Source organism: Pezoporus wallicus, unplaced genomic scaffold, assembly GCF_028554395.1.
Source record: "Pezoporus wallicus isolate ANWC-B61680 ecotype Strahan unplaced genomic scaffold, APGP_CSIRO_Pwel_v1 scaffold_13239, whole genome shotgun sequence".
NCBI classification, from domain to species: domain Eukaryota; kingdom Metazoa; phylum Chordata; class Aves; order Psittaciformes; family Psittacidae; genus Pezoporus; species Pezoporus wallicus.
In genome coordinates this window covers 779145-840092 of record NW_026642052.1, presented here as the reverse complement: position 1 = coordinate 840092, position 60948 = coordinate 779145, and the positions used below count along the sequence as shown (strand labels likewise).

Here is a 60948-nt window from a genome sequence, read left to right as displayed (position 1 = left end):
TGTGTGTGTTTATGTAATACAGGAGCTCCATTTAGTGAAAGTGATATCGTGCTGTGCTGACCCCGTTACTACCCTGAAAATAAAGAATTTATTTTCCTATGCAACAGTTTATTTGTTGATCACACTTTGAGAAGGCACGAGGGAGTTCCTTTAATGTCATAGTTACAGTGATAAACTTCAGTAACCCCTGATGTGCTCTGCTTGAATACTTATTATACTCTAAACTCCCTACACATATAAACACAGCAGCAGTGTCTCAGTTTTGCCAAACTAGGAACTGTACCAAGTGTTTTAATTCTAGGCAGGTCTTTCAAGTTATAATTAGTCATAATATTTCAGACATTTAAGTTATCTTTACCTGCAGCTAACAGTCCCAGATAGATGAGAAATCTCTGCCTAACTTATAAAACAATATAACAAAAAATACCCAAAACCTCCAAACACACAGGAAAATCATTCAAATTATTTGTTCAATTAAATGCTTAGTCTTTACTAAAACTAACAAAACAGCAGCAAAAAAAAAGAAACTATGGGTAGGGAGGGAATTTTCAAACTGTTGCCAGAAGGAGTCTTAGAAAAATCCTGTCATATATGAAACTAGTTCCATTTGCCTAAAGCAGTGCTGTGCTCACTCTCTGGATAAAAACAGGGCTAGAAAACAGATAACCCAGAAGGATGGAAATAAAGCCTTTTGTTAAAGAGATGAGGTTTTAAACTCCTAAATTTAACTACTACAAAATTGATGTTTTATAGAGAAACATAATCTCACAACCTCCAGAAAACACTACTTCCTTTAATGCAGTTATGTAAGACAATGTTCAAAGTCTCATCTAGAATGCTATATATCATCTCAGTCATTCACCTTTAGAAAGGATGAACTCAAAGAGTAAAATCAGCAAAACAGTCATCAGAATAATCCCTACCTTACAAAAGAGTGTTATTCTTCTGAGGAAGGGCTGCATGGGACTCGACCTGTGGTTCTCAAGAGTAAACACTACAGAAAGCAGCAAAATCACAGTGTTCATACAAGAATAAATTAGTATACATTGACCAGAATAATCCTAGAAGCAATCTGCTAAATTGCAGCTCACCCAGCTGTAATGCAGCTCTTCATATAATTCTTGGAACAAAACATGTAATTCATTTTAAGGTACAGGTCCACAGATTTACAAAAGGATTATATGATATCGTTGCTTGTGCTAGCAGGGAAGGAATCAGTGGATTTCCTTCATTCCTGTATTTCTACAGCACCAGAATTATAATTCTCATAGCATGCAAGGAGAGAGGCTATCTACTCTAAGGTGCAAGGTTCAAATCTGCTGCCATTGTTATTGCTTATTAATCGGATTTAATTGCTATAAGATTCAAGTAGATAATATCAGTAAATATTTTTAATTCCCACGGAGTTAGGGAAGAGTTTCTTTATATCTTACTGTAGACAAATTGAAGTGTCAGGAACACTGTGACATGGATATATCAGCCTACCCAATAGATCGACATCTGGAATGTATCAAACTATGACAAAGCACACAACATATATGCCCTCTTTCTTATATGCCTACATGACAGTGCTCTGGCAAGTGTTCTAGTCACCCATATGACATTAGGAATAGTCCTGCTTTTAAGAGTAGTTCTGCAGAGAGAGATATAATTTCATGATTCTCTTTCAGATATGACATTCAGTTTCCATACAAAAAAAGTATTTGGAACTTCACTTTTGCTAAGTGTCAGCTATGACCCTACCTTTGCAGAATCACACCAGACAATTGCCCTTTTCCCAGTCACCCAATCACCAGAGTAAAGATGGAGTGAAGGAAAGTTACTTAAAAGCTTTTCCTTCAGCAGCCACCATTTTTCTGCAGGTTCAGTCTTCTACATTTGCATTATCCTGTTATCATGAATTAAACTGTAGGAACTGGACCACATTTACATCCTTAATCATTCTTAATCTTCATACCTGCAGGATCTTCTAAGAAATATTTCCACATATTATTAATTTGCTTGGTGAGTATAACCGTTATCCTGTTCACCAACCATAATTACAAATTGGTTGGATCTGGGGTTTAAACTAGTTTAGCTAACATTCGCTTAGGCACCAGTGCATTAAATTATATAGCAAAATGCAAACACCTTCAAAAACAAGTTTCAAGAGTGGTTATTATTTAAAAGTGAGAATGCAAAATGGCCTGAGTTCCTAGTACTAACATTAATTGTACACTTTCTAGACCTGGATCTGAACTTCAGTCTTGAAATACAGTGAAAGCAGCAGAAATACGATTTTCAAGAAGGACGCAAAAATAAATGGTATACAGAAAATTCAGCCAACGAATTTCTGAATGTATATTAAAGGTTATTTCAATGTCATATTTCATTAAAGAGCTGAACACTTGCTGGGACTTCAACAATTTAAATACAATCCTTTATGCCTCCGGCTCCCTCTTGTGGTGTATCAATGTTGATCTGCCTTGCAGACCACACCTTAGAACATCTAATTGCACACCAAAGCTGTGCCACAGCAAATACCACTGCAGGGGTGTTGAATGTTCTTCTTTACTTCCGTCTCTACATTTTGGGCATCAGTATAGGAGATATTTACACTGCAAATAAGAATTAAAAGCCTTTGACTATGGTTACCTCTCCCAGTATTTTTCACTGTCCCAAAGCATATCTGCCCAGCAATAATAAATAAGTTTCTTCTTTTTCTTTATTTCATTTGATAGATTATATATATATATGTATATACACACAGTACAATAGTTTTCTTTTGTGATAGAGAATAAATGAGAATTTTCATTGCTGGTTGTTCTTTAAGTCAACAGATTCCAGTTAATAATGAAAAAAAAATTAAACATTTAATATCAAAAGCAATTTCAAGTATCTTCTATACATTTTAGTATTCAGTATATAGTTAGGTGGTTTGAGGGGTTTCTTTTTATATCAAAAGTGTATTTGAATAGACTATTTTTAACCTAATACTTTACTATTAATATCAGGCAGGGAGTTTAAAATTATGTATCTCATGGTCCCAACTAGCTCTTCACAAGAGCCATAGGTCACTTGTACAATGTATGTTTCAAAATAGGGTTTAATCATCAGCAAAGTCAAGATGCAGTCACCATGTTTAGAAATGCACTATTTTGTTCTACAACAGGTCAAACTATAGTCCTTGATGTGAAGCAATGTACAGCACCACTGTCTGTATAACTGTACCTGACCTAGGCATAAATAGTACTGAAGTTCCCAGAGCTATTCATCCCTTAACCTTTCTGTATAAAAATAATTCAACTTATGCATATATTGCACTAATTTTATCGTACTGGATAGCTCTCATTCTGCATTATCTGTTCTCTCTGCTTAACTAAGATTACACTAGGGTTTTAATTTCCATGGAAAAATCTGGGAATAGGGCAACAGACACACATACGGTGTGCAGTAAGGGGATATCTATTATATCAATAGTAATCTCAGAGGCATTCACAAAGCAAACTACACATTGGATTTGGAGATCATTTTTTCCAGTAGATTCATCATTCTCTCCTGTAACTGTAAGCTTTGAACTTGAATGATGTTTTGCTGATCCAGAATCCTGCGCACTTCTCTACAGGTTTCTTCCATAGCTCTACTCAACTTCTTCTGTTCTTCCAACATGGCCTCCATTAATTTTAGCTTCTTCTTTTGGAAACTGCAGCTTTGCATTTTTCTTTTCTTAACTGGTCTTTCTTCAGCTCTGAAATGTGAATATTTGTTAATTAAACTCATTTATATAAAAAGAAACCTATGTTAGAACCTAGAATTCTATACTACATTCTTGGCCTAGCTACAGCCTAGTCCTATTTTTAAACCTCTCTGTGCTCTCCAATAAATCCCCTCTCAAGTTTGTGCCAAAACATAAGTATTTAATGTGACTGGCTTAGTTACTTGCATAGTCTTACAGGCTGAAAAAACAAAAGAAAATAATAATAATTAAAAAAAAAAAAAAACCACACAATTTGTAAATGTCATTGGTTTTAATAAGAATTTTCCATGGAGAAAACAAGGCATCATTTCAGGGGGACGTGGCTTTTTTCAATCTTGATTTCCCTTACACATTGAATTTATAAACTGTATTTGGAGAGGCCAAATTTTGCTTATTTGGCCATTAAAACTCTAATTTTAAAGCTGCAACAACCATCCCACACAGAGAAAGTGCTGCGCTCTTACGTGTGGTGTAAGTTAAAGTTTGTTTTTTAAAGCATCACATAAGTAAGGCTGGTCCCACTACAGAATACTATTCTCAGAACTAGCCCTTGCACTGAACACTTATTTCTATATTTCATCACAAACCATTATAAAGAACATAAAAATTTAGGAAGATAAGGCTTACAAGATTCCTTCTTTTCTTAGTGGATGAGAGAAAGTCTGTGGATGTTGTCTACCTGGACTCCAACTAAGCCTTTGACACCATTTCCCACAGCATTCTCCTGGAGAAACTGGCTGCTCATGGCTTGGAGAGGTGTACTGTTTGCTGGGTAAAAACCTGCCTAGACAGCTGGCCCCAAAAAGTGGTGTTGGATGGAGTTAGATCCAGTTGGTGGCCAGTCACAAGTGGTGTTCCCCAGGGGTCAGTACTGCTCAGTTCTGTTTGATGTATCTACCAGTGATCTAGATGAGGGGATTGAGTGTGCCTTCAATAAGTCTGTAGATGACACAAAGTTAGGCAGGAGTGTTGATCTGCTGGAGGGTAGGAAGGCTCTGCAGAGGGATCTGGACAGGCTGGGTTGATGGACTGGGGCCATTTTTGTGTGAGGTTCAACGAGGTTCAGGCCCAGGTCCTACATTTGGGCCACAACCCCATGCAATGCTACAGGCTTGGGGAAGAGCAGCTGGAAAAGGACCTGCAGGTGCTGATTAATGGAGCTGAACATGAGCCAGGCAGCCAAGAAGTGCAACAGCATCCTGGCCTATATCACCAATAGTGTGGCCAGCAGGGCCAGGGCAGTGATCATCCCTCTGTACTGGGCACCTTGAACACTGTGTTCAGTTCTGGGCCCCTCACTACAAGAAAGACATTGAGGTGCTGAAGCAGGTCCAGAGAAGAACAACGAAGCTCATGAAGGGTCTGGAGCACAAGTCTCATGAGGAGTGGCTGAGGGAACAGGGGTTATTTAGCCTCGAGAAAAGGAGGTTCAGGGGGAACCTTACAGATATCTAAAAATACCTGAAAGGAGGTGGTAGTGAGGTGGAGGTCAGTTTCTTTGCCCTATAACAAGTGAAAGTGGAAGTGTACTGCACATTTTCAAATCCTTAGTTACAGCCGGGTAACTTCTTTCCTAACTTAAATAATAGTCCACATGTTCATTCACACCTTTTCTAACTCCAGACTGGATTCCCCAGCATCATAGTTATCTGATGATAGGCCTTTTATGTCCCTTCATACAAAAAGCAATCTCGGCCATGTTCTGCCAAATGCAGTATCCTTTCTAAGTAGGATGCAGTAATGAGATGGCACAGTTGTGAGTCGTATGCCAAGTCAACACCTTGCAGATTTCAAGACATCCTTGAACAAGGATAACTTGAACTCTTGAGGAATGTGTTTTATTAATGTGAAGAAAGGAAGGGAGGTCATTGAGCTGTGGCAGATTTGTATCATGGTTTCATTCACATTTTTATCCTACTTGACAGGCTTTGTACAACGACTGTGACATTCAGATCTCTCAGGAAGAGAAATAAACAATCCTAAGCACCTGAAAGACTTAATGCAAATATAACAAAAAGACACAAGCCCCTTGACATTCAAGAGTGCAATTACCCCAAAAGGGTGAGGTCTATGAAAAGAAACAAGTGGATTAAATTAAATGGTATTAAAATCTTAGAGGGAAAAAAATAGAATTGCTCGTGAGGGAAACTGTGAGTACTCTTTAGACATTCAAATATGCTGTCTCCTTATGCACAGGTAAGAAAAAACATCAATCTTGTTTAAATGTATTTTAAATGTACACTAACATAGTGAACAAAGACCACTGGCTTTCGGATTATCCAAGACTTTAAATTTACTTGTACAATTCAAAGAGTTTTATCACCATTTATACCACTGCTATAATAATACTAAGGGAAAGGAGAAGTCATCATCTTTATGCTAAACAAAACTTTGGAAGTTATACAATATAAACTCACATTTGTAGATTCTATATATCATATTTGATTCTGAGCATCAAATAAATGTGCATAAAATAAATACATGCTGCTCTGCTCAAACTGTGAGTCAAACTTGCAGCTGATCACTGAGATTATCACAGCCAGACAATCCTGAAAGAGTGAGTCTTGGCTGACTGCAAATTCTGTTTGCCCCCGTTACCTCTAAGGGCTGGAATGATTTGAAATGTGATTCTCAGAGAGGTCAGGCAAGTGGAAAAGGTCTACAGTAGCCTAAGGACAACACTGAATCTGTTATTCCAAGGCTCCCATCACTGCACTCCCATTCACAAAGAACGCATGCTTTCTGATAGGCTGAGCAAGAAACATTTTGAAATGATGGTATTAGTTTAGCAAAAGTCACCTTTTGAATTTAAACCTGTCTTCCCAGAGGATTTAAATGTTGAAAACACAGTCGATCTCTATCCTCTTCCCTATACAGTACTAGAAAGCAGCTATGGTAAGACATCCTGCCTGAAACATGTAAGAACTGGCTCCTAGAGCCACAAGAGGGCTTGTGTCTTGTCAAAGTAAGCCCCGGTGAGAACGGTCCTTAATAAAGAATGAGAGAGAAAATCTGGGGCATGTCAGTGGTACTGAGCTGCACTGAGCATTGCGGGACTTTCTTGGCAATTGTGGCTGCCATGTGGGTTTTAATTTCAATGGAGACCAAAAACTAAAAGAAAATAAAAAAGGAAATGTAGTGATTTGAATGGAAAGATCTAAAATGAGCCTTATTTTTAAGGGAAGGTAAAATAAAATCTTTGAAATGTTTTCCTAGGGTCTGTGCAGGATTTTATCTGTTTTTCAGTTAAATTTGGTTCATAAAAAGCCTATAAGATGTATAACTATACATCCAATGCAATAACTGCCTTGGGCAGCTACAGAGAGAAGAGAGAGGCAAAATGTCTGGTGGTGATGGCAGCTACCTGGGGAATTGTGTCAGCAATATATGTATTCTGCCAGTAGCTGAGAAAGCACTCACTGACAAGTGCTTGCTCACATCAGGTTTCAGCACAGAAAAGTCCCCCCAAAAGCCAGGGCACAAGATTCTTCAAGGTCTGCTAAGTACTCTTTCTGTTTCTTTACAATTAACAAACACAACTCAGTAATTAGTCTTCATTGAAAAGAAATTTCAGATATCCCTGGCTTTGGTGGTGTTCCAAATCTCCTTTTCTCCCCAGCCATAGTGACTAGTAATGAGAGTTTTATGATCACTCACAAGTACATAGACTTGGAATTTACAATACTCTCTTTGCAGAATAGCTCTTGAAGGAGAGCCCTTGAGAAGAGGTCTACAAAAGAAGGATCTAAGGAATCTAATTTAGAAATAAAGAACCCTCAGCACTAGGGAACAATGTAAAATGTCCAGTGATGCCTGAAGGAGTTACTTGAATACTGAAGTGTTTCCTCAGACACTGAGCCATCTTTCTTGAGAAGTTCTAGGTCTCCTGAGCAGCACGCCAGAGACAACACTCCAGTGTCAATAAATTTGTACAACAGAAAGTCAAGAGGAAAACAGAAATAGGAACACAGGTTCAGCACTGAGTAACCCACCAGCATCAGTATCCTCGAATGGTTTCAGCTACGAGTATGTCTAGTTTGCTAATCTACAGGCATGAGCATAAGAAATGATCAGTATTTGCTGCAGCAAACACCCATCATTTCCTGTTGCTGATTCTCCATGTTGCATTCCATGATTCTATGATTCCTTTGCAGCTAACGCCTCTGCGACAATAGGGGTGCAACAGATCCTGACAGCATCCACAGCCTCTGTCAAGCCTGGTCTCTGAAGGCGGATTTTCAGATCTGGAGGAAAGAGGGGTCTAGGAAATCCGGGACCTCAGATACAATCCTCTGATACTCTTGGGCCTCTAGTGTCTATGGCAAAGGGCCTTCAAGAGAACTGGCACGGGCATTCCCCTGACTGGAAGAGCTTTGTCATTGGGACCATGTTCCAAGCAGAACCTTGCTGAGTTATTTACACATTATGCTCCAAAACAGGCAATGCAGGGTTCAAAAGAAGGAAATGAACCAAGGGAATTCCATCTCATCTAGGATCCTGAACAGAAATGAATGTGTACTGGAGACCAGGGGGAACAAAGCAAAACCTCCAGATGTAACTAGGCAAGGTATTAGGCAAGTCTCAAGTGAATTTATTGTCTACCTATCTAAGATCAATTTAATTCACTGTTCAATTAGAAGTTCCTTGCTAGATTGCTTACACTCACATAAGGCTCATTTCAGGAGTGTGTGTGAATAACTAATGAAGCAAGAGTTGAATACAGAAAGTAATCTCTCTACCAAAATGTATCACCTCCACAAAACCATAAAACCAGTTCTTCCTTTCTGGCTACTTCATGGCAAATGGGTCTCCAGTTCCATCAGTTTCTGGAATCTATGGCTTTCAACAGCTAACAGCTGTTTCTGGCTCGTTTGTGCTTTTCTAGCTATGTACAAATCTGACTAGCCCTCCATAATCCATATCTTCATGGAAAACAATTAACAGTTATTTGGAAATAAGCAATTATTAATGTTAGAGATGGCACAACAATCCTCAGAGTTTGAGGACTGAAGATCAGGTAACCTGGATCTTCTGGTACACTAGGCTCATTCAAATACAGCCAAATGCATTTAGGAATTAACGAGGCTCATCCTTGAAGTCAGGTTTAGAAAAAAACCACAGAAATGGCTTAGAGCCTGGGCAAAGCATCTTGCTATCATAACTCTGCATAATGAGTTAAGATGCATGACATAATAATGCGCATAGCCTAAAGCTCAAACTTCTTTGTAGATGCTGCCCATTCAGATTTTAAACAGCTATGGCATAATTTTAGAAAGATTAAAGGCTTTGCCAAAACTGTTATTTCCTGAATTAGAATCCTCACCAAGTTTTAATGCGCTTCTTTTAAACAATTCATGTCTTGGTTAATTTATGTTACCGATTCTTACTGTTTCTCTGTGGGTAAACCTTCTGTACTAAATTATTCAACCTACATTTAAAAATTAAAGAATATCAAAATGGTATGATCATGGCACACAACTAGCTTGGGGCAAAAAGTGAAAAATACTGAAAGGGTCTCAAGTATAGTGAAAAGAAAGATAAAGAAAAGTAACATCTGAAAGTTTAATTCACTATATTCACATTAGAAACAAGACACCGGTTCAAGCAAGGGTTTAATCACTGGAACAGATCCCTATAAGGAAAAGTGAATTCTCCATCTTCTGAATATATCAGTTCTAAGCTGGATATCTAATAAAAAATTTCCAAGAGTCAAATGAATCACAGAAACAAAGAAGTAGAGGACAACAGAGACATGCTGCTGTCCTCTGCTAAGGGAAGTGTGCCACAGAACTCCCTCCATAATTTTTCTGGGCTCCAGAACAGAATAACTGAATTTAAATACATGGATGGTATTTAACAAGGAGCCAGACTAGGTGACACGGGGGTTTTCTTATGGTCTATCATTCTACAAAAGTAACTCTTTCACCCCCATCTTCAGTACAATAGACATGGCAGAAGAGATGAAGTCTGAGCCACGCTCTCAGTCTGTGTAATTACATTCTGTCATTACTTTAACAATGAAAACAGAGACTATAAATTAGCCCACAGGGTGAAAAAAACAGTTTTCAATTAGGTAAAAAGTCATTTACAGTGGTGTCAGGAATTTTGATTTTAAAAATGTAAGCTGCAGTACAAGACTCCAACACGTTGCATTCTATTATCTGACAATAACAGAATGATTCTATTATTGTCAGCTGCTGTATGGACACTGCAGTACAATACTAGCTTTGTTGAAGCCCAAGAGCTGTGGTAGAACAATACTAAACAAATTCCCATTAAAGGAAAACGGGGATTCCAAATGTTTTTTTCATCTGAAAATTGCAACAAAAATAAAAATTAATTTTATTCCACAATGGTTGTATTGCCACTAACTAGCAAAATTCTATCCCAAAGTCAAAGAATTTAAAATAAAACACAAAGAAACACAGTTTCAATTTTTTTAGCTTGACAGTGTGTATGTATTCATTGAAGTCTAAATCTTGACATATTTCTCTATCATAAATTAAATTCAGTAATTTTTTTAAGTCATAATTTCTGTAGCCAAGTAGCATCCTTCTATGGTCGAGGGTACTGTGGCAAACAGGAAGCTCAGACTCAAATGCCGTATTTGAGATTTTAAAGGAATAGTACCAAAATTTTCAGAAGTTTAAAAGTTGGCTTAAAAAAGAGTATTGATTGAGGTTTTCTTGACTATCCACTGTTGTCATAACATTATGATTTTTATTACTGAAGAAAAAATCCCGTAGCATAAGCTTACTTTGCACAGTTGACTGAACTGCACAGAAAAATAAGGCATATACAGTTTTAAAATATACAGCTGTAAAATGCCTCTATATTTCACATACATATATGTGTGTGTTTTTCAAAATACGTTTCAAAATAATTGGCTTGCATAGCTGTAAAGTACAAAAATTGAGAGAGAAATTAAGGACCTGAAATGTTCTTTCAATTTCAAATCCCAATATTATCTTTAGTTCCTCTTTTGAATCTGTCAGATCATCTGTGTACCATTTAGGGCCAAGAGCATTTACAAAAATTCCAAGATGGACCCAGGTTTTGTATGGGAGTTCTTTTCTCTCTTGTTCACTATTTCAAAGTGTTTTTCAACTACGGGATGACACACTAATTGCAGAAGCTGAAAATTGCCTCTCAGTTCATGATTTACCATTAGTAACCCTAAAAGAACTATCTGCCTTTCCCTTAGTACCTCTAAGTGATTTTAACCCAGCTGATACCATTAGCAAGCACTGTATTTCCTTCTGGTCAAGAAAGAGTTCTCTACTCTTCTCTCATTCACCAGGGTAAATTAAATAGGTCAAAGCTGTACAAGCTTTTCAAACCCCCCCCCCACAGGAATACCACTTCTCTTCCCACATACTCACCCCCTTAATATCACAAGTGCCTTCTAATTTTTAATCTGATCACAATGCTCACCTGAAATGTTATATTAATCTCTGAAGTGGTATCTACTGCTCAACTTTGAACTAGGATGAAAAACAATTGCTGACTGTGAACAAAAAGGTTGCTACAGTTCAAGAATTATAAACCCTAATATATATTCAGTCGCCAAAAAATAAGTTTTAAATAATAATCAGCTATTCGAGGGCTATTTGGTTGAGTGATTGAATGAATTTACCCTAGTTTCATTCATCCAAGAGTAGGCCTGGAATCAATAATCCATTCTTGTTAGGTTGGCTCTTCTTCCAGCTCAACACCTTCTCAGTTGCATGACTGACAGATAGTTTCACTGTTTTAGTAAAAGCCTCACAGGCTCACGATAAGGATCTCTAGGACCAACTGTTTTTCCTGCCAGAAAACAGTAATGAGCTCTTATTTCACACCACTCTGGGTGAAAAATGACACCAGTAAAGTCTAAAAAATTGTATCAAGTGTACAACCCTGCCTTTTGTTAAAATGCTGCCTTCCAGAGAACTCCAATCTTATCAAGAAAAGGGAACACATGTTTGCATTCTCTAACTAGCATTTACTTTGAAAAAGTGACATTCTCAATTGTATTTAAAATGTTGCAATGCACTTTCTAACGGCGCGAGTAGCACTTTGGTGTCCACAGAAATATTTACTTGGCATCTTTTCACTGTTTTAATAATAGGTGAAGCCAAAGACATTTCATACTCATACCAAAAGCAAAAGTAGAGCATGCCAAAAATCATCTAAACTGTATGTTATATCTCAGCTCACACTGCAGGGCTCTCTTGAACATGCCTATACCCCTATAATAAACACTCCACCTCATGTGAGCCATGACATGCATGCTGAGTTTTGGCTATATTATACAACTTTTTCCCCAGTCCTCCTACTCCCTTCCAGTCTCTCGTAAAGGAATAAAGAAAATGCCCTAATTCAATGAAGTGGCTGAGACTGGGGAACAGATCTCATTTGTGATTTACAGAAAAGATACAGAAGCCGTTAGAGAAAAAGATGCTAGGGTGTCCCCTTTACATAGCAGACTCAGTTCATTCTGTGGAACACAAGAAAGGGGGGAAAATAGATACTACCTCAGCTTGTAAGAAAGTAAGCTTGACGAACTCTCTGAGTGTTCATCTTCAAAGCACTCTTCCCTTCCTTCATATGTAAACTGGTTATATGGCAAATACAGAGGTGTAGACTTGGCTGATGGAGACTGTGAGGCCTCCGTCTGTGATGTGGAAGGACCTGGTTGCTGGTTTTCATGCATTTTCACATCGCTGTGGTCTGTCACTTTGGATAAGATCCTATCGATGGTTTTGTAGTAAGGCCAGTCAGGTGCAACAGTTTCACTGTCAGTCATGCATTTTAATTTCCTGTAAGAAAAGGCGTACAACATTAAAGCTTGTTTTCTTATGAAGGTACTTTTCTTACAGATCTTCTGTCTCAAAACATTTGTTCTGGTCACATTTAGGAGTTAAACTGTATACTTTCCATGAGAACAAAATCAGACACTTTTTTCTTTTAATCTCCAATGACGCCTTTCAGTTTCTCTTCCTAGTTTTGCCCTGTGACTAAAAGTTGCATGTAAACCCCAAATGAAATTCAATACAAATAAAGATCATTACAGCTTATAATGGAAAGTGTACTTTTGGTTGTAGAATATTTTTTCTTCCCCTTACAGAGTGCCAGACTAATCAATCTGACAGCAGTCCCTGACAACTAGAGTAGGCAACACATCACAGCCTTATCCAAACTCTGGGCAACCCTGTCCTTCCATGCTTTCAAGAATAAATATTACTTTTCCATGATGAATACGAGTGACTATAAGTATAATCCATATCCTTTTCCTAATACTGCCTAAAAGCTCTGGATTGCCTAGGTAAACATCCCAATAACAACCATGAGATGGTGGATGTCTGTTCATCTGTTACAGAATAATGATCAGCGTAGGAAGAAGTATAGAATTTAATTAATTTACAGAAATAACCCTAACAAAACCAGTTAATATTGCATTATAAACAGCATGCACAAAACAATTACAATGACAGCGAAAGGAGTATCGACCATGAACTTGTCTTTCACATGCATCTTAGTATGAGATCTATTAATCACTCCTAACCCAATGTTCACTTCTATACCACTCAGTGCCCACTCTTCTTTTATTTATTTTTACTGAGTAATATAAAACTGAGGTATACAAATGAATTGTACATCTCAAGTAAACTCCAGTGCCCAGCTAAAGTCCCAAACTTTCTTTCTATTTCCCTTTCCCAGCTTGAATCTTGCTACTCTAAATCAAGATGCAGCAAGGTTACACGACAGGAAAGGCAAGACCAGTGACAAATGCTCCATTTTCATAAACCAGATTTCATTTAAATTAACAAAAAGCTGAACCAAATCTAATTGTCGCAACTTTCCACATGCAGAAAAAAGGATAAAAACTATTCCTGGACACCTGGCCCACCCCCTTTTCTTGAAGCCTTTCAGGTTTTTCATCCTCAGAATCCATCCTGCCCACACCGGTCCTGCAAAGGATAGAATTAAATAACATGTAAACACGATAAAAATGGTGCCAAACTTAAAAGTGAGAACTTCAAGTTCTTCCTTTTAGACAGCGTTTAGCCTAGGGTAAGGGGAAATCCACCAGTGAGTGAAAAAAGCAGTAAGATTTGCTTAGATTTTAAAGCCATTTAAGGATTCTTTTCTCCTTGTTCTTGCAAGGTCTGGTGAGCTTTTCCAGCTACTTAGAAATGCACATCACAGACCTGCACAGCAAAGCCTCCTCAGCCATCCAGATTTTTATGCCCTCTATGCATTCAAAATTTTAATTTCATACATGTTTGCAACCTACTGCTGCGACTTCATAGTCAGAGAATATTTAGCACAACCTACAAATACCCGTGTATCCATCCAGCACAGAAACAAAACAGCTAAATACAAGGCTGACAGCAACCATCATTTGATATTGATTATTTTTAGTTCAATTATTTAGGCTATTTGCATGAAAAGCGTATCAATTAAACCATTATAAGCTACTAGCCAAGTCCATGTTCCACATTTGTTTGCCCATCTTGAAACAAATGCATTCAAGCAATGGGGGTTTAAAACATTACTACCCTCAACTGCTAGTTTCAACACATTCACCATGGTTGGTCATCTCCATGGGCCAGACAGCGAAAAGCCATGCGTGCGCACATCTCAGCCATGCCATGATTTGGTGGTAGATGCCCCAATCTCGAAACATTCGAAGTCAAGTTGGATGGGGCTCTTAGCAGCCTGACCTAGTAGACGATGTCCCTGCCCATGGCATGAGGGTTGGACTATGTGACCTTTTTTAAAGGTTCCTGCCAGCCCAAACCATTCTATGTTTCCATGAAGTTTTCAGGAGCAGGTATTTTGCCTGAGCAAGTCAGTACTGTGGTTTCTGTGTTTGAACTCAGCTGTGTACCCCAGATCCCATTTCTTTACAAAACTATCCTGATTTTGAAGGAATAGTTGTTATTTATCATCAGCCCACACAGCTGTAGAATTGCAGCTATATAAAACCAGGTATTTCTCTGCCTCTGAATACATTGAATGAATACTAATTCTTCCACTTCTGACTGTTTACCATAGCTCTGGGCTAAAAAAGGGGATCACTACCAGGAGGTAGGCAAGACGGTTTTGTTAGCTTAAAAGCAGCACCAGAAGCAACAATCTACCTGTATAGTGTCTGGCTCATACATAAAGAAAAAAGGATGAAATAGATGGAGAGATGTGAAGATAAGGGGGGAGGGAGTGCCAGTCCTTTGGAAAAGAATTAGGAACACTGCAGGTGGAGGAAAAGAGGAAGAACATTCACCGCAATAGTGGTGACGGTTTAGCCTTCTGGTAAAAAGAAGCCTGGAGAAGAGAAGGCTGCATGGAGATCTCATAGCAGACTTCCAGTACCTGAAGGGGGCCTATAGGGATGCTGGGGAGGGACTCTTCATTAGAGACTGTAGTGATAGGACAAGGGGTAATGGGTTCAAACTTTAACAGGGGAAGTTTAGATTGGATATAAGGAGGAAGTTCTTTACTGTAAGAGTGGTGAGGCACTGGAATGGGTTGCCCAGGGACGCTGTGAATGCTCCATCCCTAGCGGTGTTCAAGGCCAGGTTGGACGAAGCCTTGGGTGGCATGGTTTAGTGTGAGGTGTCCCTGCCCATGGTAGGGGTGTGGAACTAGACGATCTTAAGGTCCTCTCCAACCCTAATTATTCTATGATTCAGAAAACAAAGCAAATGGCTAACTTTGTAATATTAATATCAATGTCATAACTGATCATAGCAGGTCTTAGTTGCATTCACAGTGTAAAGTTGGGGGTTTTGTTTGTTTTGATTGTCTGTGTTTTGGTCTGTTTTAATGAAAAATAAAGACCTTAAAAAGAAACAGGACAATGGGATGCAACAGTCCGGAAACAAGAAAGGAAGACGAGCCGAACATTCAACACTTTGAAATTGGGCAAATTGCTGCCTGTGTGAGCAAGCCAGGCAGAAAGATTAGGTAGGAGACAGCAGCAACTGAGAAAGTCAGCAGAGCTCACAAACCAAACCCACACTGAGTTTATCTAGACCTGTTGCTGTTTCATGAGGCTCTATAAAAAACCAGCTGAGAGCAGAGGCAACTGAGAACTCCCTCCCAAAACTCAAGGATCAAAGTCAAATTGCCAGTGGACAAATATCTGAAGCATGAAAAACAGTCAACCCAGGTAATCTGAAAGGTGGATACTTTTCTTATTGCAGGGAAGTGAATGAATTTATGGGCTTTGAGATCCTGCTGCCAAAACGCACCACTGAATGGACTGAGACAACAGTTGAGTAATTCCTGCTGCCACTGACCTTTCTTCAGACTTTGTTCTATGTCTATTAATCCACCATCTAAAATAAGTTTATGACGATATTATGTTCTAAAGTATTTTTTAAATCACCACTATTTAGTCAGTAAAAACACACAATCTCTAACATGCCACCTTTTTTTAGGCTTTGCTCAAACCAGTATTGCTTTTTTATTACTATTACGGTGTTTGATATTACTACTTGCCTTAAGGAATGGATACAAGATCCATCTCCTGGGGTTTCTGAAAAAAGCTTTCAAAATAAATAATAAATAGCGACTGTTTGTGAACCAATCAATGGTGAGGAAAAGAAAGATGTATTAAAGTACAGTCCTAAATTGTGCATCTGCTAGAAATTATTGAAATTAAAGAGGAAGATAGTAGAATATTCAAATTCAACTTTCTGCAGTAACTTGGCTGTGCTTATATTTTATCACTTGCTGTAACAGAGGTCAAATATTCCACTTGTTTAATGTCACAGTAGAGCAACCGATTACACAAGCAGCAACATTTAATTGCTATCATGTACACATGAAAATAAAAAATTAGACTAATCTTTTATTCAAATCATGAGACTGATTCAAATTTACCAATCATTAACATTAATTGACTGTGATTCAAATCAAAAAGCAACAGCTGCATCCTGATTTCGAGGCTTTGGGGAGGGTGATGGTTTTGAAAGTAATAAATTCACGTTCACACAGTTCTTATTTTTAAACATCAGAAGGAGTCAGTCAAAACTGTGGCCCCCTGTGCAGGCTTTACAAACCCTTCTCCTTTCTATAAACCAGTGTGCATTATGTCAGTGGAAAAACAACAGATACAGTGCACTGTTACACACTGAGATCAGCATATTAGCTGTGACAGGACAGCTTCCTTCAGAAGGACTAATTACAGGTCCATATGTGCTGAATGCCCCAAGTAGCCTACATAATAGCAAGAATTCAGCACATACTCTTAAGTAATGCTAAACTGCAAGAGCTGGCTTGCTAATCTCAGCAAAACTTTTGATGACCAGCACATCAGAAAGCTTAACTTTGAATTCCAGCAGGAATTGACTCAGCCCTTCCTCCTTCCAAGGTGGATAAATAGGGAGGTTCACACAGCTCGCTACACAGATGTCTATAAAACCGAACGTTAAAATCCTGGTGGCTGACCTTTCCACAGCAGATATTTTGGATATCACAGCAATTCTTAAAAGCAGAATTTTCTTCAAATGCACCTGCAAAAAAGTTTTCCTTCCACCTATGGTGCTGTGCAGAATTTTCCACCCAGGCACACTTCCATGGTGGATGAAATGGTTCTTTAATACACTGAGACTCCAGTAAAAATTATTTCAGGTTGTGGTATATTTTTCCCTGAGTAGTTTCCTCCAAGTGCACCTGGACTACAGTAATGCAGAGGAATAAAGGAATTGCTCCCAGGTCAGCCCATTGTCCTGCTGCCTCACCTCTGACAAGGGTCAGTGCTAAATACTTCAATCATTTTGATGGACAGGTTTTGGGGGCACATTTGCCTGTAAAGACACTTGAATACTTTTCCATCGACAGCCAATAATATCCTGAAACTCGTTGTCTTTTATAACTCTCTCTAATCTGAAGACAAACAGCATCTGTATTTTAGTTTAATAAACCTGATCTTTAGTAAAAATAATAATAAAACAACCTACCACTCTCTTGGTGTCAATGATTTTCAGTGGTAATGAGTTCCATGTGCTTATTATGTGGTGTTATACACATTTATATGATTAACTATTTTATATGACTAACTTCTTGCCTTGCAATTCAAATAAATAACTTCTTGTATTACAGTAGAAGAAATACCTGCTCTATACTCTGAAAACAGTACTGTATATTTTTTACGCACCTCCAGAACTCCTTTATATTTCTTTACCTTCTTTCCAAGTGAGTCACAAACTTTTCCATTTCTCTTAATAAAGAAAGCTTTCCACATCTCAGCCTAATTGTGTTTTCTAAACATCTTCTCATTCTCCTGTCACCTTGTTGAAATATAGGGCAGTCAGAAATAAACACAAGAATTCAAGACAGAAATAATGCCATAGAATAGATTTCTACAATGGCATTTTAACATCCAAGTAATGTTTTTACCTCTGATGTAGAGGAATGGGATGTGATCACCCTAGAATTGCTTTGTGACAGATGCTCACACACACCAAACTACACCTGAACTAACTTTATCTGGCAGCACAACATTACACATAGGATCCAAACACACCCAGACACAGTGTGAATACTTGGGCTGTGAGCCCATACTGAGCTCTGAGCCACCATAAGCATGCCCGTAGTTGCATTAGCTCCAGCAACTGCACTGATTAATTACTGGCTAAGATACACTCCTCCTTACACCTATGAATGTTTGTCTGACTTTTCTGGACAATGAGTAATGGCTTTTCCTGAGCAACATAAGCAAAACAGTAACTTATAGAGCTTTATCTTAAAATGCTCTGGGATCCTCAAACTGGAAAACACCATTATAAATGTGTTCACTGCTTTCTACTTTAGATCCTTTAATGTTTCAGATCATTAGCATCTGTTTCAAGAGATGTCCCAAGATAAGACATGCCAGTGATAACACTTTTAACACTGAATGGGCTAGTAGAAATATTCAATTACTGCTTTTCCTTGTATAAAAAGAAATATAAATGTATGTACATATGCTTATACATATATATAGCAATTTCTGGGCCAGCAATTTCATTTTTCTTTATAAAATTGTGGCACATAGCTAAATAATAATAGGATCTTATTAAATATTCTAATTCATTTCATTTAGGGTTATTAAAGTAAGATTAGACATCATAGCAGCTTTGCAACGCTGTGAAGAGTTGCCTAAGAAAGTAAAGGACCCTGAAGTGGTGGGAAGAAATAACCCCTCGGTGCAGAACAACCTCCTCATTCCTGCTACTGGCACTAACATTCTCCCAGGTCATGCTTACAAGCCCTATGTAATCACTACAAAGTATCTCAAAATAGAGCATTCCCCACTCTCAGGATCTTCCTTTTTCAGTTTATATCACAGTGCAGCAATGAAGCCCAGAAATACAGTGAGGTAAAGCATCTTCCTCAAGTATCCTGCAGGCACGAAAACATGGATTAAAACTCAGCTGCCTCACAGCAAAGCCAGCACTCGGTGGCAACTCACATCATTTCCAGTTTCATCACAACGTTTCCTAGCCTCACACACCAACAAAAAGTGCCCAGAAAATGAGAAATCATAAGCCATAGCTTTTGTTCTTCACTGTTCTCTCTCCCACCTCACCTTGAAAGCAAAGCACACAGGCGTGTTTTGGATAAGAACAAACAATAAGAAAGATGCATTTCATATTCAAGATTACAAAATGAAACAGCACCGTGACAGTGCACGGCAGTTTCCTAACTCTCCTAAATTAGCATCTGAATCAATAAGGAGGGAGCTGCAATGCACTGCAAAATAGAAAAGCAGCATGACAACATGCCACAGAAGCAATCTTAGAAGTTCACAGAAACATAAGAAGGATTAAAAACAAAAAGTGCTGTTTACACACATACACACACAGAGTGCATGGGAGTGATTTTGTTTCCTCCCTTCCTCCAATGCAACTTTAAAGTATATTAATTAGAAGAGCTAAGATGGTCTGACTGATGACAACGCTGAAAATTTAGAACAAAGCCAGACAGAAATAGCCTGTTCCACTTGGCAATTACAGCACTTAAATATCATGCAGTATTGCTAGACACCTGTAAAACCTCGGTGCTGTGAAATACATTTCCCATCAGGGAGGACAGCAGATTTAGCAGACTAAGCAAAGGCCTGGTAACCAGCAACTCCCGACTTCTAAATCTGCATCTGAGTCTGAATTTCTGGGTGATGCTGGGCAAAAATTCATCTTACTTCCAGCTGTCTCCTCTACAATCTGGGTGAAGAAAATTGCAAAGGATTACAGCAGGGTCAGTGAAATATTTCGGAGACATTACCATTTGCTGCAAAACATCAAGTTTAATATTATGGGAAATGACGTTAACGATTATGCTTGCGGATCATACAAATGCAGAAGGAGGACATTCAAAGTTAAGGGGTTTACAGGATTTTCCCTAGTTTTCTATTTGATGAGTAGTCTCTGCATTAAATACAGCAAGGGTGCCTTACAGAAAAGCGAGCAGTTTTAACATGGTTGCCTGCTGTAATAACCTTTTTTATTATTAATACAAGCTTTGAGGAGAGATTAAATGAAAGAGTCACATATTTGATTTTCCTGCATTACAAGCACACAGCTGAAATCACCACTCAGGATTTCCAGTGTGAGGCAGTTTGTGCCTCACAGAGATAAGAATTCAAGAAAAAAAAAGGAGGGGGGGGGGAAGATATGCAAATATTTCTGTTAAGTTCTAATTATCTTTCCCCCCTGCAAACAACAAATGCACAACTGCCTCGCGTTTTCTAAAGCCAACTTCTCCTCCTGACTAACACTGCCTGTTCTTTATCATCCCCTTGTAGACACCTCCGCCCTCCCCCCGGCTCCTTTGGAGCAGTATTGACAGTGCACATTGATTCTCTCTCTGCAGATATAATAGTTCTTTCACTGCTGCTGCTGCTGCTTATAATTATAGCAATATGTGTCACTCAGTAATAAGACGTTCAATTATTCTTGGCCCCGTGAAGCACAACCCTTCAACTCACAAGACCAAAACCCAGGCGCTTCAGCCCCCCCCCCCCCCCCAAAAGCATGATTTTCTTTGCAGTTATTTTTTTAAACTTTGCCTTGCATTCCCGATTCTCACTGGCCACTTCAAACTGCAGGAGTTTCACTGCAAGGAACTGCTGCCAGGCTACCACCACCAGTCCCCTCAGCAAAGAGAAAAAAACCATAAAGCTCTTCCCCCACTAAATGCATTTCCATCCCTCTGCATCATTACAACGGTAGCTGATTATAAAGAAACAAAGTTGTCCCGGAGTTTGACATGAAATGGGGGAAAAAAATTAACAATGACGTAACAGCAGTGGCAAGAGAGAATTTTAAAAGCGATATGAACAATCTTTAATCTTTTATCGACAGATTTCCTCTAGGAGACTTCTTTCTGAAAGGCAAAAATCACTGCGTTGTCCCTGCTAAAATCTCTTAAAATAAAAAGAATTAACTGAAGCTTACCTGTACTGGAATGTCATATTTGTAATTTTTATCTTTATTTCCTCTCCGTGGCGAATTTCTCCAGTCATTTCAAAGAGTTTGTTAGCCATTTTCTCATAAACTTTGGCATTCCTTTTAGTTTGTTTCAGCTCATCAAAAAATTCTTCCCAAACCAGCATTAAACCTCTCATTTCTGCATCAGTCCAGTTTCTGGCCCTCCTGTGTTTCTCAGTCTGAGAAGAGACAATGTAACTGGGAATTTCTGCTGCAGCCATTGCTGACTGACCTAAAAGGGTTTTAAAAGAGGACACTTAATATAGATTGAGTTTTTAGTTTAGGTTTTTTGTAGTGCAAGACATGCATATGTGGATAAAGAATTTGAATGACAACAGAACATATGAAACCTTTTTGCAACAGCTTGAAGCTTGAGTGCACAAAATGGGGCCTACATCTGACAGGCAGGAATTTAGTTAAAAGCTTTTAAACAGAGAAACGTCATTTTGATGTCACGTTTCCATAGCAACAGAGCAACTGCATAAGCTACAACAACAAAAACCTTTTAACTGAAAGCCAAAGAATCAGGACAAAGTTGACAGGCCATCAATATTAAAGCTTTTAAACACTTTAGGTTTAACAAAAAAAAAAAAAAAAAAAAAAAAAAGATCTATGCAGCCTTTGAGAAGCTACTTTTAAGTTTCTACTTCTTTTTTAGCTTTCCCTTACCTTTTAGGCAGACAATCTGCTAGCAGGGGGTCATGGTCGCCTGAACGAGCTTTTAAGTTGCGCCTTGACAGACTCTCTAGGAGGTTGCAAGGACTAAGACCATGTACACAAAAAAAAAGCCTTTTTTTTTTAGCAAAGATATGCTGCAAAAAGAATCAGCCAGCTTTCGGAAAACTATACATCTCTAAGCTAATAAATGTTTAAGCAGGCAGGCTCATTAAAAAGGAGCCTGCATCTGGGTTTAACAACACGCAGAAAATAGCATTTAAGTGTTTAAATATAGAGAGAAACGTATATACAGTTTCAATATAGAGCCACTTTTTTTTTTTATCCCCGAGATGTTTTGCTGCTGATAAGCACACACTGCAGTCCTGTCAGTATGAATTTGCCTTTGTAGGTATGTATTACTGTATGTGTATTTGGTATTCCTAGTAATTTAGATGCTATTTATGCAGCCTGTGTTCTGCCTTAGGACTGCAGCAGAAGCATTTCACCTGCTTTATGGGGAACCTAAAAGGATTATTCAATGAGTTAAAAAAAAGGCTGTGAGATGCTTAGAACTGTGAATAAATTGCTCTGCCATAAAACAAGCATTTTGAGCTGGTTTCTGTATAGGGCTAAATTCTGCCAGCAGTTATACAGAGAAGCACCACTATACTCAACGCATTAAACATTGTGCAACACAAGCAGTGGGCCACATTCTGCCCCTGCTCACACTCCTGCAATCTGGCAATAACCTTTCACAAAAGAGAGAGATGCACGAACTGCATTGATTCAAGCCGTACTGCCAGCTGAAGAGAAAGATGTTAATTTCCTACAGCCCCAGTGCAACCGTGTTATGTAAAATATAAATAAATAAACCACGGACCTTTCTTATTATCATTTTCTGTTTCAGCATATACCAGCAATAACGACCTCACTGCAGGGCATTTCCTGAAGATTAATGACAGGCAGGGGTTAATGGCCTGAGGCTCACCCAGTCAGTCGTTAATCCCCAGGAAATGTTCTGTGCCTCAATCCTTAATGCTTAAGTATCCTATAAATTGTAAGTCTTCTCATAACCACATCCTCGATCTTAACAATAGTTTAAAAATGCACGGCTTGGTTTGCATCCTGGAGTAGGCAAAGAGAACACGTAATGTTCCTAAAAGGTACACTAGTAAAACCTGCAGTATCGTTGCCTTCTTTCTAATTTATTTATTCTATTGTGCATTACAAAAGGCACAACAGCATACCATAGAACACGGAGGGGAAATCACATATACTGTACATAGGAACTTCCACTGATCATGCCTCTGGAGTGTGTCTCTGTCAGAAACGTACCTGCTGAGTCACTGCCTTCCTTAAAACAGGGAAAATAAATCCCCTAGCTTCCAAATAACTACTTTTAACTACTAATATGACAGCCTAGCAACTATTACCTTTAAAAATGTGCAAATAGCAGCATCTGTTGTGATGATGATCTTGCATGGTTTGTTTCTTGGGTGGCCAGCTGGGAGATACCACATGATCAGGGGACAGATGGTGGTCAGAAGAGGATCAGCTGGTGACACATTCATTTTATTAATTTATTGTTTCGTTTTGCAATTCCCATCACTTAACCTCAGGCTCCAGGCAGTTAGGTTAATACTACAGTAACAAACTCACAGCCAGAGGCTGGGGATCACCAGGATGAGTCTAAGGAAGCAATGGAGTGTGCAAGAGGAAGATAGCACCAGTCTCCTGTTACAGCGCTGGGTCTGACTTGGGACCAGTGCAAGCCACTGCAAAGCCAAGCTTCCTTTTCAGCCATTAATCAGAAACTAGAGATTTGTTTCCACCTCCCAGACTTTAATCCACCTAGGTTCTGAATGCTGATTAACACCGCAGAAACCTATAGTGTGAGAGACACCCATTGTAAAAAACCAAAGATATGTATGGTCTCTGCTTTAAAGATCTTTTTAATCTGGTTTCAAGCACAACAACCAGGACAGGGTGGGGGAGAACCTGTCCAGCTGCAACAAGCTCTTTCTGTGATGGTCCACAGCCATTCCTTCCCCTTTTCATCCACATGTGCCTGGCATATACACGGTTGCTCCTTGTGCTCCACACCATCTGCTGGGGCCTTCCCTGGCCCTCGGCCCCAGACTGGGATCTTGCAGAAGGGGGGGGGGGGTGTTTCCCTGTACAGTTCACATCTCAACTTCTCTGTATGCTGTTTCCTATTAGCGCAATTGACAGATTGATATAGTGGTATAGTGCTATTTAACATCTGTTAAATAAAAGAAATGCTTTCTAATAATGCTTCCCTTATTCCCCTCGCCTCAGCACCAGAGGGGAATCTAAGCTTCCACGACTTGGGTTTGATCCCCTCCTCTGAGAAAGTCATTGATATGAATTGTGGAGACTCCGCATGCCTTCTCTGCCTTGCTGAAGCACTTGAGCCAAGTGGTTGATAAAATGACTGTTTTCCTACATGGAGCTGAATGCAAGGAAAACTTTTTTACCCCAAATAATCCCTGAAGTCCTCACCAGTGCCTGGGAATTGCAGAACCACCTCTCCCGGCTGTGCCTCTCTCTGCTGGTGTTCTGCAGATGTGCTCAGTCCCCGGGAGTCATTAACCCTCTGTCCTGGCCCCTGAGGCAGGAGAAACAACTAAGATGGGACCAGCAAACCTTTAGGGGAAGAGAAGCCCTGCAGCAGCGAGAGCCATCCCTCCCCAGGATGGGGCACTGTGAGGAGAAGCTCTGCTAGCACGCAGTTGCATCTTGCCTGGCTCAAGCCAAAGGCCAGCCAAGACTCATCATGTACCTCAGACTGGCTGGTCACCAAACCCAGAATAACTGCTGGCACGACAAGCTGCAACTCTGCCATCCCTCACGCGCTCTACTCTGACGTCTTTGTTGACGCCAGAGTGCTCCAGCATCAACCTCCTTCAGACTGAGGACCAACCTGGCACCGAGTACAAAACAAGCAACTGAAGTTGTAACTGTCCTCATCAATAAAGTAAGGATGTTGCGTCTCTTGGAAAACACCAGAATACATAATGGAGCTTCTGAGGATACCTCTGTCAATGACTTCCCTCTGTAGGAGAAAGCTGATCTCATGCTCACCCCGGTTGCTCCTCTGATGGGCACTGAAATGACAAGTCTAGAAGACATTTTTTATGGACCCTGACCTCAGTGGGATGGAGGATCTCACTCGTGCCCTTCCTTTTAAAGCACACCTGCTTCTAAGAGCTTAGAGGAACATGAATTTAATGATCCTCTCACAGATCTGTTCCTCATATCATGTCTAAACATCCTACCTTTATTTGCAATCAGTATGTACCAGCTTAAAAAATAGCTCTCACAGCTCTTCCACCTTTCATGATGACCTCTACAGATGACAAGCCCCAAACAGGGTAGAAGGGTTTCTCATGTGCAAATGTGGATCTAACAAAGTTCGCCCATAGATGTTTCTATGGCAGAGATCAGACAACTCCATTAATCCTAACTATCTGTTGACTACACTTCGAGTGATCTCTGCTACCCGACTGTGGACAGCCTTCAGCTGTGCAAATGTGGGTTAACGCATGCCAAATAAAACTTCCTTTAGCCGAGTTTTAGGGAAAGGTGTTTTCCCTTGCATTTGCTGTAAGATAACAGCTCTAGTCAGTCAATTACCGGAGCTCAACCCGCAGACTGTGAGCCATTAAACTGTTATTACAGAAGAGCATGTCCGATCCTGTTGATGGGATTGTGGTGGGAGAAGTGAGGCAGCATTTTCTTGGCAAAGCAGGATTTACTCTGTTAGGATTAAAAAAATTTCTGCAGCCTCTCCTAAACGTATGTATCCGCAACCCAAATGGGCAGCTGCCTATAGAGGTGCTGACACACAGGTTGGTACCTGTTTGTATTTCAGAAATGGAAATACATTAGTTTTGGTTCAGGTAAGTCTTGAGACCAATTGGCTTCCTCCCAGTTTTAGCTCTAAATGCACCGAACACCCTTTTAGGCAGCAACTCAGAGCAGGGAAACTGGGAGAAGGTCCCCACTGGAGGGCCATGAGAAGTATGCATCACCCCTCAAAGACACAGGTCCAGCCCTCTAAAACACATGGGTATTTCAGGAGACCATCCAATAATGTCTTGATTACATATAACTCAAAAAATAAAGCTGCGTGCAGCTTTTTGTGTTTGAGGCAGGCTGTTGAAAGCAAGATCGTCCAAAGCACAGGCTTGTCGTGGCTCTTTGCAATACTACAAATACATCTGGCAGTGCAGTTGATACTGTGTTTTAAGTTCAAAAAAGCTATCTGCAGGAGTTGGGGGATTGTCACCTGCCCCACGTTTTGCTGTCTACTGGGCTAAAATGCCCACTTCCTAAAGTCTTACTGAAAATGACGGTTTTAGTGTCTCTGATCACTGCACACTGCAATTTGCAAAGAGAGATAAAGGCAATGAGGTAAGAAATACTCTTCCACTACTTCTGAAAACCTTGACCAGAGGAGATAGGCAGGGACAGGCAGTTACAAAGGAGAAGCTGTCTTCTTTTCTCCTCCATTAAACCAAACGGGTCCGTGGCAGTGAAGCTATTGTGCTCGGGAAAGTGCTGGAAACCAGGAGCTCACCCTAAGGTAGAGAAGTGCCTTGCAGACAGTGGTGGAGCTGGGCTTGGGAATTCTAACAAGGTCCATGCACCCCTTCAGTCTGTCATACTCCTTGGGTGATGGAGTCATGTGGGTTTGCAAAGGCTCAGAAGATATAGAAAACCATAAGGGCTGTGAACACAAAGCCAGCAGGTCAGTGCTGTAAAGCTGTACACAAACCACAGCTCATGATGTCCTAATACCTGTGAGGGACAGCTAACAATACAACAGCATTTGTAAAGGAAGCAGAAAGCTTTCCAAACTGCAGGAGGTCCTATTACAAAGACAGAAAGAAAATATTCAGGCTGAGGAAGTACAGTAGGTGTTTCAAGGTACACAAAAAAAGGACAGGCCCTTTCATCAGAGGGTCTAAAACCAAACTGGGACATGCCACAAGGAGAAAAATTAGGATAGACCGGGGGGACACATGACAGCAATACATTACTGAGTAAAGCGCATCACATCATTGAGCAGCTTTTATGTGCATCTAAAACAATACCTGCAACGAAGTCTGACAATAGAAATGGGTGCTTTGGAGGAAGCTGGTTGAGGGGAAGGTGTCCTGGCTGACACAGGGCAGGGAAGGTCATGATATGTCAACACTCAGAACAAAAAGAACAAGAAAAATACACATTTCCACACAAACATCCTGCCATAGGGCCCTCTGTGTGGCAGGTTTCTGTGATGGTGAGCAGGGCACAGAGCCGCCCAGGAGGATGGACTGAGAAGGTGCAGGTGAGATGGAGGCAGCTGGAGAGGGTCTTGATTTCATTTTGCTAGACCACATCCTGCTTGAATTTCACTGTAATCAGAACATTTCCCAAAAGCATTTTGATCCTGCTGAACTGGCAGATTCTGACCAAAAATATCTCCTTTGCCTATTTTAGTAGTAACCATGGAAGCCAGCTTTGCACAGACATTCAGTTGGAGGGAGAAGGATGGCGAGAGACAGCGAGGTGAATGCAGACGAGCTGGGAAATGGGGCTTCAGCAGTTTTTGTGGTCAGACCAGAAGGCATTAGCACAGACAAGGGGGAGAACTGAAATTATGTGGGGCTTGAGAAGAAGGAGCTCATGGAATGCAGGGAACCCAGGAAATTCATTACTTGGAGAGACCAGGTATAGACTGGTATGTTGATAGTGATTTGATTAAAAAACATAATACTAAGAATTTTTTAATTACTTTGTATTTTAACAGAAACACACATGCTCATGCTGCAGACCCCAGTACAGCATACATGGGGGGGGGGGGGGGGCAAGAATCCTTTATATCCAGAAGTTACAAATAACTACTCCCAAACTGTCTGGCACTTATAATATATAGAGGCAGGATACCAGACTACATGGACTTTCAGCCACACATGTTCCTACATTTTCAGGCATAGAGAGGCAATATTCCTAATGATTTATTTGTATAGTATAGAGAGCAGATATCAGTTCTGCCCGTGTCATACTCCCAGCTCAATTTCTAGCAACCAGAGCATCTCTGAGATTTGATTACTCTTAAGAAATCATTTGCAGGTCCTCTGCATATGGAACAACCCTGCAGCATGTAGTATCAGACAAATTCCTTTTCTGGTTTGCAAGCAACAATTCAGATTGCAAATAAAATCATTTGGTTCCCAGTGAATGGTTTCCCAAACCCCACTTGAAAGAAATGATTTTTGCCCTGCCTGCTTGCAGGAGTTAGTCCGTAAGTCCTCCTGCCCGCATTTGGGTTTTAGCACATTTGAGCAAGCTACGTGCTGGGAAGTGTCTAGTTCATTAAAAGCTGCTCCTGAAATGCTATGCAAATATTTCTCTTTAAGAAGTAAATTCCTCTGAGAACCTGTTCTAAACAGTTTGCTTTAGACGTAGACCATGATTTAATCCAGTTTGGATCTGAGATGTATCACAAAAGAAGAGAAATACTCCCTGTTGCACAGAAGTCTTCTGTGCCTTGAGCTGAGCAACACTCCCATGACACATGATAGGAGAAATATGCCATGTCATGGAAAACCAGATGACACAGCTGGTGTGACCATGGTGCTGCTGTGGCTGCACAGGGCATTGTTTCTACCCCATCAAGAATTAATGCTGCTGGTGTCAGCGCTTGCTAACAGAAGTAGAAAAGGTAGTGATGTTTAAATAAATGAAGGAGGTTATCGATTCATTGATCCATTAGCAAGAAGCCGTCCCCCAGATTAAGATGAGAGCAAGCCAAGCATAGGGAGCTTGGCACTGACACAGGACTCGAGCTAAGCAAGATTTTGCACCGTTGTGGTACCCAGCATTAGAGCTGCATTGAACAAATGGGTTCTAGCTTGCTGTTCGCTCTTCCAGAAAGGAGAGTGGTTTGGGCCCTTTTCCAGCAACCTCAGAGAAACTGCAGCACAAGTTGCTGGCAATTCCCTGCCAGAAGCCCAGCCTCACTGCTCCAAGCTTGCTACTAGCTTGGCAGCCTGCTGCATCCCCCGAGCAGCTGTTGCATCCCTGCGCTGTCTCTCCCTGACTCCCTGCCAAGGTCTGTGATGGATACAGGGAAGCTCCAGTTCCTTGTGGTCCCCTGCCCTCCACCCACAGCCACATCCAGGTGGGCTCAGCAATCACTCCAATATGGATGTGGAACACTTCACACCATAGTGTCTTAGTGGGGGACAGCAGTGGGATTAAGTCCTGCTGTTCTGCAGTTTATTCAGCCACAGCTTTTATAAGTGAAAAGATAAAAATCAAAGATGTCAGCTAAGGCGAGATATGAGCTCCTCTGACTCTCCTTCTACCCGCAGCCTTTCCCCTCGCAGGGGTTCCCTCAGCTCTCCATCCCCACAGAGGAAAATTTACAAGATGAAAAAATATTTCAGATAAAATATTTAGGGCGCAGGAGACTTTCATATCAGTTCATGAAAGATTTGAATGCTAAAATGTAAATGGTGCTTTGGGTATTACTGCAAGGCAGCCTTGGGAATGGAAATTTGAGAGAAGTGTTGCAATCTATAAAGTTCAGATGATGTCGTAAAAGACTGCCTGACCTAAGAGCTGCCAAAAAGATAAGTAAAACCAAGTTCACCCGCACCGCTGTGATAGCCAGAGAGCTTATCTGCTTAAGTGGTTGCTAATGGAAGTTGAGACTGTACAAGAGGTAGCTGCTGTTTCTGGGACAGGCTGCCAGCAGTGTCAGCCATCCCACAGCATCTGTATGTTTCCTTGTACAGGAAACATGTATGGCTTTCGAAGGACTAAACTGGAAGTATCACACAGTAGGTTGCAGTTGGTCTTGACTATATTCCCAATTCCATGCTCAGAGTCTTTCAGGGAAGTGTAGTAACCCAACAGAGAGCTACTGACAGGGCCTGTGAAGTCCTGCTTGGTTCTTTCTTTGCGCTGATGATCCACACAAATTCTTCAGCTACCAGGACACCAAGCTGCAGCTCCAAGACAAACACAGTATTGGGAACTTAAGCGTTAGCTCTCATGGCTTGCGCTAGGCAAGAGGATGACCCATCTCAACGTAGGAAGGTTTACTGCAATATGCATATAATGTTGCCCCTTTTAACACAAAGTGGATTGCCAGTATTTGGGGTCCTGTGATTCCTCTTGGTTTACAGCACGCAGTCATGTTCCCTGGACATCCTAGGGGCAGCCAGAAGAGGTCATTTCCCCCTCTCACATCCAAACATGCTGTCTCCAGCCAGCCTTCTGTCCTGGGATCTCCCCTTGCTGCCTTCACCATAAGCCTGTACTGCAATTGCTTTTAGGTTCCTCACTGACTCCTGGCTTTTTCCAGCTGTTTTTCCCTCTCCATGGCTCCCTGCTGTTTATCAAACACAGATCTGCTCCAACCACTCCCCAGCCACCAGGGATCAGTTTATATGCCAGCCTTAGCGTGTTCTTCCGATCCAGACATTAACTTCTATTGCTTCAGCTATCACTAAGCCAAAGAGTGTGTCTTAGTTTCCTCTCGGCCTCAGTGAAATACTGCCAGCAAACCCATCAGCCCACAAAGCAAAGAAACATTCTCTAGCCATCGCATGCAGCAGCATTCTGGCCAACCTGAGGAAGTCCCTCTGCCTCCTTTCATAAACTCTCCTGAACTAATGCACACCCACTAAACACTTTTGGATGCAAACTTTTCCATGTCTGGCACCAGCTGCCCGGTACCAACAGTGTTTTTAAAATCCTTGCCAGTGCTTTTCATTCAATGTGGCCTTCAGTGTTGTAAACTAAAGGATGTGCCCTGAGTAAGTGTAGATCTGTGCAGCGAAAAGCAGTGTGATTTGCTTGCCTGTAAATAATCACCTCAATGTGGGTACTCATATAATATCTCAGACTGGAAGGAACCCATAAGGATCATGCACTCCAACTCCTTGCTCCTTGGAACACTACCTACAACTAAACCATATAAGTAAGACTGTCATCTAAATACTCCTTGAACTCTGTCAGGTTTGGTGCCATGAGCATGTCCCTGGCAACCTGTTCCAGTGATTGACCACCTTCCCAGGGAAAAACCTTTTCCTAATGTCCAATCTCAATTTCCTTGGATGCACAACTAAACCCACAGAACTGGAGAGACATTCGGTGTGAAAAGCAAGTACAGACAAGCTGTCTGAATGGAATCCATAGCAGATGTGAATGGTGATAGGGAATTCTTATTCTGCTTCATTCCTAACTGTTCAGTTGACAGGTTTCTGCATAGCCAGAAAGAGCACTTCTGGATCCACACGTTCTAACCAAATCTTCAATTCCTCAGCAGGCTGGGATTTATTGGTTATATAAAACAGTTTTAATGACTGTGGGACCAGAGACCTTCTGCAGAAAGCAACAAGGAACCACTATCTAATTGCAAAGAAACAACCCAAAACCATTTTAAAAACCCAAGCCAGTTCACAACACAGTATCTCATTCTTTTTCATTGAAGTGGCCAGTGTTTTTCATTTGCTGCGCAAACAGAAAGCAACAAGCACAAGTATGACTACTTCTTGTCAGCGCCCCACTAGCCATGTAAATGAAAATATTCTCTGCTAGCTAACACACTGCAGCCTTAACCCAACAGTGATGGCTTGAATGCTTGAACACACTGTTTGCACTGACCTCCCCACGCTGTCCTTAATGCCCTGTAGCAAAACCCAGTGGCTAAAGCCACTCAAGTAAACCAAAAACCACAGGCAGCAGTCTAAAATATTCAGTGCTAGTGTCCTGGTTTTTCCCATTTGCAACATCTTCCCTCTCTGCACACTGTGCTTCCTGATAACCGGACAGGCAGACAGTATTAAAACTCATGCATACCTTTTCAAATGATTTCTCATCAAGTCTCAGCGGGAACTAATTGAAGATTAAACTAATCATTCCTTGAGGCCTCGCATGGAATGTTTTATCACTTTTTGTGAATACATTATGGAGAACTTCAGTGAAGTGCTGATCTGGCAAGACCACTGAACACACAAGCTGGAGTGGTTGGACAGCCCAACACACACCTGGAAAACAGGGATTTGGGACATCCTCGATAAATGGGACAAGACAAAACCTTCTCTGTGTCTTCTGTCTGTAAAACCAGCCTAGCAATGCCATGATAGTAAACGGTTTCCAAAACATCACCCTGCCTTTCTGAAAACAAAGGAGCAAACCTGACAAGAGCTGTTTGACATTACATGAAATATTCCTGATCAACTCTGATCTTCTCTGCCTCCTGAAATCTGGAGAATAACATGAGACCCAGCCAAAACCCAGCTACTGTAACTCACATTGGTCCCTGCTTTAACCTGTTTCCACAACAACAAAATTCTTTCATCAACTGATCTGCAGCTCCATCCCTGACCTCTGATCCACACGGTGCCTCTCTGGGTATTGTACATGGCTATCATATAACGACAACTGACATCCAGACTTCCACCAGCCCCTGGGTAGAAAGCCATAATGCTGGGTCATGGCAGACCCCCAGACGAAAACTTAACATGCTTCTTTCTGCAGTGCCTTGCAGGGATATATGGAGCCATTTAACTAGAGATGAAAGCTGAAAGAAAGGCCCAAAAAGGTTTTGAAGCAACAGAAAACACCCCCTGAAATGTCAGAACCAGACACTCCACTCACTAATAAAATTCATAGTCACAAAAGCAGGATCAGATATATCAGTGTTTGCTTTGACAGGAATAGACATTTTCAGGTTTCTTCCACTCTAAAGGCAGAAGAGAATCCTGAACATAAGTCACCACAACTACTGGGAATATTTGGGGAGTATTTTATGCATTTTATAGCTGTAAATGTTTTCTAAATATTATTGTGCTCTATTCCACTCTGTTTCCCTATGTTGTTTTTACCTTACAAATGAGAACTCCCTCAGGCAGGGATCACATGCCAGTTCTCATCTAAGCATTTAAAATATTACTGGTGGTGTGAGTTATCAGTCCAAGTTTCTGGAACCACTCTCGCTTTTAAGACAGTTTAGATGCTTCCCACTACTTCTGACATGCTACAATATGGGAAAGCAAGACCAGCTTTGTTTTAGATTGTTAACATGATACAATTGCAGTGCACTTAGAAATGGTGAAAAATCAACTCTTTCTCTCAATTCCAAATGCCCTATTCTTCATGAATTCCCTTAATTTGTAAATTAACCTTGTGAATAAGGTTCTCATTTACATTTGTGATAATTATTGTTAGAGAGCAAACATCTCTGCTGCTGCCTGTTTATACGTACACATATATACACACATGCTTTTTCATTTTTTTTATACACACACACACACACACACACACATACATGTACACACACATTATTTTACCTGGTTGATTTCTAATAGCAATTATTCTAACAGAAGCCTTGGAAGAGAAGAGGAAGGGATAGCTGAAGGAAGGCCAGGCCATCTCCTCACTGTAGAGCCCAGGGACAGTTCTCTGCATGCAGGTTAACCCTCAGGAAGTGCAAGAGCCCTGTATTCCCCTCCAAACCTGCAGACAGGCATTGCATGTCCCTACAGACTGCACCATCTCGGGAGGAATCCAAGACTGCTAAAAATTAGAATCCTGCCTGGATGCCACAAGATGTTCTGCTCTGCGCTGTAGTTTTACATAAGAAACACCTAAAAGAGCACTTATTTTGTCTGTCTTTAAGCAACAGTCTCATTGGAAAATTCCGTGTGTAAAAGCTCGGTGGAGACAATGAGAGCAACTGCCAGTCCAGTATGGGATTGTAAGAAGGCATCTATACCATGAGACATGAGAGGTTTTTGAACTCTAAACAGTGAAGAAACGCTAAAAGTCAACATATTTTAAAACACACCCCTGCCAGCCTCCTGCTAACACTTCAGAATGGCCCAGTCACGCAGCACTCTCAGAGAAGAAAGAAAATGGGTTCAAGGATAAAGCACTGGTCAGTTAAACCCCATAAAACCCCAAATCAGAATCACCACAGAAAACAGGTGTTGTAACATGGACTCCTCTGTCCCCAGGGTACAGACCTGAGAAGCGGCTCCTTACAAGGAGCTGACACAGTGCCTGACTCGAGCTCCTCTGCCTGAAGAGAAGACAGCACAGCAGCTCCACACTGGGAAATGGCAGCCCTGAAACCTCCCCGTTCCCATGCCCAGCTTTCCAGAAGCGGAGCAGAAGGAGGCTCAGTATACAAACCTGCACTGGTTGGGGCTTGGGGGTTTATGGTGTGGAAGAAAACCTCCGGTACCTGCTGGCCTAGGAATGGAAGATCCTCCATGAGCCTTGAAGTCAGCGCAGGAGTCCTCACAGCACATCACCGGCCCGGAGCAGAACTTGGTGTCTGGGGAAGAGAGAGTCTGGCAGAAGAAGGAACCGTGTGGGAAGGGGAGTCAGGAGACATTTTGTTGCAGAGGAGGAGGAAGGTCAGCTGTGCTTAGCCAGGGTTATCTGGTAAAGGCCTGGTGAGGAGGGGTTAGTTCAGTTTGCAGACTCTAGCCTTGCAAACAGCACAAACATATCCCATGTGCTATACGGTCCCATCATAAATGACTTGAATCAGCCCATAAGCCTTCAATAACCTTATTCCTACTCATCTTAAGCCACAAGAATATGACAAACATCCTCATTCACACATCTTGCCGCTGCCAGCCAAAGTGCCTCTTTAAAACACATCCCAGCCTCACCCAGGCCACCAGTGGATGTAATTTTCCCCCAGCTTCTCTCTTTATCTGCCCAACTCTTCTATTAGTAAGTTAATTGCGAGTGCTCAGCATGTGTCCCCTCAGAGAACCACACTTTGCCCTGTAGGTATTGTTATCTCTATTTTGCACAAGGAGAAGCCAGAGCCTGTTCCAAGAGGAAACATTTCAAAAGTTTCTAAACAACTGTGGAGCTGAAGTAACTTTCAAATGAGAAATGGATGCTCCAGAGTTGGAGTCAGCTTTGTGCATCCTTCAGTCACATCTCAAAATGAAACACGGTCTCAATTCACTTAAGGTGAGGTCCTCAAAGCCGCAGAAGCACCTAACACCTAAAGAGTATCACAACAGAAACGATCTTCGAGTTTAAGACAGAGCTAAATGAGCCATGACCTCTCCCCTCCTCCAAGAACGTAACTGATTAGGCGCCTAACACCCCGCAGGAACCCCTTTTTTCTCCAAAAGAAGGTATTTGGGTACCTCAAGCTTTTCTTCCTCCATGCTGAGATCCAACCATTTTGGCCAAGCTGAACCTGTTAGCACTGACACCTGTGAAGGCACACTTGTGTTGGGAAGCTGTGAGCACATCTAACGCTCCTCAACACAGCTCTGGTATCAGTACACCGGAGCAGTTTCCATTTAAAGACGTGGCTGGAGGAAGAGGGAGTGGTTGGGGTGGCACGAAAACAGCACCCGCTGCCAGGGCAAGGTGGTTGCAACCTCTCCCTATGGAGATGGGTGCTGGGTTTGGACTCTGCCTCCAGGGCTGGTTTTGATGTTTTAATGCAAAGCTTGTAGTCAGCAGCCTCGGGAATGCTGCCAGATACCTGCTCCCCACCACCGTTCAGGGGAGGTCCCAGTCGGTACGCCACAGTCAGGCTCCCACTTGCTTCTCCTCTCCGGCTCTGCAAATCCTTCTCCGCACCGTGGCACAACTTCAATAGGAAGGGCTGAGAGGTTGCCTACAGCCTGGGAAGGGACAGGTGGATTTGAATATCCCTTGGGAGAAGAAGGACCCAAACCCATGTTCGACCACTTCTGAGACAAGTATTATAACTATTAAGTTGTTATATGAAAACCACCGCACCAATCATTTGTATCTTAAGCAGTGAGCACAAGGCTGTGAGGTGAGGCCTTAGCAGCAGGGGCAGGTTTGACTCACCTGGCCAGGTTTAGAGCTGGAAAAGTGTGGGAGCCGCTCCTGGGATGCAGTGTGAGAGCTGGTGCAGGGACACAGGTGGGAATGGGGTACCCAGGAGCCTAAGTAGGTATCAGGACAAGTATCGGGGAGGGAACAAGGTCCTGCAAACAAACCCTCTTGAGAGCACCAGAGATATATCAGTTCCCACTATCTGAAGTCCTAACCTTACTTTAGGGTTAAAATGTCAAACTAAAATCTCTTTTATCACCATCACAGTGCTTTTACCTTGAATTGTTAAGTGTTTGTTTAAGCTGAGCTTAAAAAAAGCCTTGACTGTTATGCAGATCATAAAACACTCTGTAGTCCAATGGGCTATAGAAAGTTCCTATAGTTTTATTAACCAGTGGGCGCTTAGTTAGCTTCCTGCACCTTCTTCATCCCCAAACTAAAAGAGTTTAGCTGGAAAAATTTAACTACAGGGGGTTCTTAAAGGAATTTTTAAAGCAGCTGTTAGCCAATGTGGTTTTATCCCAAACCGACACAACAAAGCAACAGCTAGCTTTATGTTTAATTGTTAGAAAAGAGTATGTAATTACAGAGCAAGTCTCTACACGTGCTTTTAAATACTGTGAGCCTGATTTTCTTCAATTTTGCTGTTTCTTCCAATTCTTTAACTATGCCTTTGAAAGAAGTGGAAGGACAGGTAGCACTCTTTGGAAGTTGCAAATAAGTCTTTTGAGAAAATAAATGCATTTTCATCTCCCTGGAATGCACCAACCATAAAAATAGGAGGTGTGCGGTAGAAAAGCGGCACTTTTTGACAAAACAGGAGGTATTTAGAGAAGTTATCTCTGTAAGTAGGGATAGAGGAGTAGGGTGAGTAAATGGAAATGCCTGCAATTCATTTTAGACATTTGGCAAGGTAATTCTTTAGGTAAAGGTGTGCAAGAGCTCCAGAATTTGTTTCAGGCCCATTTAGAGACACAGTTTGACACAAGGTTTTGATTTAGATTTCAGACTCAGCAACATAGTCATTAGTTTATTCAACAACATCAGAAGTGAACAGCAAATACCACTAAACTTCCTCCTTTAAAATAAGAAAATGAGAGCTCAAATCCTGCATTGTTCCATGCTGATTTTTTAGACAGAATTTCCCACTCAGCAAGGTGAGAACTGAAAAATCTCAGCCAAGGAAAACAGCTTCATCGCTATGTCCCCCCAGCTCCGAAGACACTGCTGGCGGAATCTGATATCCTATATCTAAAGCATCCGGAAGTGTTTGGGAGACTGGTGTTAGGGAACAGTACCATCGAACGGAGATTGAGTTCCTTGAAATCCTTTTTTATTTTAAGAAAAAAAGAAGAGAAGAGTATATCCCGCATTTTTATAAGCCTGAGCATAAGGACACAAACTCAGCTTATGGTGCCTTCCAGCCAAGCACCTGTCAGCTATAGAAGAAATACCCTACAGTTGTGTCTCCACTGATTGCCACAGCTGCTTTTTCAGCATTTGCAGTCTTGTGGGAGCACTACAAAGCTTAATATTGCTTTTGTCATTTGGAGAGCAATGCTGGCCAATCCTGCTTTCACTACCACATTATTTGATTAAATAACCAAAAGTTAATTATACCACATGCCGATACACACTGCAGTCTTACCAGCCATAAATCAGGCCCAGGTTTAATGCTTTTATAACTAGTACCCTCTCTAAATATGCTCAACTCAGATGAACTGTACCCTCTGCCTGTTTGAGAATGATTGCCCACATGCATTTTGGAGGATGGATGTACACCTCATAGCGCATACCCGAGCTTAGAATTTTTTTGCTCACAGAACACCAAGGTGCAGATCAGAGCACCCCTGACACCCATATGGCTACTGTAGTATCTGTGGTTTATGTTCTGCACCATGAAGAAAGAGAATCCAGACTTCAGAAATACCTGCAACACCACCTTCCTCTGAATCCCACTAAGAGGGATGCCATTATCCCCACAGGAGGATACCACCTCTTCCAGAATGGCCTGCTATCCAAACCCATAGCTGGTGCTACCACCACCATCCCCTTACCCAGTGGCAAGCCCTGTATCCTCTGTCCTCTTTCAGGTCTCAGTCAAGACTTTTGGTTCCAGAGCTCAATAACTCTAAGAAGCAGAAACTCCCAATTAATGCGAAAGAGACAGTTTCTAGTCAGATACAAGTTGTGTCCCTGAAGAAAACCAGGGCAGTTCATCAGGAGGAGAGTCTGGCCTCTGAAAGAAATGCATCAAAATCCAAATTTTATATTATTTTATTTTCATCTGATCCAAATTCAGAACTTAACTATGAACTGTTCTTTCCCAGTGATAATCATATAACCATCTCTGAACAGTACGATCAAGAATTTGCTCTGCACCTTTCTTCCTTTAATGAGGACTATGGGAAACAGCAGAGATATCAGACAGTTAACATGCTTACCTCTCCCTGTATATCCTACAGATGCCAAAAGTCTCACAAATTTCCCTTTCCTGATGTCAAAACAGATATGAAAAAGGATTTTCACAAACATGAAAGAGAGAGGGAAGGGAAAGTGGGGCTTCCTTTCGGGTGAATGCAATAGATAAGTCAGATGCAATTAAAAAAAAAAATAAACTTTAAAAAGTACTTTTAGAATCTAGCTCAGTTTTCAGCATGAATGACATTGCTGAGGAAAGGGGGAAACACACAATAGGTGGTATGAACAAAAAAAGTAGGACAGCTATCTACTGATGTATAAGCAGAGCTGAACAAGCTTAACGCATTCAAATCAGAGACCAGACAATTCTCTGGCAACATCTGAGAAATACACAGAAAAGCTGTATGCTATGGGGCCAGCAGTGGTAGAGGACTGGACACGGTGAGCCCAGGCATCATTTCCGAGCCTATGCTTTAAAGTTCTCTAGGCACAGAAACCCTTCTGTATCTATGATCAGTTTTCTGTGTAGTATTTTTACTTCTATTGTATTCGAGACACAGTTACCGCACTGTGCAACACTTGGGCACATTGCGCATTTACACCCAGATCTAATTTTTTGACTTATTTTAAGTTTCCATTGAAGTCTTTAACATCCTGTTTATCTTCTTGATCACTGCTAAGGACTGGGCTGATATTTTCCACGAGCTATCACAATGACACCAAGATACTTTTCCCCAGTTGTTACATCTCTGTGGATACAGGTACGGTTCTTTTCCCCTTAGGTGTTGTTTTGCAGTTATCTAGAGTGGGTGAGAAAATGGAGAAGAATATTCACAGCCAGGTTTAATGTTAGCTACCTTCAAAATTTCTTATAGGTGAAGCTTGTCATCTCTCTTTCTAAAGCAGTAGCAGATAATTTAACAGTAAGGATACCAACAGAGATTCCTGTAGCCTGGTGACTGTCCTGCAATTAGAAAATGCATGATTCAGTTCCTACCCTCTGTTTCATTACCTTCACTTAATTAGGACCATAACCAGTTCAAAACTACAGGAGCACTTTCCCCGTTGGTTCCTGAGAATTTAAGGGGTTTGATGGCTGTTGGTAAGGGACCTTAGAAATCCAGCTGTACCCTACCGACCAAACCAATTCTACCCAGGGGCTGCTGTGCTTCAAAGTACACAGATTTGTGACAGCTTCCTTCTACAAAATCCATTTTGACATTTATCCAATTTATCATATTTACAAATTCAAGTCTTTATTTTAGTTTCCATGTATTTGCCCCAGGAAGTCTAGATTTACCAGCATGCATAGCCCCTTAAACATCTATCGTATCTGCCACTTTCACTTCAATTATTTAATTCATACCAAGCAAGACCTTTAATTCAGCAACTCCACATTTGGGACTCTTTGGTGGCTACCATGGCTACAAACTATTTTTGTCAATACTATTATGCATTTTATCCAATTGTTCTAAACCTGTTCTTCTGATGTTTCAATTTAAAACATGACTTTAGATGCTTTCAGATACCAAAATACTCCAGAAGAGAAGGCTCCCTGAGAACCTTTATAATGAATAGCAAAGCAAAGATTTATTTAGCCTTTCAGTAACAGCATTATGTACTTTGAGTTTTCTTATTACACTACAATTGCCGATCAAGCTTGCTGAGGGACAGGCTTCCTACTCTTCATGTGTTTGAAGGGTTTTTTTCATTGTTTCTGTGAATTTAGCACGTTGTTCCTCAAAATTGATTTTACCTGCCTTGTTTAACTTGCCTTATTTAATTTTAAAGATGTTCTTCTCTATTTTCACCATTCAAACATGACCTCCACTTTCTGAAAGCTATCTTTTCATTTCTAACATCTCTCTGCCCTTCCATTGAACAATACCAGCTTTTCAGAGAGTTCTTATGCTTTTAGCTGTTCCTTTGAACCATAAAAATTGTAAGAATCATTCTAATATTTATGTATTCTACCTCTTGGAGATTTTTGTGTTTGCACAGGGACAAGAAAACTGAGTTTGTCCTGGTCCTTGCACCAGCTCTGGTGTTAAAACCAGTGTTCTCTTTTTCGATTTACGTTTTTCCACATCCATACATTGCTTTTCCTGTTGTTTCTCACACAAGCACCCTTCTCCTTGATTTCTGATCCTATGTTTACTGTCATTGGTATTTCTCCATTTACTTCTGCAGAGAAAGACCCTTCCTCCCCTTGTACTTCATTGAGTACTCTCTCGATACCAAGTATCTCAAACAAATATGTGTCTCTCCTCCAAATGCAATTGCGCCATTTGACAAGACAAGAGCTCATATTTCCAAATCAGAGCCCTCTGGTTTTCTCAGCCATTATTTCATTACGGAGAATTTTCCAGACAGTTTCAGGACCATGTTTCAGCCATCACTTTGCAATGATACTAATTATCAATGCAGTCAACAGCAATATCAACACTGCCATCGCCATGTCTCTCCGAGATACGAGATGCATTCCTTCAGCCCCATTTGTTCTATGTCTCCCCACAAGAGCACTGGATTCCCTGGAAGGGCAGTTGCTTCACATGTCCAGGATAGTTTGGATGAGAAGTCTGAGAAGATCAGCTTCTGTAATGTTTCCTAAAACCCACTGTGAAGAGGCTCACTGACACAGACGGCTGATTTTCATCCAGGAGATTCTAGCATCATTCCACTCTCTCATGCAGTTATTAGGATTTCATTTACTTCTGGAGCCTCAAGGGAAATTTCATAATCAGCACACCTGGTATGTGTAGTATAAATAATTAAGGGGATGCCCTCTCTAACGATCTATGCAAAAAGGCTGTTCTGCTGTAAGAAATGGCCTGGATCATAATCCTATCAGAAGAATGAATTGGGGTTGTAAGACCCTCTCCATTTTCAGACTCAAAAAAACTCCCATGAACATTTACTGAACTAGATGGAGTCAAGACTCTACCTGATCTATAGAGGAACCTACTCCATCAGTATGAGTTATTTCAACATTATTCTTTCTACTCTGTCAGCAAAGGTGGTACTTTAGCACCATTTTTCTATCCCAGAATATAATTTACTGCTTACCAAAACAAAAAGAAATCACGACAGCAATTTGCCTTACAAACATAATAAGAAAAATACTTCATGTGACAAGTCTGGCAATAAGCCAGCACTATATAAACTGGTTTGATGATGAAAATACTTAGAGCAAACTGGACACCAACTCAAAATGTTCTGTGATTCCATATTAAAGAGGACAGAGATCACGAAAAGCCCTCCACACTTAGCTTTATCTCCTCAACAATTTGCAAGGACAGTAGTTACAGCCCAAGCTTCAGTCTTCGTTGGAGGTTTTCCCCTCAGACATGAAGAGCACTAAAGTCTTCACAAATTGGACGTGATAAGAAGGAACAAATATACAGTTGCATTGCAGGACAGGTAAATCACATCTGATGGCTCACACTAACACGTTGGCAGCGTTCACACAATTTTTGTCTGAAATGTTATTTTGGGATTGACCTTTTTGAGGACAAAGCCCCTTGGTAGTTGACAAGAAGCATATATCTACAGACTTCCACTTAAGTGCATTATGTCTTTCTCTGCCTTACCAATAGAATCCTTTGTTCTGAGTTCTTCCTTCTGATACCTTTGATTAATTCCCTGCCTTAATCTGCGTTTAATACTTACACTACAAATACCTCACTTGAAATATCTTTACTTTCTCCAAACCTGAACTAAAGTTTTACTTTGAAGCTTCTAAAAAAGTTTTATCACATGAGTGTGCTTCACTTTATGCTGCCACATGTAACTGAAGTACTGCATATTTGTGATGTGGAATCCAGTTTTGCAGATGAAAGAAGTTAAACAGTTCCTTTAAATCTGCATCTTTGATATGTAACTGAACTAGAGTCAAACCCTGAGATTTGCTCACCATTATTACTCCTTACATTATCCAACACATCAATTGGATATAGACAGTCAAATCAAGAAAATCAGCTTCTCAAAGGTTGAGTTCTAAATTTGATTATTTTTTACACCTAAAAATTGTTAATGAGTAGTTTATGACCAGAAGATTAAATCTGATCTGAACAAAACCGAAGATCTCTGCAACATGTGTAAACATGCTCCCACACTTTCAACTTGCCCAGTTACCTTAGGTCCATCTAAGCGCTTATACACTTTGACAAAGCAGTCAGATTTGAAAGTTCTATGACTAAATCTATGGCTATTAGTGTGAGCAGGCCATACTTAAATTCCACTTCTTCAATGGCTTATGAACCAAATTGCACTCATTACCAAAATTTCTCCCTTTCTAAAAGCCTGATACTACACCTGGATCTGATTGGGCACCTCCTTATACCTGTATGTTGCATTAAGGGGACTCTGCTCCAGTGCATGAGTCCTCTAGAGCCAGAGCCTTCAGTTGTAGCACAATAAAGCATCGCAGGATTATAGTAGCCTTCTTAAGACAAATAAAAATGACTCCTCTTTATCTTCCAAGTTCCTTTGTATTGATGACATCCAGAACCTTACCCCTCAGTTTAGAAAAAAGTGAAGCAGGAGGCAGTTATCAAGGTGGAGGGATCCAGGCATTCTATGACAAAATACAGCATTCCATTTCAGTGCTGCTCTCTTCCTACCCTACCCAGAGCAGTGAGATGCTGATTAATGAAGCCAAAGTTCAGAACCCTCAGCAAAAAGTGAGTTTCAGTTCAGAAAGGACTTTGAGCATGTCTGGAGTGAAAAGACCACTGTAGTAAAGCTTCACAAGCTGAGCAGTATTCTCTTCCTCTTTGAGAAGTAAATGTGTGATTTGAAAGTCTCTGAAACCTGTATGACTTCCCTTTCTCCACCTGCACTCTTCATTCTGTGCTGGTGGAAGCCCACACAACCCTGCTCCATCAAATCAATCAGCCTGTTCTACACTTATACATGCTCATAGGTATTTGAGCCCACTAATACTAAAGATGCTATAGCACTCCCAAGCTGTAGGGACTAAGGGGTTAATCCACTCACAGGCATACATTAAACCATGCTAAGAGCATTCCACAGAAATACCATCCTGAGCCAGCAACCCAGAAGGAATTGCTAACCTGACACACGTTCTGTCCAGGCAACAAATACACTTGGTTTTTAAACTCAGCATCAATAGGGCACTTTGTGGGACATTCAGGAACCCTTAGAAACCTGAGGGCATAGAAAATCAGCCATTGTATGGGCAGCTGCATGAAAAACAACAAACTGGAATGCAGTTTATGTAGCATTAGCTGTGAAAGTTGTATTTTGCTGTAAGCAGACTCATTTTGAGTAGCACCTGTTTAAAAGGCAAAATATTTTCTCATTCATCTTAAAAGCTGCAGCACTGCCCCTGCTCCTCTTGGCATATGCCGTATGGACACGCACTTACAGGAGAATAAAGAACCCACAGTGTAAGGATCGCAGATATCGATCTCTATCAGGCTATACAAACCAGCAGTTTTAGCAGTCTCTCAGGAGTTTGCTGTAAAAGCAATTGGAACTGCAATTAACAACAGCACATCTTAGGATAGGGAAAGACTCCTAACTAGAAGCTAATTAGGAGGGCAAACACTGAAGCTTGTTAGCTGAGATGCTAATGAGAATTATACTTGAGTGGCAGCAGACTTGCTATTCAGAGGTAATTAGAAACCTCAGCTGATAGTATATTGCTCTTAAGAGCTTTCAAAACAACTGGAAAAACTGTCCTGCAGCTAAGGATCCAGCATGCCACATGGAGTGATTCTTGGGCACGCGGAACAGCCAGAAAATTACAGCCAGGCATCGGGCCAGCTTAACAGCATGTGAAAAAGGTAGAGGGGGGTTTGTAGGAGGTACGTGCCCTCCTGGATTATCTGCCACGGCTTTGGTTCCTCAGTGGCAAATCTGATGCAGTCATTTACACTGTCTAGCTAAATCAGCATCAGTTGCACAAGAGGGTGAGCTGCACACCCTGAGCATCCACCCCCGACTTGTGCAGAGCATGATAAGGACCTGGGCTAGTTCAGCAGCCCCTGACATCCTTTCTATCCCACCCACCAGCCTCTCCCATCCCATCCCAGCCCTCAGCATTCAGCCAGGGAAAGCTGCTGGTGTCAGCTCTGCCAGGGCTGTGTGCAAGTTGCTCTCACAGTGCCTCTGCCTTCCCAGGGCATGGGAGGGTTTTACTCTCCCTCTCTTTGAGCAGTGAGGAAGCGAAGAGTAAACTGAGGCGCTTTGAGGGGAAAACCTGTTAAACATAACGTGGCTGCAATGGGGAACGTGAAGTGTGGCCTTACCTGGGCTGAGTTGCATGGCTGATTCCTGCTCTGAGCAGAGCCAGGGAGGCAAAGCAGAGGGGCTGCCTGTTTGAATGTTTCCTCTGTGCCTGATTGGAAGCGCAAGAGCCAGTCAGGGGCAGGGGAGAGGCTGCTAAACTCAAAGTAGTTTGCTTGTTTCAGGAAAAGATTGGATACTGGAGAACCTGCAGGCTGGTTCACAGCGTATTTGAACACATGAAAACCTTTGGGTGTCACAGGGGATTGAAACTCGCTGGAAGAATCAAGGGGATTTTCAGTTTTGGCGAGGCCCTGTTTGCATTAAAACTTGCAGCGATTTAAGCAAAACCTGGTTTTAATTCTAGTTATTGAAACCAATCGTAAAACCCATGTGGATACTCTTAAACACATTCAGCTTTCCCAAAAGAAAACCCAATGCAATGCAGATTCCAATTAAAGCACACAGAAGAGCACCACAAACGGTTTGACATCAGTGTAATTAAATAGATTTCAAAGTTTGACTGTAGTTAAACAAATGTGACTTTTAATGCAGATGCGACCTAGCAGTCACTGGCTGATGGCATGTGAGGGACGAGAACTTTGCGTACTGAAACCTCCCTGCAAGAGTCCTGGGAGAGAATATGTGTAAATACACCCTTCACATGAGCAGTGTCTGCAGTGGAAAGCGTGTGAAAGTACAAAGAATTAAGGGTAGACACTAACACAGCAACTATAGCCCATAAATCTATCTCTGAAAGGAAAAAAGCTCTGGGTGCGTAAGCAGTATTCTGAAGAGACAAACGCACTTCATTGAAGCTTTGGGAAACATCGTTTTCACTGATGTTTTTGAAGCAGGAGCCCCGGATTGTGGTTATTCAGGTTTAACAGGACCCGTAAATGCTGACTGCTGCTAGGGGCAAAATTCCCCGAACACCAAATTGATGTAGCTCTGGGCTTGACCAGCTGCAGCTCCCTGGAGAATCCTCCCAGCCACCAGCCATACACCTCCCTGGGCTCAGCACACAGCAGCCCACTGGTGACCAGGACGCTATGGTGGGTTTGACAAAGCCATTTCCCAAATCCAGACTCACTCATGGCTGGTGCCTGTGGTCCCCTGGCTCAGGACCTTGCACAGCCACTCTGCGCTCACCGTTAAGTGTCATGAGCTGCTTGGCAACTCAAACCAGGGTAAATAAAGGAAACAGAAAAGATTTAAATGCTAGCAACATGTATTAATGCTGCATGGGAGTTTTACTAGTGGGGAACTAAGGGTATAAATAGAGATACCTCTCTGACAGTCCTAGCAAACTGCTCTCAAGCTGGCACAGGTCCTAAGCACAACCTAGCCAGCACAACAGAGAAATGAAAGGCAGCTGCCATCCTCACCTTCACAGGGCTTATTCCCTCCATCTCCCCCTTGCTTAGTACTTTTGGTAGATTTTGACCCTATCAAAGACTTTAATGGAAACACCCAGAGCTGCAGCCCCAGCTGGAAGCAAACCAGAGGTAGGCTCTGGTGTTTCCAGGTTTGCATTGCTGACGCAAGCAGGTACAGCCATAGCCGCAGGTGGGCAGGGCTCAGATCTGGCCAGAGACACGTCTGTGTCTGCCTTCCCTCCATGACCATCCCAGTGCCTGCAGTGGAAGACTGGGACGCTGGCATCAGACACAGCATCACCTGCAGGATACGGTATCTCTAAGGAGTGCTGGACAGTAATCCCACTGCCCCAGTTGACAATGAAACGTATGTGCCTGAACTTAAAAGGTCAGTTCAGCCAGGACTGAGCCTATTGGCTCATCGCGCACAATCAGTCTATAAGGGAAAATAAGGTCATCCGTCTCTGAAACAAAAGGTACCTGGAAATGCTCACTAAGCTTGGCTTTCACCAGATGAACTTCAGCCTTTCATTTCTGCACCTTCCTAACATAATTCTTCAGTTTCTCAAACTCTTTATCAGAACTAATACCTCTGACACACTTAGACATGCAGTTGGCCATGGCACAAGTTGAGCTAGACAAGCAACTCCCCAGTCCCCAGCATGCCAGTTTCTCGGTCCCTCCTGAGTCCCTGACAGGCAGCGTGGTGAGCACCTTTAACATGCTGGGCTGACATCTCACTGTATTGCATTTATTTTGGGGAAAAAAAAAATAAAAATCAAACATGTGGAACTAAAACTATGATTTGCTCATGCCAAGACATACATAGGCATAAGCCAATGGTAGTATACGTTTAGGGATGCTTATAGCAATAATCCAGTGATAGAGAGGATATATATACAATACGCACATATATGTAGAAAAGCAGAAACTCTTCTGGCTGGAACCAGAGATCAAAGCACCGTATTCATCCTGCCACGCTCAGGACTTACTCCCTTAGCTCTGAGCACTTTGCTTCCCAGGGCAGGGAGTCTTCTGATGGTGCCTTTCAGCCTCTGGGAAAACTACAGCAAAACTGGGTTCTCTGAACGCTTTTTGCTGCCTTGCTGTGCAATCTTTATTCTCCTCAGACTTTCCTCAAATGCAACAGTTCTTGGTTCTCATCTTCCCTCTGCAGGGATAAACGTACAACTCCATCCCTGAATTTCAGCTATTTATCTTCCCCTGACTGTGCCTGTCTTTGAGGAGTGTGAGCTCCACTCTGGCTCACACACAGCATCCAACTCCACAAGAGCCCAATTTTCCTTTCATGTAGATGATCTCCCACTGCAGCAGCATCGGCTTCCTCTGCAGAGGAGTCCTCCTCCACACCAGCCCTTCTCTCCACCCCACACTGCAAACCTGCAGCCAAATGGCACAATCTGTTGCAGATTTTACCTCTTTTTCTCCCCCCAGAGCCAGGCTGCTGCTTCCCCAGAGCCAGGCTGTGCTAGGTTTGCACTGCAGCTCCATGGGGATCAGTGTTTTAGCTCTGCAGGACACACTACCCCAGCCTTGTAGTGGTTTGAATGCTTTACCATGCTCCAAGCAGCTACCTGCTCTTTCTCAAGGCTTCATGTGCACAGAGGAAGGTCCTTGGCTTGGGAAGTATTTGTGAGTTTATCAAGGATTATTTCTGTGTTTTCCAGTAATGGGGTTTCCACTGATGCCCCTGAATTTACTTTTCTTTCCCCCTAATTTGCAGCCTGATCTCTCACAACTGACATAATGCCCCAAAATTGCAACACCGCACCTTTAATCTTAGATCACTCACTGGCCCTCTTTTTCTTCAGGGAAGAAAAAGGGGAGGAAAAAAGAGTAGTATGAGGAGCAGAAGTCTCTTCTTTGTTGAAGCCTTTGGCCCCAGGTCAAGAAGGCTTTTCATGGGAAAGCCCTGTGGTTCCCTGGAGAACTTAAATGCTCTGCTGCTGCCTTCACCTCTGTGCTCTCTGAAGGCAGTGGCTGTATCTGTTTTCTGTGCTGCTTCCTTCCCTCTGCATTTACTCCTTGGTAACCAAGTACAGCCATCACAATCTGTATTATGACTAAAGGAACTTTCAGCCTAAAGGAACTCATGAATCCATGATGCTGTTTTCCCTACTTATGAACGATGGATTTGGTTTGTTTGGTTATGTGTTACTAAAACCATTTGTCTGTGGCTTAGTATGAGTAGGTTTCTTCTTCCACTTCTGTTAAGCAGTCCTTTGTTTCCTGTGTGACCTGTAACCCCAGTATTCTCGATTTCCAGAACACCCAGTGTGCTCTTTACTTTGTCCTTACCATATCCAGTCACACTGGGGTTTTAGTTTGGCTTGCCTTGCTGCAAGGTTCTCTGCTCTCACATCAGGCTGAGGAGGTTTCTGTGCTCCACGTGTTCATCACTGCACCCCTGCCCACTGTTGTCTGCAGGAGCTGAGCTGCCTTCCCCAAGCACACAGTGCTGCTCTGCCTTTCACACACCATCTTATTGCTCTGCACTAGTCATACCTGTAAAATCACATTCTCTGGGTCGCCACACTTGTGTCTCAGTGCAGTGCTTTCCATCTCCCTGCATTTCTCCCGTCTGCTGATTTCTCATTGCATCTCCTCCTCCTCCTCCTCGTGTCTTGCCTTTGCGCAAACAGAGGTGCACTTCGAAAAGTGCTTTTCATTATGGCTCTGAGCTAGCTCATAAATCTTTGCTTGCTATTTCCTTTCCAGGAGCATTCCATGTGTCCTGCAGGCTATGGGGAGACGCACAGGGACATCTACGTGTTATACTGTGAGTAGAAGAAAGTTTGCTGTGCCCACACCCCACCAAAATAGCCCACAACTGCATTAGTACAGAGCTTCACACCAGGACTTCTTACCCTTGGCTTGATCCCTCAAGAAGGGCAGCACTTGCAGTGATCACTGGGCTCACATCTGCCCAGGTTATGGCTGCACAAACACTGTCAGCAAGGACCACAGACACTAGAGAGCTAACAACAAGTTCAATATCCTCCAGCATTTTTGCTCCAGTTTTAATTCCTGTTAATCACCGCCGAGTTCATCCTTGATGGTTTGTGAACTTCAGCCATCTTCCACAGCGTGGCCATGTAACTTGTTTTTCCCGATTCTTGGTAACACTTGACAATACTTTTCCTATCAAACCTCATTAGAGGATTCTCTCTTTTTTCTCCTACAATTTTCAGAAATAGGATTTTTCCCTGAGCTTGGCAAGTCCATTCCTGCTCCCATCCTAATCCTGCTGGAGAATGTGCATTGCTCATTACCCTTAATAACACATCTACTCGGTTTTGCTTCATCTTTTTCTGCATGCCTGGCAGTTTTGTAGCTTTCCTCCTGGGAGATGCATAAAGCTCAGCTTCTGCACCCGTTTCTTTTCCTACAAGTCCAGCTACAATCCCAGGAGCCCGCACTGTGCCCTCAATGCACAAACCAGCTCTTGATTTCTGGTTGCATCCATTTGCCACTACCAGCTCACATCTGCCACCGGGTGCAAGCACAAGAAGGAGCTGCTGCGGAACAACTTGGTTTTATTACTCTGGATTTCCTCAGCCACATCTGAAAGAATTCTCCCTCTCCGGTACATAATCCTGTTGCAGCACCCCCTGGCAGAGCACTGTCATAAACCCATCTTTGCCTGCAAGATACCACATACTGCAAAACCCCCTGTGAAGTATAGAGGTATCCCCCAGAATTAAAGGCTAAATACCCATTTTGCGTTCAGACCCAGATAAAAGAGCAGGTGATAGAAACTGGCAGCAGCTTGGATATTGCTGCTTCTGCCCACTAAGGATGGATTTTTTCCCTACTACTCTAAATATAAGCCTGCATCGCAAAAATATTTCACAAGGAGGTTTATAATAATTGGAAGCTTTCATGTCCCATCTGAAAGGGCTCCTTGAAAAGGGTTAGAAAATAAAACATCAAGGAAGACATTAGGACTGCACCTTGCTCTTTCATCAGTATATTTAGTTCATAATGCACATCAGGTGCCACAGGAACTGCTGTTCAAGGTTAAAGCAAGGTCCTTATGAAAGGGACAATTACTCTCTAGTGACAGATAAGGAGAAGAAAGTCAAAGCTAAACCTGTGTGAGAGGAAAGGCAGGAGTGCTCAAAGTGAAGCAGCTACAAAAGCCTTTAGCTCAGGAAGGGATCGCTTCAGAACCTGGCTGTGAATTCAGGTTTCCATCTGCCGCTGACAAGTCCCTCTCCTTCCACGTGCCTGAAAGGTAGCGGCTGCGCTGGCTCGAGCAAGCCCAGCGTGGAGCAGAACTCTCCATGGAGGGCAGGTCCATGTGGCTGGTGGGAGCCATGGGCAGCAGCAGGACACACAGCTCAGCTTCCCCGAGGGGCTCTGCTTGGCTGGGCTGGACCGTTCCTATGGAATCCCCTGGAGCATAATAAAAGCAAGTTCTTGAAAGCAAAACGAGAACCAAAGCTCATGTCCATACAGGGCCAATTTGGTACAGAATGGAGGACTGCAAAATATTCAAACATCTTTTTGGAGTTGGCATAAAATGTACTTGAAGGCTCATAGTAATAGCTTTAATTTTTTATTTATTTACTGTGACATACCCTGATTTGCACTGCTGTTGGTCTCCAGAACCTTTGTACAGATCCAAAGTTCTCACATGATAGAAGACCAGAGGAAAAGATTGCTTCATCACACTGTCCAGGAGCACTAGGTCAGCACACACGTAAATGCTAATGTTGCCTTCTGGATTCTTGGTAGCTTTTGGTTGTGGGACACAGTAAAACTTTCAACTTAGGCATGAATCCAGGTGTAGGCATAAAATATTCACATATTTTCCTGTATACAACTTGCAGAAATCTTGCACCAGACCATTCTGCTGAAAAAAAAAACACTCTTTAAATTCCCTTTCACCAATGCTGGAGCCAGAAAGCAGTTTTGCAGAAAGAGCTGGGGGATCTGGTGCACAAGTGAAACTGAGGCATCAACTGGCTCTAATGGACCTGCTTGCTGTGAGGGAAGAGCAAACACAGCACTTCATGGGTAAAGCAATTCTCAGGGCTGCATTCAGCCCCAGTCTGTACCTAGGGCTGAGATGTAAAAGCTCAAGGACTTGACAAGACCAAATCACACCACAGAAATAAGAACCTATCCCTTTCCCCAAAAGCGTTTTGGGCAAGAGCCATCTTCCTCCTACCAAAACCCTTTTCCTAATGATTTCTCTGAGATCAGGACCACCGAGTGCTACCCAATACCTAAATATTTAGGGATAAGCTGTGCAATCCCAGGTTTTTACAACCGATCTCCAGTCAAGGTTTCTTTCCTAGGTTGTCCCTACAGAAAAATGCAGCAATATGGAGAGATGTAACTGTGAAATTGTATGAAAAGCAGAAGAATTTACCTTTTCTGAATGTCAGGAGAGGAAAAAAGCCCACACTTGATTTCCTCAGCTAGATGAAAGGCACCAGTGTATAAAGGATAGTTCAGGCTGACTCTGAAGTAGTAATTTACAGGGAAAATGGTAGTTCAAAGAACAAATAAAGTATTAATAAATGAAGTATGGAGTTTCAAGTTCTGCAACCTTCATCTTGCCATCAGGGCTCACTAAAAATGCATTTCCTTTCCTTGCTGCGCTGTGAACACCCATGGAGCCAGGGAAAAGTGAACGCTAAAGCTGGAAGCAAATTGGACAAATGCTCTTGAACCTTTAACGACAGGCAGGAAATATCTTCAGGCATAAGATGTGGACACAGCCACTGAAGATGATGATGATGATGCTTCCTGTCGTTCCTCTGTCCCTGGGCTGTACGTTGCAACCATATGAAGCTATTTTTCTGCCCTCTCATCAGCTCAAAAGGCTCAGCCCCTTTCTCAAAGGCTTTCAACCTGGCTCTGTCCTACAATGTCCTTGAAAGTGTTCTAGGTGTCTCTCTGTCCTTGGTGCACCATAGCTGTTTGGTCTTAAGGGAGAAGATACCAACTTCAAGGTCCACAAACTGCCTTGACCACCTATCTATCAACATGAAGGCTGCACAAAGGAGAAGTAATGATACAAGACAGAAAGCAATGAGCCATGCAACTGCTTGGGCTTGGGATTGCTTTTTGTAAGAAACAAACATTGATACTTTTCCCTGTCCATAACTGGCCATCAGCAGACAAAAAGGTTCTCCTATAGAACACACGCTGGGCTGCTGCATAGAATCCTATCATTGCTTCCTGCATCATGTCCTGGAGCTTTAGAGCAGAAAAGCACAAAAAAGGGGACACATCAAACAACCCTCATCACTTTGTCATCTGTCATTTTGGGGTAAATTCTTGTTTATGGTCCTCAGCTGCCACAGTTACTCTGTCTACATGAGATTTTGCAGCCAGTAAAGCATGTTGCATACATGTGAAATAATAAATTTGCTCTCCTGTTCTATTTTTTTCTATTTATTCAATCAAGCTACAGAGTTGTCTGCAACTTAATCATCATTAATTCGGGAATGGCATTTATATTTCAGCTACAGTTAATGCAGTCACACCGAGAACAAAAGCAGCCGATACAAAGGAGAGCCAGGTCTAAGTTGTTAATAATTAATAACCACTTCCACGATATTTAATCCATCAACAGAAACGCAAAGGAGCTTTAAGCGCCATAAATCTCATTGCAACAAATCAAGTCCCTCATAGTTTCACCAGTACGTATGGTCTAGCAGTCTCTTCAAGTGCAATGTGATAGCTCAACATGACTCCTTACAACACTCCATCATCACCAGTTCGGATTTTTATGGATCTGAGAAAGAGATTTCTTTAATGCAATCATCTGAGACAGCTCAACTCGAATCAGACCAACTGTGCTGTACTTTTCCTATGCAGTGATACTCTCAAACCCCACAACAGGCCAGTGGTAGAGCTGCAAAATTAACCTGTCAGCATAAGACTCTGGTACCATTGATAACGGAACTTTGTACACGATAACGTTTCCTGAGGCAGAAGGTTCCTTTCACTTTTACCGTCAGTTTTGCTTGCAGATCACATTTCTCACCTTTCTTTATCAGACCACACGGCAATGGAAACGGGTATTATCTACAAGCTCACATTTAAGTAACTGCAGGATATAAATATGCTGCTTAAGTGAACACAGGTAGCACCACAAAAGCAGTAAGGAAGCACAAGTACAGACAGAAATGTCATTTTGAAAGCATTTGATTTTGGTACTGGTGAAGATCAACGTCAGTACAATTAGACTGCTACAGTAAGTCTTAAAAAGTGGCAGATTTATTTAGTCCCCTTCTTAAGATTAACTTCTTCAGAACCCACAGTTCATTCATGAACTCCAGGTACTTCAGATCACTGAAGTCTATTCTTCTGCTACTTAGTCACATACCGATCTATTGATGACATATAACTTTGATTTCAAAGCATTAGCCAGTTAGAATATTGATTCTACTGGTCAGGGTAGAGGAAAGAAGGAATAAGCTTAATCCACGTTACTAAGATATGTAAGGATAAGACGCCTCAAAAGCATTTAAAAATACCTCCTGGCTCTCCAGTATCAGTGATCATTTAAAACTGTGTTAGTTTGAAGCAGTTACAAAGGCAAAGAAAAATGAGGATAAACAAAGTATAATTAGAAGAATTCTGCCCAAACTTGCCTGAAACAAAAGTTCAAGATTGTCTTATTTTCATAGATGTTAAATCAAATGCCAAAGATGGCATCTGAAATGTCAGCTTTAAGAAGGCGTATCAAGAAAAGTTGAGTTTGCAGGTCATACACTTGCATTTCCACTGGACGACTTCAATCCTAGAGCCATTTAACAGCAAGACAGGGATGAAGACACACTCAGTGCCGCTTCCTCAAGGGGAGAAAAACACAGAAAAGATGTATTTAAGATTCTCACTTGGGGCCAGGACATTTGGGGAACACCAACGTGAAGTCTGACAGTGCGTGTAATTCAAGATGAGCTAGATTAGCAAAAACATACTATTTAAATGGTCTGACTTAACCTGGCTCACAACTCTGTAGGCACCTGGGGCACGGTCAAACCCAACCCTCGGGGATGCATTTTGCTTGGAGCCCAAACACTGCAGCCTGGCTGAAAGAACTCCAAAATGTAAATAATGAGGTGAAACAATCAGGTTGCACTCGATCAGAATCTACCCATGACATCTGCAGTCTGAAGGGTATGAAAACAGCACCTGGGGTGAGGATTACTCTGCCATGCTTGGATGTATGGGAAAGAACAGAAACAAAATTAAGGCAGAGTTATGGCTGCAATAGAAGAGCAGGAGAGGTTTGGCTCAGAAGATACCATTCTATAGACTGTATGAACTCTTTCATGTTCCTACTTCTAACTTTCTAACAAACCTACAAATCTTTTCATCTCTTCAGTTATGCAAAACTTACAGTATAATTAACAGTGTAATTCTACAAGCAATCAAAGCTTTTTGTCTTGTAACCAGGGTGGACCCAAGCCAACTCCAAAATGATGGCTGCAATACAGCTGCACTGATTAAAAAGAAGAAACAAAACAATACCTACATGGGACAGGAGAGGCAGTGGGTAAGTAGAAGAGTTAAAGTTAGAAAGTATAGTTTAAGTGCAGTGCTTCATGCCCTTGCGCCTGGCAAGTCATCTTTAGGGATAACCTGTCCACAAATTAAATGGGTATTCTTCTCCGAGTGACAAAGATGAAGACTTTATTATTCAAACAAGCCTTGAACTCTGAAGACAAAGGAACTGACCACAGTACAGCTCTGTCCCTCGGCTCTGCGGCTAAGCTAAGAGGTGACAAGAGTGGCTGCTCGTTCACCACTAATGCTGACAGGGAAAAACAAGATGTACAGAAGTTATTGTGACTGAGAAGGAAACCAGCATGCGCTTTGTGCATCAAGCTACTGCTTTAAAGTTTATGCCAGCACTTCCAGAGAACAGCCGAGCACCGCAAAGTTAATCAAAACAAGACGTCTCTGAGCAGTTGAGCACTGCAAGAGATCCTCCAGTGTTCGGCAGCAGGACCACCCAGAAATGTCTTTTAAGATGTGAGACTAGCAGCTGGGAAACCAAGCTTAGGCAAGTAGTTACACCACTGCTTCTCCTATGTAACAGTATCCCCCCCCCCCAGGATCGCTGCAGATAAATATACCCGCACTCACAAATACAGCTGTGCACTTAAGATTTTGCCTTTTCTGATCTCATTTAAATGCCACAGAAGTTTTGGCAAGCGTGACTATTACCTACAATTAAGAGCTAAACTGTGGTACTTCTCTGCTAATTGCAAATAGCACTGTGATTGTGGAGCACACCTACATTTGCAGAGTTTGAGTATGCTTGCGTACAGCTGAACACAACAGACACTGGGGGAAAAAACTATAGTAAGAATGCATTGAGACCTTTTAGAAATAACCAGAAGAAAATCACTTACAGTAATAGTTATATTTTATTTTCTCTTTTAGTTTCAATGTGCAGTATTTTCAGCATTTTTTCTTTTTTAAACTTAAACATACATCTAAAATTTTATGCTTTCCTTTTTCCTTTCAGTACAATTGCTTTTGGGTTGGGGCTCCAAGCTTCTGCTTGTCATTGCCCTCAAACTATACAAGACACCGCCACAGGGTGCGTTACCTTTCCCTTGTCAGGTCGATCCAACTTGATGGTATGCAGACACAGACTGATGGGAATGATAAGCTCACACAAAATGCATGTGACGAAAAGCAGCGCATGCTTCACAAATGCTCTGCAGCATTTATACCCAGTTAACTTGAATACAGCTTAAACTTGACACAGAAGCTCTCCTGGGTATGAGTGTGGGATTCTCAAGATTTTCAATGGATACCTGCAGGTAACGTGCACGAAGACTTCACCTGAAATCTGAGTATTAGGTAAAATTAGCATAGTGGACTTCCCCAAAGGTTTGCTACATTGCTTACTCTAGTTCTTACTGCAGCTTGCTTTCACTTTAAAATAATTCAACTACCTAGAAACTACCAAAGTACTTTGCTCTCTTGTAACTTTCATCAAGTGTATCCATCCTTATAACCAAAACTGTTTTAAAAGTAAAAGAGCAAAGCACCTACCGCTGTACTTGGTTGAGTTCTACCTTTCATAGAAAGTTTACTTGGGATTGTACATGGAAAAAGTTTGCTTTATGCAATGAATGTACTCGAATCTTTTTTTCCCCTTTTACTCCCACCCCATCCCATTCAACCACTGGGTAAGATCCTGAATGACCAAATTTCATTAAACTGCTTATTGCTGTGTTTATTGCTCATTACACCCTAAAACTTATTTTATTTAGGAAGCACAAATGCTTAGCTGTGACAGCTCCACAAAATCTTAAGACAAACCAGGTCTGCTGCTCTTGGAGAACTGCCTTTGCAGTGTTTTTGACACAACCCCCTTATCTGCTATATGAAGTTAACAGCCATTTAAAGAGGAGAATGGTGAGACAGAACGCTCTTAAGGCAAGTCTACTAAATATCAACAAATTACTTTTATCCCAAAAGGTTCCACTTGTTCCCCACTTCTTTTGATCTAAAACTGTTCATTCATTACTCAGTGCTTTAGGAATGCTGCTGGTGGTTAAGAAACAAGCAACATCTTGGTGCTGAGAAGGCGCTCTTACCAAAGCAAAAAGTAATACACAATCACATGGATGCTTTAGGCAAGAAATGACATCGGAGTATACGCTTTAGTGAAGATTTACATAAACTCGCATTCAGTTTCAACTGGCAAAGAGCATAAATGCTAAAGAACACATTTTCAATCCTGCAAATAAGAACTAGTTTACAAAGAGTTGTAGTTTCCAACTCCTCACTCCTGCACTCACTGCAAGGGAGGGGGCATGCTGAGATGGATTGCAATCAAACTATTTAATGGGCCAGTAGATAGCTGGCCCCAAAACTATTTCTAAAACATTGGCTGGCATACAGTGCTCCTGAAGGAGGGCCATGTTATGGATTTGGTAAAGCAGGCTGACAACTGACTCGTAAATGGAGTTTTAAACATCAATCTGTCTTAAGCATGCTCCCAATCATGCCACACCTCTAATCTTGTAAGGTGGTAAAGAAGCCAGCTCCACTACAAAGCACATTAAAGAAACCGTTTGCTTTGGTTAGCCAGGACACCAAATATAAGCCTTAAGCCCAAACAAATTTCTATGCTGTTCTCAAGGAAAAAACCAGCTTGATTTTCAGAATCAGCTTATTTCTTAGTGGCCACTGTTTTGCTGTTACTGTGCCCATCACAGACCTCTTGGCTCTTGTCACTAGAAGCAGGAGTGATTTTAAATAGTATTTCAATGCAAGAGAAGTGAGGGTGGGGAAAGCGTGTCTAGAAAGTAGACATGAAAGAGAGCTGCAGGTGAACTGTCAGTTTTGAAGCACTATGTGTGTGTTTCCACACTAGGAAGACCTTTAAGTTACATTCCTTTAGGTCACTGAGAATATCCTAAGAGGAGGTGCCCTTCCTTAGACACTAAGGACACATTTCTGGAGGTATACTATGACAAATCTCCAAGAGAGGTTTAAGCAGATGGAGTTTTTACTACCAGTGTATCTGTGTGAGATTAGAACTGACTGCATCAGCTTTAAAGCTTGACTTGAAATGGGTAATGCAAGTATTTGCTTGAAGGCCAGAACAGGCATTTGAGGAAAATGGGGTCTGTTACATCTGATGTTTTTCATCCAGTCATGTTGACTGTTTAATTCAATATATTCCTTCAGTGGTTGGAAAGATTCTATGGCAAGTCCAAAATTGGCTTGGAAAGTTTTATGAAGGGTCTAGCTCCCGTTATCCCAAGGTAAAGTAACCAGCTATCCTGTGTTAATCATGAGGAGCTTAAAATGATGGAGAATTTAACAGTTTGTAACACAACATATATTGTTATATGGTGAGGATATGACTAACGATGCTTAAAAAATATATTAAAATCTATTTTAAATTTTGGAAAATAGCTTACAAAAATATCTTCACTTAAACTATATATCATACAAAAACTGACTGGTGTGTGGGTTTACCGTACAAAACGATTATCGGTGGTTACAAAAGGGAAGAGTGATCTATACTACCCTTAACGAAAACAGAGGGCATTATATCTCACTGCCTGGAATTAGTCTCTTATCAGAATTAAGATAACTTCCAATATAACTCAAAAAGCTTTCAAACAGTATCTATTTTATTAAACTTTTTCTGAACCCTTGTTCAGTTTCTTTTAAAAATCACCACAGTGCTGTGGACCAAGAAAGAAAAGTAACCCAACTACGGGCAGAAATAATTGCTCTAGATAGTAAGATCTGTAGAGAGCTAAATATAGCAACTTCTACAGTTGTTTCTACTGCCCAAGATATCAGCTTCCTCTGTCAGGATCTAAAAGGAAGTGATACCAGCAGACAATTCCTCTGTAATTAATTTATGGGCAGAAGCAACAATTTTTGGTCTAGATTGGAATTATAGTTTAAATACATGGGTTTAATAAATACAAATATACACATCTGTATACATTAAATGTTGTCACATGTGTATAATTTCAACATATACATTATATACAGAAATACATACAGTACATGCTCCTCCTGACAACACTATCTCAATTTTTCCAAGTGTCACCAAAAGGTGTGAAAAGAAAATGAAGAGGTTAAATAGAGGATGTGACTGAGAACCAAGGTATCATTTATCTATAATTAAAAAGTCATAACAAATACAACTAAAGACAAATCCTGTGCTAGATTTCCCCATAGAATGCTTAGGAATCAATGGGGTTCCCTGGGTGGTGAGTAAAAGCTAAATCTGGCCCTGTGTAGTGTCCTGAATTCATGACTATTTGTACTGTGTTTATGTCTAAAGCATTGTGTATACAACAGGTAATAAAAGAGGTTGTGTAATCTAACACCTTAGCCAGTCCCAAAGTAGACACAGCAGCCTTCTGATTCTTAACTGCTAGCACATACGTGTTTATGTGGAAGTGGTCTGGATCCAGGTGACTCCATGGCCTCAGTCAGGAAGGGTCAAATGGTTACTGACTACTGGGGAGCTTGCACCATTTTGTCTCTTAAAATGCTGTGCAGTACATAAGAGCAGTTTCTTAAGTATACAAAAGGCTGATCCAGAGTAACTAGTCCTCTTCTCTTACCATTATGTCTCAAAATAAAGGAATTCAAAAGAAGCTACCAGAAAGCGGATCACAAGAATGCCTCCTTACTACAGTCTCTCAAGACAAATTAATCAACATATTCCAGTTTTAAAGCACTTTTAAGAAAAAGTGAGATGCAAAACAAGATGGAATCTGTACATTAAGATGGACTTCCAAAAGGAACACAAATTCAAGCACAATGAAAAAAAATAATGAGGACAATATAGATGTCAAGACATTCAGTAGCATGGCTTCTGTTCATCTCAAATTACAGCACAGCTCATGCACCACACATCTTACAATTTTACATACTGTACATGATATAGAAATATTTAAGTTAAAATTTCTTTGACTGATATACTGTACTCAACTTTCAAATCCTGAGAAGAAAAAAGCAAGAAGTGTGGTCACGTATGTGCACTATATCTGATATCACCAACACATACACCACAGGATATCAGAAAGTCCCGAGAGAGGAATTACATGCTGGAAGTGTAAATCATGAAAGCTGTTTTCTCTTTTCCTTGTTTGGGAGAGACATTAGGAAACAATTTCTATTCTGTACTACACAACAGTATATACAGGTACGTAAAACTATGAAGTTTTCTAATGACTGCAGCTTGCAATAACAGTCTTGGTGTCAGTTTCTTACCGGCTGCACCACAGTGGCTTCAGCTGAACATTAGGAGGAAGAGTAATACCAGTTACCTTGCATGTAGTACTTGCTTGTATTTTACAGCCAGTAAGTGTGTCTCAGGGTAATCCCAAACAACTCTTGAAAAACATTGACATATTTCTTTCCACTCACAGGTCCCTGGTGTCAACAATAGCAAGAACTATACTAGACTTTTCAGGTGATTTCCAGTGCTGCAGAGCACTTGTCCATGCATTCTGGAAGTAAAACTGACAGGTTCATGTTTATCACAAATGCAACCCCAGATACTTTCTTGATCTTGCATTCCCTGTAATTCACATCAGATCCAACAGTAGACATGCAGTTCCATTACACATCAGGGTGTTCAACATGCTGTGACCTTGTGGACATTCTGCAAACAAGTTAGTAAGCGATGATATGGGGTTCCTGGAGATGCAACCACCTCAAACACCGACTGAAAGGCTCTCCGATCCAATTCTTCGTCTATCTGATGTCGGTAGAAGTCTATGGCCACCAAACAGAAGATGTTAACATCTACTTGCTCTGATTTTCCCATTCTGCTGATAATATGTGGAAGACTGAAATGTAAGTTAAGGTCATATAATATGACAGAAGTTGTTACCTTTTCGTAAGGTAGTTTACACACTCGCCAAGAAAATGACGTATTTTTGAATTCACAAACAATACTGAAGTGCAAAATACTGTCACACAGCAATTAAACAGCTACTACAGAAATCCCATTACTTCATTAATTTCATGCAATTTCTTGTCACCAGAAATTCATTTTAATCTAGCAATAGTTTTCTTTATCCACTGGAGCATAGTGTGTTAGCACCACAGTCACAACTGCTGACAGTCAAAGAGCACTGCTGAGATGGTCATTAGGAAGTTTCGGATATGACATATGGCCGCTTTTTTTGCCTGGTCATGACATGCAAGTTACTTTTCTGCTTGTTTGGGGTTTTGTCTGGTTTTAAATAAGCCCAGCACTGATACCACCTATGTCTTTTGGCTGTTCCAACCTACTTGGCTGATGTCATTCCATTGCCAAAGCTCGCTATTACTGCAGTGCACCTCCCAGGGGATACCTGCAAACTATTTTGCATGTAGGGAATAATCTTAATTTGAGTTTGGTTTTTGTTCTTTTTTTCTTTAATATATTTTATCTTGCAGTGGGAATATAGAACAAAGCTTTTAAAGGTCACTGCAAAGCTTACTTCAAAGCAAGGACTTTTCCAATCATCTTACATAGCCACAAGGAAAAGATCTTGAAACAATTTTAGGTAACTTCATTCTCATAGTCTGTTTACAGCTTCTCTTCCACCCTCTCGAACCTGAGGCACCAACGGCACAAAGTGATATTCCCCCTCAAATGTGAGGCACCAAGAGCACAGCGTTATAC

At 41.4% G+C, this 60948-nt stretch overlaps 2 protein-coding genes across 6 annotated transcripts in view; both read right to left on the bottom strand.

Annotated features, from left to right (window-relative positions):
• Window positions 1-2686: 2686 nt before the first annotated feature.
• Window positions 2687-35166, bottom strand: MSANTD1 (Myb/SANT DNA binding domain containing 1). Of its 4 annotated transcripts, XM_057426703.1 has the most exons (5): window positions 35058-35166; window positions 34127-34219; window positions 21166-21430; window positions 12253-12537; window positions 2687-3727 (listed from the first exon to the last, which is right to left on the bottom strand). In XM_057426703.1, exons 2-5 carry the CDS (start codon window positions 34191-34193, stop codon window positions 3487-3489), a joined length of 858 nt encoding a protein of 285 aa, XP_057282686.1. In that variant the 5' UTR covers window positions 34194-34219; window positions 35058-35166; the 3' UTR covers window positions 2687-3486. The 4 variants fall into 4 exon arrangements, with proteins under 4 accessions (XP_057282686.1, XP_057282685.1, XP_057282684.1 ...); XM_057426702.1 differs by lacking the exon at window positions 35058-35166 and having other exon boundaries at window positions 34127-34307; XM_057426701.1 differs by lacking the exons at window positions 34127-34219; window positions 35058-35166 and adding an exon at window positions 33231-33565.
• A 22753-nt stretch (window positions 35167-57919) lies between these two features.
• The window catches only part of HTT (huntingtin), an 81217-nt gene continuing 78188 nt past the window's right edge, over window positions 57920-60948 (bottom strand). For both annotated transcript variants that reach the window (XM_057426811.1, XM_057426812.1), the window contains one exon: window positions 57920-60124. In XM_057426811.1, coding sequence (XP_057282794.1) covers window positions 59911-60124 — 214 coding nt within the window. In that variant the 3' untranslated portion in view covers window positions 57920-59910. The remainder of the gene's footprint in view (window positions 60125-60948) is intronic.

Bases quoted from the DNA above. Each gene is read 5' to 3' on its own strand.
- MSANTD1 (XM_057426701.1), bottom strand. From the start codon at position 33,348: ATGCAGAGAACTGTCCCTGGGCTCTACAGTGAGGAGATGGCCTGGCCT. The intron at 12,538-21,165 runs GTAAGCTTCAGT...CTTTTCTTACAG, and splicing joins AATATGACATTCCAGTACAG to GAAATTAAAATGCATGACTG. The intron at 3,728-12,252 runs GTAGTATCTATT...TTCACATTTCAG, and splicing joins TTACTTTCTTACAAGCTGAG to AGCTGAAGAAAGACCAGTTA.